Source organism: Myotis lucifugus, unplaced genomic scaffold (genome assembly GCF_000147115.1).
Source record: "Myotis lucifugus unplaced genomic scaffold, Myoluc2.0 scaffold_246, whole genome shotgun sequence".
In the NCBI taxonomy this organism is placed as follows: Eukaryota; Metazoa; Chordata; class Mammalia; order Chiroptera; family Vespertilionidae; genus Myotis; species Myotis lucifugus.
In genome coordinates, this window is record NW_005871294.1 from 1,273,267 (window position 1) to 1,344,109 (window position 70,843).

The 70,843-nt window shown below is 44.2% G+C and overlaps 4 protein-coding genes and 1 long non-coding RNA gene across 16 annotated transcripts in view; 2 read left to right on the forward strand and 3 right to left on the reverse strand.

Annotated features, from left to right (window-relative positions):
- The window catches only part of NFX1 (nuclear transcription factor, X-box binding 1), an 83,459-nt gene extending 73,035 nt beyond the window's left edge, over window positions 1-10,424 (reverse strand). For 6 of the 12 annotated variants that reach the window (XR_002831659.1, XM_023762402.1, XM_023762403.1 and 3 more), the window contains exons 1-3: window positions 10,142-10,421; window positions 5,713-6,711; window positions 111-269 (exon numbers count right to left, since the gene is read on the reverse strand). Coding sequence is in view for 11 of the 12 variants with exons in the window: in XM_023762402.1 (XP_023618170.1) it covers window positions 111-269; window positions 5,713-6,711; window positions 10,142-10,166 (1,183 nt within the window). In the remaining variant the exon portion in view is untranslated. Of the gene's footprint in view, window positions 1-110; window positions 270-3,191; window positions 3,232-5,712; window positions 6,712-10,141 lie in introns of those variants that run through there. The other 6 variants (XM_014464373.2, XM_023762404.1, XM_023762406.1 and 3 more) reach the window with 4 other exon arrangements.
- Window positions 10,425-17,872: 7,448 nt separating this feature from the next.
- CHMP5 (charged multivesicular body protein 5) lies at window positions 17,873-28,523 on the reverse strand. Its single transcript, XM_006098779.3, has 8 exons — window positions 28,290-28,523; window positions 27,077-27,181; window positions 25,694-25,740; window positions 23,959-24,052; window positions 23,751-23,822; window positions 22,149-22,257; window positions 20,768-20,880; window positions 17,873-18,555 (listed from the first exon to the last, which is right to left on the reverse strand). Exons 1-8 carry the CDS (start codon window positions 28,356-28,358, stop codon window positions 18,505-18,507), a joined length of 660 nt encoding a protein of 219 aa, XP_006098841.1. The 5' UTR covers window positions 28,359-28,523; the 3' UTR covers window positions 17,873-18,504.
- A 192-nt stretch (window positions 28,524-28,715) lies between these two features.
- Window positions 28,716-40,765, forward strand: BAG1 (BCL2 associated athanogene 1; the record flags this gene model as incomplete). The annotated part of the gene is made up of 7 exons (XM_006098780.3): window positions 28,716-29,337; window positions 31,093-31,221; window positions 33,006-33,088; window positions 34,575-34,688; window positions 36,870-36,977; window positions 37,820-37,882; window positions 38,476-40,765. Coding segments are annotated over 7 exons (1,209 nt in total), but the record flags the coding sequence as incomplete, so codon positions are not given.
- Window positions 40,766-41,828: 1,063 nt separating this feature from the next.
- LOC111827908 lies at window positions 41,829-44,928 on the forward strand. Its single transcript, XR_002831660.1, has 2 exons — window positions 41,829-41,918; window positions 42,320-44,928. It is a non-coding gene; the product is annotated as an uncharacterized LOC111827908 (long non-coding RNA).
- Window positions 44,929-45,073: 145 nt separating this feature from the next.
- Window positions 45,074-51,153, reverse strand: SPINK4 (serine peptidase inhibitor, Kazal type 4). The gene is made up of 3 exons (XM_014464375.2): window positions 50,884-51,153; window positions 45,654-45,694; window positions 45,074-45,304 (listed from the first exon to the last, which is right to left on the reverse strand). Exons 1-3 carry the CDS (start codon window positions 50,942-50,944, stop codon window positions 45,188-45,190), a joined length of 219 nt encoding a protein of 72 aa, XP_014319861.1. The 5' UTR covers window positions 50,945-51,153; the 3' UTR covers window positions 45,074-45,187.
- Between the last annotated feature and the right edge of the window lie 19,690 nt (window positions 51,154-70,843).

Below are 70,843 nucleotides of genomic sequence, written 5' to 3' on the forward strand. Positions count from 1 at the left end.
AAACATATTCTCCCTGCAGATAAAATATTCAAGAAGAATTAAATAGCGTTTTAAAAAGTGAATATATCAAATGGGTGAGAATAACTACTCAGAAGAGAGAAATGACTGACCTGCTTGAGATGCTGGAGACCTTGCCCATTTTTTAATGCAGTTCAAATGAAACACGTGGTAACAGCTCTGACAACTCCAGACTGGGGCCGTGACGCGAACCAATTCACAGCACACCATGCACTCATATTTTTCTGTAGTTAGTTGTTCAACTAGAGAACCTGTTTAAAAAACAAAACAAATAAACTCAAATATAGAAAACCAATCCTTATTTTAGTCAACCAAGGATCAGCAAAGCATTTGAAAGAACCCAAACACAGCACCAAATCTGTACTATTATGTAATTTCCTGGAACAGCATTCTGTTACCCAGGAAGAGGAAAGATAGATTGCACCATCAATCCAGGGATGTGATTCTACCAAACGGTTTGGCAGAAGGATAATACTTCAAATGACCTACGATAAGATCCGCCTAGAGAGGGAATACAGACCGGTAGGAGGCTGGCAAAACTGGTAGTGGGTGGAAGAAACTGAAAGAGTCAGAAGGACAGGAATCTATGGTCAGAGAGTGGAACATAGACTTTAATATTTCAGAGATGGGGCATTTCCAAGATTATTTCCCTGGTAGTGGGTATGGAGATGGAATGAAGGTCAAAGTCCCTGTGGTTAACAATATCAAAGAACTTGAAGATGGCACAATGCACATGATCACTAAAGTTACTCACAATAACAGCAAGATATATGGTAAATTAGTTCACAAATTTGAACATGCCTTAGAATCACCTGGAGGCTTGTTAAAAGGTAAGACTGCTGGGTCCCAGAATTTGTTTAGTAAATCTGAGATGAGGCCCAAGAATATGCTTTTCTAACAAGTTCCCAGGTGTTGCTAATGGCTGCTAGTCTGGAATTACACTTTGAGAACCACTGTGGTAAAGAAAAGATGTAGCTAGAAGCATTAATGAGGGCTGGGAGATCTGGAGGCTAATAAATGATAAGATATGGCAGGTGATGTAGTTACAATGTAATGTGGCATTAGGTTCAATGAAAGAAGGCTTTTAAAACAAAGGTAGAAGAATGATTTAGTCTGTCTCCACCAACTACCTGCACTCCTTCAACAGCCTCCTAACTTGTCCCCTTGCTTCCTTAAAGCCTAATCTCCACACAGCAGGCTGAATGCTCATTTTAGAATGTTAGTAAGATCATGCCATCCCTTTTCCCAAAACCTTTCAGCTGCTTCTCATCTTCTTACTCAGAACCAGATCTAAGAACCTCACATAATCCAGCTCACGTGATTTCTCTGATCTCCTCTCCTAACAGCTTCCCCACTACCTTCACTGCTCACGATCCTGCCCTCCCACCCGATCCTGCCCTCCCACCCATCTAAACCTGTTTCTGCCTCTGCCTAGAATGCTCTTCTCCAAAGAGCCACAGGGTGCACTCCTTCGCTTCCCTCTGGTCTCTCTTCAAATGTCTCCTCATCAAAGAGACCAACCTTTCCTAAACTAGTGCCCCTGTTACCCTGTCCTCTTAACCTGTTTTATATTTCTTTTTAGCTTATCACCTACCTGACAAATTAAAAATTTAAGTGCTTTCTACTTGTCTTCCCTACCAGAATGTAAATCCCATTAGCACTGTATTTCTAGTATCTAGAACTGCTTGGCACATAGTATTTACTCAGTAAATATGAATACAGTGTTCTCAAGAACATGTAGGGATGTGAGGCCAAGAAAGATTTGTTATGCAGAACTCTAAGATGGCCTCCAAGACTCCCACCCTGGGGTATGCATTTCCTGTATAATCTCTACCCCTTGAATATGGGGGGCTGATCTAATCAGGAGAGTCCTTTTAAAATAGTCTAGAGATCAGAGACAGACATTAGAGAGGTTTGAAAAATCTACAGCAGATGCTTTCCTATAGGCCTTAAAGAAGTAAACTACCAAGTTGTGGAGAAGGCCCATGTGGTACAGAGTTGCAAGTGGCCTCTAGGAGCTGAGAGTGACCCCCAGGCAATAGCCAGCAAGAAAATGGGGAGCTCAGACCTACACACATAAGGAACTAAATCCTACCAACAACCAGTGAGCATGAATGAGGACCCTACACCTCAGATGAGATTGCATCCCTGGCCAATTTTCAGTCCTGTGAGGCTGAGTGAAGAACTCAGCTAACCTGGACCCAGACTCCTGATCCACAGGAACTGTGACATAATAAATTTGTGATATCTTAAGCCACTACATTTGTGATAATTCATTATGAAACAACTAGAGGCCCAGTGCATGAAATTCGTGCACGGTTAGGGTCCCTAGGCCTGGCCAGCGATCGGGGCCTTCCAGCTGCCCGGCAGGACCTTCCTTCGTTACGCGCTGCCCCCTGGTGGTCAGCGCACGTCATAGCGAGCAATCGAACTCCCACAGGGACACTTTGCATATTAGCCTTTTATATATATAGATAGGAGACCATTAATCAGCCTTACAAATTCAGAAACAACTCTGGTATAACATTGCCTGGCTTCACAAACAAGTCGAGGTCCCAAGAATGACTGCCTGGTGAAGCAAATTAGAAGAATAGGCCAATGTGAAAACAGACTCAGGCAGGTGGTGGCTTCATATGTTAGGCTGTATGTCACATTAAAGTGGAGGGAGATGAAAACTGTGAAGGTCCATGAAGCTATTTGGTCTAGGTCAGTGTTCGGCAAACCGCTGCTCGGCAAACCACAACTAGGCAAACTGCGGCTCGCGAGTCACATGTGGCTCTTTGTCCCCTTGAGTGTGGCTCTTCCACAAAATACCGACTTCTGCACTTGGGCCACGAAGTTTCAATCGCACTGAACATGCGCGCCTGCATGTTGTATTTTGTGGAAGAGCCACACTCAAGGGGCCAAAGAGCCGCATGTGGCTCGCGAGCTGCGGTTTGCCAACCACGGGTCTAGGTGAAATATATCCTCAGGGCAAAATGAGAAGTGTCTTCAAATATTACGAGAAGCTGATTTGCAATGAGGAGGAGGGGAACTCTAAGGAGAGAGACTAGTTGCTGTGTAGCTCCAGAGGCCAGAACTTGAACCAGAGGATAGAAAGTATTTATAGTAAGGAAGTTTTCAATTCAATGTAAGGAAGAACTTTCTAACAGTCAAGAAAGATACAGTCTCACCAGGCCAGCGTGTCAGTGGTTGAGTGTTGACCTATGAACCAGGAGGTCACCGATTTGATTCCCAGTCAAGGCACATGCCCGGGTTGCAGGCTCGATCCCCAATAGGGGCGTGCAGGAGGCAGCCAATCAATGATTCTCTTTCATCATTGATGTTTCTATCTCTCTCCCCCTCTCCCTTTCTCTCTGAAATAAAAAAAAAAAAAAAGATACAGTTTCTGCTTCTAAGGAGATTATAAATAAGTGAAGAGCACTGACACATAAACAAATGATGGTTTTCAGTGTAACTGCTATAATAGAAGCATGCATATGTAAGGGAAAGACATATCACAGGGCTGGAAAAGATTTATTTTATCTGTAGAGGTGAGAAAAGGTTTCCTGGACATGTGGCTAAACTAGCTTTTGAGAAATGAGTAAGAATTCACCAATGAGCTGAGTGGTAGACATTCTAGAGAGAGAGCCAAAACATGCAACATCATGAAAAGATAAAAAGATATAGAGTCCAGGGAATAAAATGTGATGGGCAGCAGAAAATGGGGTTGTTGGGTAAGGCTGAAGCCAAAATCTGTAGGTGATGAAAAAAAGTGAACAAAAGGAGGCGGGGTGGTGGTAGTGACACAATTCAATACGTGTTTTAGAAAAAGAACTCTCTGATCCTAGTGTAAGAGATGAACTGAGAGAAACTGGAGATGGCGAGATTAGTTAGGAACACTTGCAGATGAGCAGACAAAAGATGATACAGGCCCTGACCGGTTTGGCTCAGTGGATAGAGCGTCGGCCTGCAGACTGAAAGGTCCCAGGTTCGATTCCGGTCAAGGGCATGTACCTTGGTTGCAGGCACATTCCCAGTAGGAGGTGTGCAGGAGGCAGCTGATCAATGTTTCTAACTCTATCCCTCTCCCTTCCTCTCTGTAAAAAATCAATAAAATATATTAAAAAAAAATAAAAAGATGTTACAGGCTGGAACCAGGAGAGGTAGTGGAGATATTATCATCCTCTACTTGTGCTTTCATAATTCAAAAAAATCTTGCACTGACGAACAAAATAGGTCCAGAGGCATGAAGGCATGAAACAGACTGACATATCACAGATGGGGGTAGAGGAGGCAGATAGGAAGAGATTAACCAAAGAACTTATATACATATATGCATAACCAATGGATACAGATAATAGTGTGGTGAAGGCCTGGTGGGGTGGGGCAGGGGCTGAGAAGAGGGGGGAAAGGGGAGAAAAATTGGGGGACATCTATAATACTGTCAACAATAAAATAAAATTAAAAAGTTTTAAAAAGCAATAAAGAAATATTCACCCATACAGAAGAAAAGAGAACACATAGAAGAATCAGTTGCTACATTTTATAATATTATGGTACATTGTGTAGTCTTCTGTCAGTATTTATTATCAGTTATTTAGTTTATGATAAGAAAATAACTTTTGATTACTCATTCTGTCTTGGACTGTATGAAGATCTGTATTTTTATCATAAAATTGAATAAAAATAAAGTAAAAAAATTCTTGCTACTAAATATCTATACCATCCATATATGCATTTTTCAAAACACTTACAAAATTCCTTATTTAAGAAAAAAATTCCGCCCTAACCGGTTTGGCTCAGTAAATAGAGCATCGGCCTGCGGACTCAAGGGTCCCAGGTTGGATTCCGGCCAAGGGCATGTACCTTGGTTGCGGGCACATACCCAGTGGGGAGTGTGCAGGAGGCAGCTGATCGATGTCTCTCTCTCATCGATGTTTCTAACTCTCTATCCCTCTCCCCTTCTCTCTGTGAAAAATCAATAAAAATATATTTAAAAAACAAAAAAATTCCTTATTTGTATTTGCTTATGACATAAAAAGTAAGTAAATAGTTACATACTGGGGAGAGGAGAAGGTGGTGGCAGAATCCAGGCAGATGATGAACAAGGACAGAGAGAGACTTTTTCACTGTGTACTTTTTTTTTTAACCAAACCTGAGGATATGGTTTTTTTTGTGTGTGTTTTTTAAAATATTTATTTAATATATTTTTATTGCTTTCAGAGAGGAAGGGAGAGGAAGACAGAAACAGAAACAACAATGATGAGAGAATCATTGATCAGCTGCCTCCTGCACGTCCCCCACTGGGGATTGAGCCCGCAACTGGGGCATGTGCCCTGAAAGGAACTGAACCGTGATCTCCTGGTTCATAGGTCGGCGCTCAACCACTGAGTCACACAGGTCGGGCTGTTTGTTTTTTTTAATTGATTTTAGAGAGAGAAGGGAGAGAAGGAGACAGAGAGAGAGAGAGAAACATAAACCAGTTGCCTCTCATACACACCCCGACTGGGAATCAAACCCACAATCTAGGTATGCGCCCTGACTGTGAATTGAACCCCCCACCTCTTGGTGTATGGGATGATGCTCCAACCAACTGAGCCACCTGTGTACCTTTTTATACTTTCTGACTTCTAAACTGTGTGAATATATTACCTATTCAAAAAGTTAAAATCAGAAAAACAAAACATTTCCTACCCATTTAGGTAGATTTACCTGTGTGTGTTTCCACATTCTTTAGCACGGGATTCTGTTTGCCTCGTGAGAAAGATGCGACTTGAGGATCCTGCCTCCTTATAGCACATTTCTCCAGGTCAAGCCTTCTGGAAGACTTGTTAACTACTGCCAAGTTCCCATTGCTGCAGGCAGATTTTGCTGGTCGTTCATTAAGATTATCCTTTGGAACGGGGGCCATGCTGTTTCTGGGCCCTGCACTTGTATGTCGTTGACCCTCCTGTTTTGGTGGATTCCTGCCTGGACGTGGCCTCGCCCCCTCCACTTCCCAGGGAGGCCTTTTCTGTGAGTGTCTTCTCTGTTCATTGCGTCTGGCCCCAGACCCATCCAGTACTCCTTTTCTAAAGGATGTATCTGAGGAGTCAGGGTGGATAACCCCCACAGGTTTGATATTTTCAGATCCGGCATCCTCGGGTTTGGGTGTCATTCTGTTACCCCACTCACATTTGAGTTTCCCCTTGACTTTTGGTCCTCTACCATAGCTATATACAAACTGGGCTGCTTTTTTTGGTTTTGCTCCCCTGGGATCTGCACCAACAATTTCCTTCTCACTTTCAGAAGGGCTGTGCTCTCTGAGCTTTGTCCCACTCTCTGATCTGGCCACACTTTCTAAGCCAGATACATCTGAGGTCTGGTCAGTTACACTTTGTACTCTCTTGACTTTGATATGCTGCTTTTCACTCCTCAATTTCTGTACAGGTTGATTCTGAAGGTTCTTGAGTGATTTATTAGAAGCAGAGGATTGGAAAGAAAGCTGTTGACTCTTAGGTTTGCTTCCTGAAGGATGGTAACTGTACTGATGAACAGCAGAGATGTCATCATAAGGGATTTGCCTGGAAAGGTGACACGGAGGTGGTGAACTGTAATTTCTTCTACCAATCCTATTAGAATCTAGTCTTCTTTGACTCCCACAGTGTAGACCAGATTTTTTCCTCTCCTGAGGAATGAACTCAGAAGCATCCGTATTGAATTTAAAAGTACCTAGGACACAAGAAACAGACATGCCAGGAAATTAATCAGTTAACCATGAAGCCCATCAGACTGTAAGCCATATCTAAAAGTTATTTTCCTAAGGACTTTGTATAAAATGGGCTCTTAGTAAAACATGTTTCCTTTGAAGGTGTTGGGTTCAAGGTGTTGTGGAAGACTGATCATTGCATGTCCAGTAGCTTCACCAACAGCCAGCGCTGAGAGTTGCTAAGTAAAACTGCTCACCTGGGCCAGGCATTATTTATACATGCATTTACTTTAATAAAAAATTTAAAGTCAGCAAATAGTTCAGAGATGAGACAACAGTCAGCAGGTTCCATGGAGTCTTTCGAAACTCTAATGCAGCATTGTGCAATATCAAGTAAACAGGCTTAGCAACCAGCCAAATCAGTTTGAAGTTTGGCCCTCCAACTTAAGCTACAAGCTGAGGTATATCACTTGATTGCTTTTTGCCTAGTGTCCTCATCCATGACAAAAGATGCTAATACTATTTTAAAGGGTTATTGTGAAATTTAAGTATGATTTCACATAGATAGTACTTAGCATAGTAAGTACATTAGTTCTCATCTCTTCCCCCCAGGAATATATATTAGCTGTTCCATACATAACCTTTATAATATAGTCCAGAATCCCAGTCTCAAAAATTAAACATATTATCTGGAGCACAAAGACAAAATGATTTGCCTCAGGATACAAAACTAGTTAGTAGCACAAAGACAAAATGATTTGCCTCAGGATACAAAACTAGTTAGTAGCCAAGTGAGAACTATATGTATCATACAGAATATACTATGAATTTATAGGGCCAAAGAGACATGGGCTTACTTATTGTCTTTATGGAAGTTATATAGCCCCCGTTTTCTTATATGTAATGGAGATAATAATTCCTACATCAAAGAGTTGCTATGAAGAGTAAAGCAAATTAGTAACATGTATAAGGTGGTTGAAATGGTGCTTTATTATAGCTGTTAGGATTACAGACTGAGACACACAGACCCAACCACAGATGGGCGCAGTAACCGCCTGGGGTCTTTGGGTTTAATAATAATCCGGTTAGGTACTTTGTTAGGTACTTAACAGGTGTCAGGCACTATTTTAAGCACTTTGCATGTGTTAGCTCATTTAATCCTCCCTCACATTCCTGATGAGAAAACTGCTACACAGAAAGAGCAAGTAACTTGCCCAAGGCTACAAGGGTTTTCTAAAGTGGATTTAGAATTCCACCCCAGGCTATATGGTTCTGGAGACCATGCTCTTTCACTATCACCATACTACACTGTCAGAGGTTGGGCAGCTGGTACCATAGAAACATACACAAAAGAAGTGAACGAGATCATAAAGGTCATAGGGTAACCTCTCACTCAATCCAGAATTTGTTTTGAAAGCTTTCATATAGGCAGAATTCTTGGGATGGAGTGGAGGGCCTTACAAAATGGCAAAAGGATTAGACAAATTCAGAAACTGGCAGAGAAGGTGGGAATGGATAGATTAGACCAAGTGGGTATTGTGCAGTCCTTTCCTGCTTGAAGTAAGGTCGGAGAGAGAGGCAGAAAAAGGGTCAGTAAATAACTGATAAAAGATGGGAAGAGGGCGTTTCATGTTCAGCAGTAGGGAGTTGATGCAACTGGAGATTTTAGACAGGGCAGTACCTACTCATATACAGAATACGCTCCACTAGACATGATCCCGTAGGCAAAGCTCTCAGAAAGAGCCTTAAGAGACATAAGGGAAAAAGGGCACATGAACCAGGAAACTGGACCTGAGACTCACACAGACCTGAAACACCCTTTCCCTCACACTATTTTAAGGAGCTGGAAGTCACTCAGTAAATGGTATTCTCATACCAAGGCATTGCTGTAGTGCAAGTGGTACCCTAGGTCCAAGATTACATGGCAGCACTGTAGGTGTCCACGGGTGGGTGGAGCAGAGTAAACTGGAGATTATAAAGTCCAGAGACAAAGCTGGCATAGGAGTCCGCACGTGGGCAGAAAGATAGCCCCCAGGACTGGGCTGCTGTTTGAGAACAGAGGCAGGCAGGCAAGAGAACGAAACCTTGAGTGGGGATGGAGGTGTGGGTTAGAGATCATGCTGAAATAAGAACATGGAATAGAAACTAAGGCAAAAGCAAGCTCTGGCCAGTAAGAGGGAGTGGGGAGACCTTTGGAGTATGGACTTTGTCTCTCAGTAGATGGGGTGTTGGACGTTGTAACCTGGGGCACAACACTGTTGGCCGAAACTATGACTCACAACTAGTCCCATCCAATTCTTCTCCAAACACTGAAATGCACACCGGAAGTGAGCCTGAGATCATTGGGTCCATTTTAGAGGAGGTGGGAAAAGAATGGGTGGTGGAGTAACAAAGGCCAGCATGAAAGGTTCCCACCCACCAAGATGACTTAATACCCAAATCAGGAATGGGGTACACCAATGCAGTGTGTTCTCCAACTCTCTGGCCAAGATCCACCGTAATAAATACATTTTATCTGCCATCCAGTACACAAATACATCTATACTCTTCTTAGTACCCTAACAGCTAGTAGATAGCAGAACTAAGACTCAAATCAATGACTGTTTACAAATTTCATGTTGCAAATTGTTTTTCAGAAAGAGTGGGGCCTGAAACCAAGTCAATGTAGTGGGTTTCGACAAGTAATTCTTCAAAAGAAATAGAAAATCGTGTACTGAGAAAGTAAGGAAATTTTTGTTTCTCTTTTATATTTATGTATGTGTGCACTGAGGTCTCGAAGTTTAATGTTTCTTCTCGGTTACTGTCCGAAAGTTTGCAAAACAAAGATCTAAGGTGCACTCTGAAGAAAATGGAAATGGATGGTACATTAATAGCCAAATGAGGCTGTCTCCATACACAGAGGTTAACTCCGGGAGAGGAAGTGAGCTAACAATTATGGAGCAGGTACAGCACAGGGCGGGAGCCCTCCCAGGAATTAACTTAATGACTCCCAACTGACGGGTGAAGATGACTCAGGCACACCGCGAGTTCGTGGAGGCCGGGATTGGAAACCACAGGTGTTCGGCGCGCGCCCCCGCCGCTGCCCCGGGACGCGCCGATACACCTTACGCACAGCGTGCAAAGCCACTAGGCGTCGAGGGCCCGCCAGTCACTGACGCCCGCTTCTCCGAGATCAGTGCAGCCGCTGCCCCGGGAGGTACGGGACACCCACATCGCCGCGCTGGGACAAACCCGCTCTCCCTGGATACCCAGAGGCCGGGTTTCAGACCTAGTCGAAGATGGTCGAGGTCTCCGTAAGCACGACGCGCGCGCGGCTTGGCCCTTCCGAGCCACTATCCCCAACCCTAGTAGGCGCCATTCTCGCGATATGAATGGCCGAAGCCCTAGGACCCGTCCCTGACCAAACCTTCGCAACTAGAGAAGGGCCCACTCCCACACGGGCCAGAGCAGTACCTGAGACAGGAGGAGCCTCCGCCATCCCGTGCGTGCCGCAACACCTACAGCGAGCCCTGCAGCCCAGCAAGCGCTGTCACCCGGTCACGTGCCCTGGACTTCCGGCGCCGAGAGAACGTTCGCCTCAGCGCGCCGGGTAGATGGGCCACAGAGTTTGCGCGGCCCGAGTTAAGTCTGTCGTGCGTCCCTGACGTCAGACCGTTGCGCCACGCTCGGGGCGGAAGGAGGAGACAAAGTGACTATAGCTTGCAAGGAATATGGGCGTGGGGCGGGGGCGCTTGCGTAATCATGGTTTTCGTTTTTAAGATTCACTGTCCTCACCTACTATGCCCCTTGCTCTCCCACCCACCCAATTTCCCTTAGTCTTCTGAAGTCAGCTCGGACATCATCTAGAGTAGTTCACGTTAAAAAACACACCAAACTGCCCAGCTGGCCTGGCTCGGTGGTGGAGCGGGGACCCCCGGTTCCATGTTCGCTTGGGTTGCCCGGATTATGGGCTGAATTCCCTGTGTGCGGCGTGCAGGAAGCAGCCAATCAACGATTCTCTCTCATTGATGTTTTTATTTCTTCCTCTCCTTTTCTCTCTTAAGTCAATACAAAATAAATATATACATATATATAAAATAAAACAAAATTAAGTGGTCAAAAGGCAATCTTGGGACAAACGATGTGCAAAACAACGGGTAATATACAAAAAGCTCTTACAAATCAGAAAACGGTAAACCACATGTTAGGAATGGTGAACGGGCAGATGACAACAAATAGGAGAGATACAACATGAGGGGGAAAGTTTGGAGGCGCTGATAGTTTTTAAAGTATAAAATATAAAAACTTAAGTGAATGTGTGGAGTGTTTGTTTTGTTGTTGCATTACAGAATAGAACACAACATTTTTAAGTGTGAAGCATCTACATTTGTAAAGTAATTCACTGGCCCAGGTTTTCATGAGAATGGGGAAATGGATTCATTCATTCACACACATTTTAATGAGTACTCTGTCTCAGTCAGGCATCACTTAAAGTGTGGGGAGCCGATATAGGGTTAAGCCTCCGACTGACCTGTTAGCAAAATCACAAACAAGTCTTCTTCCGAGTCTTAAACAACCCAATCTGAGAGGTGGCCGCTGATTTACACGCGCTGTCATTTAAAAAATAAAAATGGGGGAATTTGCCCTGACCGGTTTGGCTCAGTGGATAGAGCGTTGGCCTGCGGACCAAAGGATCCCGGGTTCGATTCCTGTCAAGGGCATGTACCTTGGTTGCGGGCACATCCCCAGTAGGGGGTGTGCAGGAGGCAGCTGATCGATGTTTCTCGCTCATCCATGTTTCTAACTCTCTATCCCTCTCCCTTCCTCTCTGTAAAAAATCAATAAAATGTATTTTTTTTTTTTAAATGGGGGAATTTGCTGAAAGCCGATCCACCCTTGCTGCTTGATGCAGTCGCTGCAGGGAAGAAACATCTGCACAGTTTATGTTTCAAGGGACCTGGCATATATGACATATGTTTGCTCCCCCTCTTAAGCGCTATGTGTTTTAAACAGGACCACCTCCCCGAGAAAGTTGTTTCCCCATGTTAGGGGTTAACAGGACTAAGGAAGAGAATAAATCAGTAAATCCCCCTAGTGTTACAGAAATACCATGTACTACTTATGAAGAACTTGGACTAAGACTGTTGGCAATAAATTTGGGACTTGTTGGGCCCACATCCCCAGGGGTCTGCCCACCAGGGACAGCACCAAAGCCTATACCCCTGGAGACCCACTGACACAGGGCAGTCCCAGGGAAGGCAAGCAGCGAGGCTGGGAGAACATAACATTTACTGGGTAGGATAATCTCCTTCAGTCACTTCCTTGTAGCTTATCAGTAGAGCAATAGAATAGTGACCTTGGAATAGCCCTTATAATGGAACACAGAGATTAACCTAGACAAGATTAAAATCAACAGAACTAGATAGACAGGATTATGGAAATGAAACTAGGAACTGTAGAAGGTTTTCCGAAACATACCATGCTGTAATTATAGAGGCATGCTTATGGGATCAAATAGTATAAATATAGATGTAATAGAACAAAAAAGAGAGAACCCAACCATGCTGACCACCTGAACGCTGCCTCCGTGTCCTTCCTTCTTCGCCGACTCCGTCCACACCTTTGGGAACCCCTGGACCTGCTGGGGCTGGACCCCAGCACTAAAGTGCTAGAGGTAAATGGTGAGAAAATATAAACATGGTTCCTGCTGTCATGAAAAGAATTGTCTAGTAGGGGAGATAGCCCTGACCGATTTGGCTCAGTGGATGGAGCGTCAGCTTGTGAATTCAAGGGCCCCAGGTTCGATTCTGGTCAAAGGCATGTACTTGGTTGTGGGCACATCTCCAGTAGGGAGTGTGCAGGAGGTAACCGATCGATGTTTCTCTCATCAATGTTTCTAACTCTCTATCCCTCTCCCTTCCTCTCTGTAAAAAATCAATAAAATATAAAAAAAAATAGTAGGGGAGATAAATGTAAATTTTTTTTGGCTTTACAGTTGTGAGCACACAAAACACAGTTTATTCTTGTATTATTATTTATTAATAGTTATTTGCCCACCCCTGTATTTAATCATCCAAATATCTGGAAGATAATGAAAAAAAACACATTGTTACCCAAACAAACCTAGTATACAGCTTATGAATGCAATACTAAAAATCCTATATTCTTTCTACCTCCGTCTTCTAATTCACTGATTGGATCCTCAGCTTCCCTTAATCTGCTGTGTATTCCTTCCAGTGTGTTCTTTATTTGTGCTAGGTCATTCTTTATGTTTTCATAGTTACTATATCTTTTCTCATGCTATTGAGCATCTTTACCATCATTACTCTGAACTGTTTCAGATAAATTTATATCTATTTCATATCTCTTCTTCTGGAGAACTCTCTTGTTCTTTCATTTAGAGGTTGTTTCGTTGTCTCATTTTGGCTCCCTGCTTGGGTTTGTGACTATGTATTAGGTAGATCTGCTATGCCTTTCAATCTCTAGTGTGGGACAGTGTCAAACGCTGTTTCTCTAAAAAGTAAATTTTAATGTGAATCAGCGACCTCTTATTCTTGGGTCAACCACTGAACCACACTGGCCAGGTAAAAACTAAGTAGTTTATATTTACAAATTAACATTTGTGAAATAACTACAAATTATGTTGTTGTTATGAAATAAACTAACAGAATAACAATATTAAGACTTACTAGGATCTCTTTCAGAAAAATGTGGCCAGCGCTGGTGGGGTAGCTCAGTTGTTGGGAGTGTCATCCTGATATACCAAGATTGCGGATTCCATCTCCAGTCAGGCACATACAAGATTCAACCAATGAATGCATAAATAAGTGGAACAACAAAAAGTAATGTTTCCCTCTCCCTCTTAAAATCAATAAATAAATAAAGAGAGAGAGAGAGAGAGAGAGGGAGAGAGAATGTAACTAGGATTCTTTCAGTAGAACAAAGGATGAGAAAAAGAAAGCTATGTGAAGATTCAGAGGGAATAGCATATGCAAAATCTATGAGGAAGGAAAGAGCTTGAAGTCTTCAAGGTATTAAAATATTTGCTGGAGAATAGTGAGAAAGAGAGGGACACAGTATGAAATTGCAGAGGTGGTTAAGGAGATAATGCAGATCACCCACAGGCCATGCTGATGAATTTTATCCCAAGAGCGATAGGAAGGCTCTAAGCAAAGATACACTTAACGGATTTCTCTTGCTCCTAGGGGAAGAGTGAATTGTGGGGAGCAAGAATAGAAGTGGGCAGACCAGTTACATTTTTGTATTATGCAAATGCAGAATATGATGGTGGCCTTGACTAGAGTGACAGCAAATGTGGAGAAAAAAGGAAAGATCTCAAGTATATTTCAGATATAACCATTATAGTTTCCCAACTTTTTCCAAACAATAGATGTAATGTGCTCTCATTATTTTGTGCTTCTGACTACTGAGCCTCACATTTCTTAATGACATTTATGTTTCCTCTTTTTAAATTGCTTATTCATATCCATTGCTCATTTTCCTATTTTGTTTCTGATTAGTAATGAGCCTGACATTGCTTAATGACATTTGTTTCCTCTTTTTAAATTGCTTATTCATTTCCATTGCTCATTGCTCTATTTTTCTTGCTGATGGTTTCTTGTATATGATAGATATCAATTCCTTGTCAGCTTTAGACATTTCAATTTTTATCTTCCATGAAGTCTGTTAATTTTGACAGATCAGTTCATCAAACAAACGTGTTATCATCTTTAGAAATTACCAAGTTTATCAGTCTGGGTCCATTCAGGAGAGAAGAACTGCACAGTAATTTGAACAGGAGAGGAATTATTTATTTAAGGACATATTAACTATAACAGGGGACTGGAGTAATAAGGATTGGTTAATAACCAAAAGAGCTGGTGTGGCTCAGTGGCCCACACACCAAAGGGTTGTAAGTTCAATTCCCAGTCAAGGGCACGAACCTGAGTTGCAGTTCGATCCCAACTCCACTTGGGGTGTGTGTGTGTGGAAGGCAACCAATCAATATGTCTCTCTCATACTGATGTTTCTCACTCTTTCTCTCTCCTCCTTCCCTTCCATCCTCTCTAAAAATCAATGGAAAAATATCCCCCAGTGAGAATTAACTAACTAACTAAATAAAAGAATCAAAAGAGAACTCTAAAAGAATACAGGATTAGCAATATAAGGAATAGCCCCTACCTCTAAGGTTGATTGAGATAGTGTCCAATAAAGATCACCCCAGGAGCCTCTCCCGCCTCCACAGTAGCACTAAGGATGTCCGACTGACGGCTTAGGCCCGCTCCTCCGGGCCCTAAGCTGTCAGTGGGACATCCCCTGAGGGCTCCCAGACTGTGAGAAGGCGCAGGCAGGGCTGAAGGACCTCCCCCCCCCCCCAGTGCATGAATTTTGTGCACCAGGTCTCTAACACACACACACACACACACACACACACACACACACACACACACATATATATCCTTCCTATATAATAAAGAGGTAATATGCAAATTAACCCTCATGTCCTCACAGGATGGCTGCCTATGACCAGGCTGGCAGGGGGATTAGTGAGGGACGACCAAATGACTGAACAGCAGGCTGTGTGGGGCGACCAGGCCAGCGGGGGGGCCGTGAGGGGCGACCAGGCCAACAGGGGTGGTAGTTGGGGGCAACCAGGCTGGAGGGGGGGTGCAGTTGGAGGCAACCAGGCCAGCAAGGGAGGGCAGTTAGGGGTGATCAGGCCAGTACACAGAGGCAGTGAGGGGCGATTAGGCCAGCAGGGGGGACAGTTAGGGACACAGAGGCAGTGAGGGGTGATTAGGAGCCAGTGGTCCAGGATTGTGAGAGGGATGTCCGACTGCCAGGCGAGCAATTAGGAGCCAGTGGTCCAGGATTGTGAGAGGGATCCCGGATTGGAGAGGGTGCAGGCTGGGCTAAGGGGGACCTCCCCACCCCCCAGTGCATGAATTTCATGCACTGGGCCTCTAGTATATATATAAAAGAGGTTGCCATAAATCTACGTATTGTAGGGTGTTGGGAAGAGCCATGTATAGAGAGGTGTCTCACAAGAGACACTCCACTACAAACCACCTGAGGGGGGATGCCAGAAGTTGTTTCTGGCTGCTAGCTACCATACACTGAAAAAGCCAGCTGCTGAAGAAGCCATAGGCCTTACAGGAGCCAGACACTGGAGAAGCTGCCCAGAGCACAGAAGCCTAACTAGAAACAGGAAACAAACCCCTTTTTCCCTGCAATCTCTCTCTGGTGCCCTCTACTGACAAAGCTTAATATCTAAGAGCAGGAAAGGGATAAATATTTAAAAGGCCCAAATCCATTTCACAGAGCAGGCAAAAAGGTAAATTTGGAACTGAAAGGCAATAATTTATTTATTACTGGTGCACTAGGAAACCTATTCATTATTTTCAAAACTTGTAAATAAATGGAATAAACATTTATTCTGCCTTTCCTATTTTATGCAAAGAGCTGAGGTTCAAAAAAACCTTAGCATATTGTTTGTGGATTCCAAATAAATAAACTGGAGGACTGGCTTTGAGAGAGATGGGTTTATCAGGACTTACGTGCATACTGGTGGTGGCTGACCAGTGCAATCTTCCACCAGTCCCATCTAGCCTGCGGCCAGTGGGTGCGGGGGTAGGGAGGTGTTGGGAGTTGAACGTGCCAGAGAACAAGCTGTATTAGATAAAACACTAGCTGTTTGCAATCTGGGTCATATCTAGAAGCAGTTTCTCTGTGGCCTTTCTTAGGCCAAGGAGCTGGCCAGGCTCCCAAGGTCTCACAGTCCATTTACAGAGGGTTTTCACGATACCAGTATTCCCGCAGGGTGGGAGAGGGAGCTGGAGCATGGAAAGGAGCCCATGTACCCATTTACCATACACCAGAAACAGCACTTCCACAACATACCAAAACTTATGACAGGCAATGAAAGCAGTGGTCAGATAGGAATTTATAGCTGTAAATAGTTACATTAAAAAGAAGTCCTGACAATGGAGCATTATTCAGTGCTAAAAAGAAATGAGCTATCAAGCCCAAAAAAAACACATGGTGGAAACTTAGGTGCATATTACTTAGTGAAAGAAGCCAATGTAAAAAGGCTACATACTGTATGACTTCAACTAGATGACATTCTGGAAAAGGCAAAACTATGGAGGCAGTAAAAAAATCAGTGGTTGCCAGGGCTCAGGGGGAGGTAGGGAGGTACAGGCAGAGCACAGATTTTTAGGACAGTGAAACTATTTTGTATGGTACTTCAATGGTAGGTATATTGTCAAAACCCATAGACTGTACACCACCCAAAGTATGGACGTTGAGATAAAATCTATCAATATAGGTTCATAGATTATAACAAATGTGCCACTCCGGTACAGAATGTCTATAGTTGTGGGGTTGGAATGGGAGGTGCGGTTGTGCATGTGTGGGGAAGGGAGTATACGGGAACTCTGTATTTTATGCTCAATTCTGTTGTGAACTGCTGACACATGAAAGGCTGGTGCATGTGGCATTGTGAGGCACCCAGCAAGGTGGAGGAGGGAATGTTGTTGGTGAAAAGTTGAGTGTGGAAAGGAGGATGGATCCTGAAAGATCCTGAAATCAGGCAGGAATTTGGACTTGCTGTAGCACTCCCAAGAAAAGAAAGAAGCCCCTGCTTTTTTATTGTTAATAAATCCTCATATGAAAATAGTATGTTGCAGTTAACAAAGTACTCATGACAATTATCTCCATTATTCCTCACAAGAGCCTTGTGAGGTAAGCACAATTTTACTAATAAGGAAATAGAAGTGAGGAGGCTACCTAGTAGCTATTACATAGCAGACCCAGGGCCCAAGCCTGGATTATTCCTCAATCTTTCCTCTATACCACAATGCCACCGGGTAAATTCGATTTCTGTAGTGGAGTTTTTAGGCTGAAGTGACATTAAAATTATATTAAATTTTTAAAATTGATTTTTAGAGAGAGGAAGGGAAAGAGAGATAGAATCATGGATGAGAGAGAACCACCAATATTGATTGGCTGCTCCATGCATGTCCCTTGTCAGAGATTGAGCCCGTAACCGGGCATGTGCCCTGACCAGGAATCGAACCGATGACCTCTTGGTGCATGGGTCCATGCTCAACCACTGAGCAACACTGGCCAGGCAACATTAAAATTATATTAAATTTGGTTTCTACAGCGGAGGTTTCAGGCGAAAGTGATATTATTAAAGTTATATCCTTTTGAAAAATATTTATTGAGTATAAATAAATGTCCTATACATTAAATATCAAGAAATATTCATTACTGTTACAAGTCAAGCTGTAATACTGAGGGAACCATAGAATAAAACCATCCACTCATGACATAGTATTAATTCCATTCCAATACTGGACACAGTATGCTTTACTCACAAGACACAACAATATTCATCAAAAAAGGCCATCACTTTAACCACCTATAATACCGCAAATGATTTTGAATCATAATATGAAGAGTCCCAGAAATCCCATCTGCCTTATCAATTTTATCAGGTCAATTTGAGATAATGGAGTTAAACTATCATAAAATCTAAAGAGTCCCATTTCCTTGATTTTATTTCAAATTATAGGAATGAAATCATACATGCCCATTGATACTTTTAAGTAAGTTAGTCTTTCCTAAGAGAAAAGGAATAAAAATTTAGTACAAAGAAAGCATCACCCAAATGTTGAGTCTCTTAATGGGAAAAAAAAAAGAGCAATGTAATTAACTTTTCCTTCAAAGAAAGGAAAGAAACCATAATCTGTTATGATAAATTTGGAAAGATAAATATTTCCTAGTCCCAGAATATGTATTTATTTTACAAGATGTACTTGAGCGATGCAAGTCTATGAAGCAGGGATCTGTGGCAATCCGAATTCATCCACGAGAACTCCATCCTGTAAAAAGGAAGCAATGTTTAGTGCCACTATTTATCTTTTTTAAAAATTTTTATTAAATGTATTGGGATGATATTGGCGAATAGGATCACATAGGGTTCAAGTGTACATTTCTAAGATACAAGATCTAAATAGTATACTTTGTGCCCACCACCCAAAGTCAAACTACTAGTATACCTTCCATCCCTACCACCTCCCTACCCCATTCCCTCTGATAGTCACCACACTGTTGTCTGCCCATGAGTTTCAGTTTTATATCCCACATGAGTGAAATCATGTGGTTCTTTAGCTTTTCCTGACTTATTTCACTTAGCATAATATTCTCATAGTGCCACTATTTTTCAACTGATTAAAAAAATGATTACAAATATTTAATAGTTAAAACTCATCTCCAAATGTTTAATCAATAAAAATCAAAATCAGAAGATGAGAGATTTTTTTTTATGAAAGGTAAGGAAGGAAGTGATGAACCTGGACAAGAACTAGAAGAGATCAAAGAGGTGATCTTTACAGGGTAAAGGAAGAGTAAGAGAGAAACAGAAACAGAAAGAAACTGCAGTGTAAATCTAGAAAGGGGAAAACAGGGCTGGGAGGGTCCAGGAGGAGTTAGTCCTTGCCTCCAGATTCCCATTTTCACTCTGATCCCTAAAGTGAGCAATTAACTTTTATAACTTCCCAAATCCTTGAAGGAGCAGTGCCCCAGAACAGGCAGTTACCGCCATAACATACTGTCCTACAAACTTATAGGCAGTGATACTGCTATCAATTTAGAAACCATATCCCAACAGCACTTTAACTTAGGAACATGTGACCTTCTAGAAGTAGACCTAACATACATGCTTCAGGGAATTAAAAAGGTGGGCTATGGTGGTATTCATAAAAATTCTTTCACGTGTGCTGATAAAAAACAACCTATGCACCTGGAACCTTGAAGTGGCCAGAGGTGTGGGGGTGGTGTGAGGGAAAGAAAGGTAAGATGACCTCAAGCTCAAGGCAGATGGGAGGAGTAGAGTAAGGGAAGACAAGCATTTACAGAAAACAGCTATAAGGGACCTGAGAAATTATCTGGCCACTTTTTGCTGCCCACATTTTACAGGTGGAAAAACACTGATGAAATTCAGAGAGAAGACATGAATTGCTAATTTGCTCAAAGTTACACAGTGAATAAAGGTAGAGCTGAGACTGGTTTCCACTCAAGTATTCTGCCAACTACATTGTGCATGTTGGGAGATAAGAAAAACACCAGCACTGTAAATGTCCAGTGGCAACTAAGATGGAATCAGGATCTAAGATGGAATGAGCAGGATTTCATATGCAGCAAAATTTTATCCTACACTAGAGGCCCAATGCATAAAATTCATGCAAGGGGCTCGGCGCTCGCAGCTGTGGTGGCTTGCCTCGGCCCTCATTCAGCTGTCCGGTCTAATTAGCATATTACGCTTTTATTATTATAGATAACAAAGAGCTAATATGCTAATTAGACCGGACAGCAGAATGACCATCTGGACAAAGTCGGGGCTGCAAGGGCCGAGCCCCTTGCATGAATTTTGTGCATCAGGCCTCTATTTATAATAATAATAACCTTGTCACTTTGGACAGGGCTTTAAGTTCACAAACCCCTTACATACAAGATCTAATTTGATCTGCACAACAATTGTGTGAGATCATACCTGTATTTTACAGATGCAAGGACCAGAGAGGTTCGAAACAGCTAAGTGATTTGCCAAGGTCTCAGTCAGTGGCAGACTTCAATCCAGTGTCCTGCTTCTTTTACCGTATTGAATTAGAATCATTCTACATTAGGTTTTATACTTAAATTGTTAATCCCTAGTTTAAAAACATCCACCCTCTAATTAACCAGTGTTCCTGGAGAGTAGAACTTTCTTTTACTCTGCAGCCTAGCACAGTTCATGCATGTGCTGCTGATGTTTTTCCAGGAAATGTCTAAAACTTAAAAGGCACTCAGTGCAAGTTCACAACAAAGGTAACTTGTAATATTACATAAATTGTCATTGTCTAAAAACATTCCTGGGTCTACACAGCCTGTTCATAATCCAATGTGAGAGAACTGGGCTTTCAAGGGCACTCAAAATAATGACCGAGACAGTCTTTCCTTGTTTTAACTTAATAGTACTTTTTAGAATCCCAGACTGGTGATCAAGCATAAACCTTTATGATCTGCATAGAAATTACAAACAGAAAAAGCTTCCACCTTATTCTTTGTGTCAGTGGGAACACCTTCTGGAATTGCAGGTGCAGATGCAGCTTCATCCAAGTAAGAACTGTCTTCGTCTGCCAGAAGTTCATCACCCAGTGCATCCAACTCTGAAATTGAAATAGTCAACATAAAAAAAAGTGTGGAACCAAGAAAACTGGCAGCTTGTGTTAAGAAAGCCCAATTATTTATTAGATGAACATATAAAAACAAAGGAAAAGGGATTATTAATTTCTATTTTCAAAATAAAAGATTAGCATTATAAGAAATTTTCTATGGAACTGATGTGATAAAATCTACGAAAAACAAAAATCAAAGTCAAACAAACAAAACAACCATTCTTCATGGGTTTATAAGGCCCCCAGTCTTCGTGAGAAGAATCTATAGTTATCAGCTGACCAATTCAAATTAGAAAATCCTGATAATATTAAATGTAAAAAATTCTCTCATTTATTGATGAACTTGAAAGAAGAGAATGAAAATAGGCAGAAATTGTTGTATACCACGTGATCATTACATGAATCAGGCTTTTCAAAAAAGTATATGGTAAAGTGAGTAGAAAGTGCCCAGGAGGAACAATAATAGCAGGCAAAGACTCATTAGGGGAGATTCTAGATGGGAAATAAGAAAATTAAAAAATGAGTGGGGTTGGGGAGGCTCTAGGCAAAAGCAGAACATGGAGATGGGGCCTGCAACCCAGGCATGTGCCCTGACTGTAAATCAAGCTGTGACCTCCTGGTTCACAGGTCAACGCTCAACTACTGAGCCACGCCAGCCGGCAGGGCCCTACTCATCCTTTAGGTCCCATATCCCAAATATGTTAGATTCCCCAGTTATGTGCTTCATGATATCCCATACTTCTCTAACCACTTGTGCTCTTGCAATTAACTACTTGAAAGAAGCAGTTTCTTATCCCTGCTTAAGAAGCTTCATGAATTCAGGGGTCATATTTGTTTTCTCCAATGCTGAATCTCCAAACCTAACAGTGTCTGGTATATAGTAGATGCACAATAGTATTTATCAACTACTGTTTCTTGATCTGCTTTGCTATTCTGAGGGACAGGAGTTCCAGTAGCAAAATAGGGAGACCAAAATCAAAAGGAAAACAGCAGGGAAAGGCAGTGTTTAGATACCAAGCACTGGTCAGCAGAGGCCTTTGTGTGGACCTTCCTTCAGAGCTTGTCCATCCCAGAGTTGTAGGTGGAGTATGCAAGTCCAATGTGGCTGCCACACAAGCTGTCTTCCCAAAGGCTGGACCATAAACTACCTCTCAAGTAACCCTCACAGGAATTTACTCTAGCATTTGGGGAAAGGTCCCAGGAAGTTGCTCCTTTCAGACTCTAAAGCTACAGATGCATTGCTTTTCCCGTAACTTTACCTGCTTCTAGGTCATCTTCATCTAACTCTGGAGTGCCATAGCTACGACTCAGTGCTTCTTGGATTTCGTTTGCATCTTCCATCATATCCTCTAGCTGGTCTTGTAAATCCTATAGGAATATATGACACGATTTTTATTCATTTTTTACCATTTTACTCTGCCTCTTGCCCCTACTCTCTCCTCTGAACTTAGAAAGAAGTAATTTTTAAAAAGATGATGTACAAAAAAATGCAGAGCACATAACAAGTTCTCAACAACTGTTAGCTCCCCTCTTTTACCTCAGTCCTTGGCTAGTGATTATTTTTAGTCAACAGCTGAGCAGATGCTCCACTAAAGGACAGGTTCAAGAAACTCCTGCATGTTCCTTCTCATCAAAACTAAAAGAAAGTGAGCTTAAGGAAGTATTTTTTAAAAATAAAAAATATGAACAATAAAATGGCAATAAATACTTATCTATCAACAACTGAATCTAATAATAATAATAAATGAACAAGGAATCTAATGAACAAAATAAACTGATGAATAAAATAGAACCAGAGGCATGGAAATGTACTTTTCACATTACTGAAGACTCCATATAACAGGGTAGCGTTGATACTGCAGAAGGCCCAAATCAGCATCACTTACACTTCAGAACTTCTAGAGCAGTGGTTCTCAACCTGTAGGTCTCGACCCCTTTGGCGGTCAATGACCTTTTCACAGGGGTCGCCTAAGACCATCCTGCATGTCAGATATTTACATTACGATTCATAACAGTAGCAACATTACAGTTATGAAGTAACAACGAAAATAATTTTATGGTTGGGTCACAACATGAGGAACTGTATTTAAAGGGCCAGAAAGTTGAGAACCACTGGTCTAGAGCAATGCAAAACATTTGAAAACACTTTCCTAGCCCCCAAATCAGAAGTTTGTTTTTCCAAATAAAGGGTAGAAAGTAAAATGGAAAAAACATTTAAAATTTAAAAAGCCCTGACCGTTATGGTTCAGTGGTTAGAATGTCAGCCTGCCCATGGAAGGATCATAGGTTCGATTCCCCATCAAGGGCAAGTACCTGGGTTACAGGTTTACTCCCTGCCCCAGGTTGGGGCTCACGTCCCAGCCAAAACATGATCTCAAGAGAAATGCTAATTTTAAGGACCTAATGACATTATTAAAAATATAAAGAACATTATTAGAAAAGAGAACCAACTCCACACTAGGACTGTTTTAAGCATTCTACATGTATCTCCTCATTTGACACTCATGACAATCCTAGGAGATGGACAGCAACATAACTACTTTACAAATGAGAAAACAGACTAAAAATCATTGAATTAGAAGTAACAGAAAACTGGGTGTTTATTGGTGCTTATTATGTGCCAGGCATTGTGCATGTAGATACACCAGCTCATTTACTTCATCTTCATACTAGCCATATGTGGAATTAGGAACCTTGCATTAACAAGGAAAGTGAGACCTCAGGTGCCCTTTCTCAAAGTTACTTATTTGTAAATGGCAGGCCCAAAGGTCAGTCCCTTTTGTGCCCTTCCCATCACATAAACATTCATTTGGATTCTTTCAGAAACTAGTGCATTCTTGCAGAGCCAGTATATATCTCACCTCGATCTGGTCAATTTTCACTTGTTTGTATGCTTTCTTCATTTCCTTTACTCCCAGTTTCATAGCATCAACCTAAAAAAAAAGGTTAAGAAAAAAACACAATGTCTTAAAGAGCCATGCTGGTTAAACTGTCTTTTAAAAACCACGGGAAAGAGCACAAGAGTACAAAAATAAAATAAAATCACGGGAAAAGGTGCCATGGAAGTACCGTGGTCTTGGTGTCTTTCAATGACTGGATGGTGTAATTGGCTTGCTCCATGTTAAATGACTGCTGGGCAAGATTGTCCCGCTGCTGCTCATACCTTTGTAGAGTAAATTGAGAATGGCAAATGTGAGACAGATATAAATCCTCAAGAAGAAAGTATGTCTAATACTAAATAAGAATTTTCTTTTTTAAAAAGTTTTTAAATTAAATATACAATAAAATTGGCCAAAACAATCACTCTAACCCAGCAATTTTCAACCTTGTTCATTTCATGGCACACATAAACTAATTACTAAAATTCTGCGGTAGACCAAGAAATATATTTTTTTGCCAATCTAATAAGAAAATAGATATAATTTTGATTCATTCACACCAGATGACTATTGTTATGTTGGCTGTTGTCATTTTTTAATTTGGCAATCTAAGGGAAAAGAGGTCAGTGTTCCTGACTTGTCAGGTATTGCATGTTTTAAAAAGTCTTGCAGCGCGCCTATTGAAAAATCACTGCTCTAACCAAATATCATTTGATGCAACCCTCCAGCCTTTTTCTTTTGTATGTATTTTAGTTATAACACTATTTTCCATTTAATATTATAACATTTGTTGCTACAAGGTGTTAATATATATGTGTCTTTATAATGTTTTACATTATTTCCTATGCTAAATTCCCAGAAGTGGAATTCTGGGGCAAAGAGTAAGACTATTTAAGGACCCTTAAATCTCCTGGTGGGAGAGAACAAATATCCAAGATTCCCAATTTTACAAACAAAAATTAAAAAGGCACACTCTAGCCTGGTGGCGTGGCTCAATGGTTGTGTCAACCTATGAACCAGGAGGTTGTGGTTTGATTCGTCAGGGCACGTGCCCAGGTTGCAGGCTCGATCCCCAATGTGGGGCGTGCAGGAGGCAGCCAATCAATGATTCTTTCTCATCATTGATGTTTCTATCTCTCTCTCTCCCTTCCTCTTTGAAATCAATAAAAATATATATATGCATATATATATATATATATATATATATATACTTTAAAAGGCACACTCTAATTAAATAAATAATGGAAGAACCAAACCCTATAGATTTGAGCAGTCCAATACAGAAGACATAAGTCACATATGGCTAGTTAAACTTAAACTGTTAAAATTAAATAAAATTAAAGCTTCAATTCCTAGTCATACTAGCCACATTTCAAGTGCTCAATAGCCACCCATGGCTAAAAGATTTTGAACTGCACAGCATAAATATAACATCCCTATCATAGCAAAAAGTTCTGTTTAAATAGATGGTACACCCTGGCTGGTTTGGCTTAATGGTTGGAGCATTGGCCCTCGGACCCAAGGGTCGTGGGTTCAATTCCCATTCAAGGGCACGTAACTGGGTTGCGGGTTCACTCTCTGCCCCTGGTTGGGGAGCGTGCAGGAGGCAACCTGTAGATTCTCTCATTCTCTCTCTCTCTCTCTCTCTCTCTCTCTCTCTTCCTCCTCCCTCCCTTTCACTCTCTCTGAAAATCAATAGAAAAAATATCATAGGGTGAGGAGTAAAAAAAATTTTTTTAATGGATGGTGCTACAACAGATGTTGCTGAATATATAGGGGAAGAAAAAGCCAGCTAACTCTATATGTACATGAAATTTGTAATTACATGAAGAATGCTTATAAAATGGTATAAAAACCTGAGGGGATGGAAGATCATTTCTTTTGGTCAAACCTGTGAAAGAAAGGAGATTATGCATATAACTTACATCCGCTTTTGCTTTAAAACCCGCAAGGCTTTCTGCTTGACCATATTCTGAGGAGAAAATAGATTTTAATGAAAAGAAGTAAAAAGTATATATATGGTAAAATAAATCTTCCATATCCCCAAATGTACATATCTACTTATTCTCTTCTTCAAATTAGCAGATATGGTGTCTCCTGCATTATTTTTCAACTCGCAAGCACAGTCATTAAGCCTCAATTCTTCTTTCCCTTTGCATCCCATATCTCAGGGAATGAACTGCATGTCTTTTTCCTAGTGTATATTTATTCCACCCTCAGCCCCAACAGTGCTGATTTTGTATATCCAATTACCTTAGGAGATCCCCAACTTGGACATCCTGCTATCCACTCAAACTCAAACACACACAAACTCCTCAGCCTGCTCTCTCCTTGGAAATGACTAACAACGGCCCCATCGATCTCTCACTTCTTATATGAAAACCTTCATATCAACTTTACCTTTCCTCTCTCTGTTGTCTCTTCATGAACAGTTATGACTGATTGTCAGAACTCACTTTCAAATTGAATCATATCATTCTCCTGACTACCACCATGGTTTAAGCTTTCATCTCATCAAATCTAAATGAGCTTTCCTGCCACTAAAATGTCTGAGGAAAGCTTATCTCTTCCCTTGTCACTTTCTATATGGTTCCATAAATCATTTTATTTGTCTCCTCTAATGAAGGGAAAGCAGATGTTATTACTTCACAGATATTAATAATACCCAACATTTACTGAATGTTTCTATGTACTAGACACAGTACTTTGTAGGTCACATGAATTACCTAATTTAATCCTCACACTATTAAGTAGATATTATCCCCATTTTACAGATGGGAAAGCTGAGGTTCATTGATGCTAAGTAACTTGTCCTCACTCAATCGGTTAATGTTATAAAGATGGAAGCAACAAAGGTAGTTCTAGATCCACAATCCATGCACTTTAGTATAGTATTCTGTTTCTATGTAGCAGAAGAGGAAAATAAGAAATTAGGTGACTTTATCAAGGCCACTTTTTTCCCAGCATGCTACTCCTTAATCAGTCTATTACACCTATCTAACAGGACCAGCTTGGCAACTCATTATGCCTGAACATGGCTCGGTCCTTCTCTCCAGATTTGCCACTTTCTCAGCAGAATATGCTAATTCCCACATACATGCTTTTGGATATGTGATCAGTATCTTCTCTCCATCAGATCAAAGCCCCAGTCTCCATCTCATATCTGGTTGTAAACTCTCTTCCCTCACATAGGTTTTCTACTTACCAGACTGTGAGCATGCCTTCTGTATCTCTCACCAGCCCCTCACCACGTGCTATTTCCACAGGTGCTTAAATTAGGCTGTCACAGCAGCTCCTGCCTACCTTACCTTTGCAGGACTCTCCCTCATCTTCTTGATCTGATCCTTATACTTCACTAGCTCAGCATCCAGTCGAGAAATTTTCTTGTCAATGGATTCTGCCCTGCTGTCCACCTTAAGGGAAAAAATAAAAGGCAGTGGTCGTTATTATAATACTAGAGGCCCAGTGCACGAATTTGTGCATGGGTGGGTGGGGGGTCCCTCGACCTGGCTGGCGATCGGGGCCGATAGGGGCCCATCTGGCCAGCCGGTCCGGGGCGGGCAGTGGGAGGTTGACCACGGGAGATTGGCTGTGGGAGCACACTGACCACCAGCTCCAGCGTTGAGCGTCTGCCCCCCGGTGGTCAGTGCGCATCATAGCAACTGGTCCACCTGTTGTTCAGTGGACCAGTGGTAACCGTCCATTACCCTTTTATATTGATAGATACTTACAGGAGAAGAAGCAAGAGAGAAAGGAATATGGAGGAAGAAAAGAAAAATAAAGAGGATCACATGGTGAAGGGTGGAAAACACTTTGGAGGCGGGCTGGGCTCTTTACCAGCATGTGCCCAAAGGGGTGGGGTGGAATCCCCAGAAAGAAACTTTGGGGGGGGGGTTTATACACTATACTCCATCCCCCAGATTCTGACTTTCCAGGGTCTCCCTCAAGTGCGTCTGGGCAGAAAAATAATTTGAGAGTCACTCGACTAAGTGCAATTTCCCTAGAATCAGAAACTAGTCAGGCTAGTGACTCAACCAGGTGTGTGAAATGAGCTAGTGCGCTGTAGACTGGCTCGAGCTGGAGCTCTAATGCTGTTCCCTAGATAGAGGGTGGTGGCTTAATGTCCAGGACCAGGTTTCTGAATTTTGTTACTGAGATCCAGGATCAGGTACAGATATGTTGACCTAGGATGTCAAGGGAGTCCTGACGTGGGAGAGGGATGAAAGAGGGGTAATGACAAAGTGGGAAGTGTGTATGGTATAAGGAAAGAGCGAGTGGATGCGGCAGCGGGCATCAAGGGTCAGGTGCCAGTTGGGGGAGACAGCGATAGGCCAGGGGTCCCTGGTTTGTGGCGTCAGGAATGACCTGGGTAACAGGAACAAAGGTGGAGTGGAAAGGGCCGAGGAGTAATGGGCCCGGGACCGGGAATGGGGTGGAGGAGTAGGAGCCGGGAGCCGGGAGGTGGGTGGGGTAAAGGGGTTCAGAGGCCCAAAGCCTAGCTATGTGTGGTCAAGCGCCCACCGTGCCAATGCAGTCAGTCAGGTTGGGCGGCGGTGCCTTCGGTTTCGCTTTTCCGAAGAATCGGTTCATCTTGGCGGCGAAGAAAACCCAAACACTGGAGCAAAACCAGAAACGGAAGCAGAGACAACACCGCCTCGGTCTTGACTTCCGGCTCCCAGTGCGCAAGCGCACTGTACCTCTCGGAGTTTCCCGATCCCTTTGTCGGGTTTTCAGCTCGGCCTTTTCCGGGGAAGAAGAGCTCCAGGAGATTGGAGGTGCTGGATAGAAAGTCAGCAGGGGCGTGGCCACGCTGGACGACGTGAGGGCGTGGCTTCAGGTCAGCAAGGCGGGGCCTCATCTGAGTGGGTGGGACCCAGGGCGGCTTCCCCAGTATAGGGTAGGGGCGGGGTTCGCCCCAAGGGGCGTGGCCGGTAGGCCGGGGCGGGGCGAGACGGGGAAGTCGCGCCGCGGGGTTGCACGGATCGGTGCTCAGCTCCCACCGCTGGGCAGGCGACAAGTGCGGGTCTGGCGGAGCGCGGTGGCGCGCGGAGACCGAGAGGCGACCGCGGGCGGCAGGGCCCCCGGCGGCGCGCCACTCGGCCGGGCCGAGAGTCGCGTCAGTCGGTGTTCCCGGCCGAGCGCGGTCCGCCTCCCTCTCAGCGCCCATCCGGCCTGAGGGCGGCCAGAGGGCATGTGGGACCCCACAAGGGCGCCACCGCCGGTGCTCGCCGGCCGCGGGTGAAGAGGAGAGTACGGCCTCACTCAACCCAGAGCAGAGAGGTGGCCCGGAGCGAAGAGGGGTTCCGGAGCGAAGAGGGGTTCCGGAGCGAAGAGGAGGTGCTGAGCGAAGAGGAGATGCTGAGCGAACAGGTGGCCCGTAACGAACAGGTAGTCGGTAGCAAAGAGGTGGCCCGTAACGAACAGGTAGTCGGGAGCAAAGTGGTGGTCCGGAGCGAAGAGGTGACCAAGAACGAAGCGGTGACCGAGAGCGAAGAGGCGGCCCCGAACGAAGAAGTGGCCCAGAATGAAGAAATGGCGGCAGCCGGACTCAGCGTGACCGTCACCCACAGTGAGCACGGGCGGCCGGGTGGGCCCCGTGCCGGGCCAGGAAACTCCGGCAGGGCCTGTGTGTGTGGCCACGGGTCCTCCGGAAGCGCGTGTCCTGGTGTTTGTCCTGGCGTCCGGAAGCGTGGGTTTGTGTCCGCGGGGCCGGTTTTTGCGCGGGTCTTGTGTCAGCACACCTTTCCCTGTGGCGCAGCATTTTGTTTCAGGTCATTTGTTTGATCTTCGCCTGCGTGCTCCACGTCGTGGCCCCGGTTGTACGTGTTCATGTGTGGCCTGCACAGTTATGGTGGGTCTTTGTGTCAGACTTGTATTTGGCCATGGGTATGGCTGCTGTGTGACTCGTGTACACTGTTTGCGTGGGCCGTGGGTCCAGGCATACACTCTGGGCACCTTTTGGGTCTGTCTACTGCCGGAGTTGACACCGAACTACACAGTGAATTCACGGGCGAGCCACGTCCATGAGGTTTCCTCAGGACCAACCGTGGAAGACCCCAGGGCCTCCGATCTGAAGACCAGGATGCTGGATCCTGCAGTTTTGAGTGATCCTGGGATGTCTCCTATCTAGGCATCTAGCTGTTCTCTGTGAAGGAGAGTTGCTAACACCCGTCCCAGCCCTAGCTGGTTTGGCTCAGTGGAAAGAGCGTTGGCCTATGGACTGAAGAGTCCCAGCCCGGGATGCTGGCTCCATCCCCAGTAGGGGGCGTGCAGGAGGCAGCCCATCAATGGTTCTCTCTCCCTCTCTCTTCATCTCTGAAATCAATAGAAATATATTAAAAAACAACAACACACCTGTCCCATTGACTTCCAGTCTGTTGAGCAGGCTCAAGGCTTAGCCTGGTGCATGGTAAACAGACTACCTTCTACTGACCACATACCTGAAAGAGAATTGGCACCTCTGCTCCAAAAAGAAATTTCCTGCTGTTTTGAGTTTATTCACTCATTTGTCTATTTTTTGTTTTGTTTTGTTTTTTGTTAATCTTCACTTGAGGCTATTTTTTCTATTGCTTTTATGAGAGTGAAAGGGAGAGAGGGAGGGAAGGAGAGAGAGAAACATTGATGTGAGAGACACATGGATGGGTTGCCTCCAGCACACTGGCACACAGGAAACTGAGAGTGAACCTGCAACCCAGCACTTGACCCACTGACCCACACCGGCCAGGGCTCATTTGTCTGTTGACTGAGCACCAACCATGTATGTGTCCAGGTGTGCCCAGTGGGAGAGACTTGGAGGGAAAACAGTCCCTTGCCCATTATAGCAAAGAAGACAAAGGCCAGTACAATACAGACTACAGGGCAGTCAGGCCACAGGAGGCAGATGGCTTGTGATAAAAAGCATGGACCTTGGTATCAGATCAGATGTCAAGTGCTGACTCCACAGTTAGGTCTCTATAGACAGGTCTTAACTGGACTGACTCACAGTTTACTTATCTGTGAAATGGGGAATAATAGGTAGTACCTACCTCATAGAGGTGTTCTGAGGATTAAGTAAGATAATGCATGAAATGAGACTGGTCAGCCTCTTGTGCATGTTAAGTACTCAGATATTAGCTGATATCACTAATGTTAGTTATAACAGTGGAAACAAATCCTTGAGCAGGTCACCAGAAGCTGGACAAATGGGGGAGGGCTGATTGGAGTAGGGGGCATATGAATTGGGCTTTGAAGGCTGAAGGCTGGCTACATAAATATAATGAAGTGTCAGCCTATATTGGTTCATGTGGAAAATGTTTCTTAATTGAACCCTTTTCTCTCTCCTCAGGCAATGAGAAGCACGACCTTCATGTTACCCCGCAACAGGGCAGTAGTGAACCAATTGTCCAAGATCTAGCCCAGGTTGTTGAAGAGGCCACAGGAGTCCCGCTACCTTTTCAGAAACTCATATTTAAGGGTAGGCATTTCTCTTCCAGCTTTGAGCCCTTATGGCTAAATGACCTATTTATAATTGCTTAACCTTACCTAATGGTAACTCATAGCTTTCAAAATTGGACAATTCTTATTTGCTGTTTATTCATTTATTTCTTCAGCAAATATTTATTGAGGACCTACTATGTACTGGACACTTCCAAACATTTGGACAGGTATAAGAATTGAAGTCACATGAGGGTGGCAGAAATCTTACCATTTAAAAAAAAATTATTTCTTTATTGATTTCAGAGAGGAAGGGAAAGGAAGAGGGAGATAGAAACATCAATGATGAGAGAGAATCATTGATCGGCTGCCTCCTGCATACCCCCTACTGGGGATCAAGCCCGCAACCCAGGCATGTGCCCTTGGCTGGAACCGAACCTGGAACCCTTCAGTCCTCAGGCTGACGCTCTATCCACTGAGCCAAGCCAGCCAGGGCGAAATCTTACCATTTTTAATGAAGCATATGGACTTTTAATGAAGTCTTCCCTGGCTAAGTTATATCCTCTTCCCATTGTATGTTAACATGGCACTCCCTACCACTTCGGCATAACTTATATTGAAGTTACTATTAAATAATTGTTTTTGTAGTTGCTGAATATCTGATTTCTCTGTTAGAATAACAAACTCTGTGAGGGCAGAGAAACTGCTATGTGTCCAATGCTCAGCATAGTGCTGACACAGTGGGTGTTGAATGAACACACTTACCAGGAGCCTGGCTGTGGCAGGCCCAGTGGGTAATGCTGATTTCTGCCAGACCTACCCATTCCACACCTCCACCCTCTGTCTTCCCATTCTCATGGTAACCCATTATTTTGCTATCTGATGGGGCCAAATTTATCTTATTTGGTGCCAGTCACAAAGAATTTAGTGATGGGAAGTACTTGTATTTATACTTCACAGTGTAACTCCTTGTTTTTTATTTTAAAAACATGTTGCTTTAGAATTATAAAGGGAATAGAAATTCATGTTTCAAAATACAGAAAGCACAAAGAGGAAATGCCCTCCTGGCTAAAACCTCTCATAACATTTTAGCATTTTTCTCAGCCTTTTATTTTGTTTATTTGTTCTGGCTTCCAGAAGTGTGGGTTCTTGTTTGTGGACTTTTTTTTTTTCAGTTGAAAAAACTAGGCTTATATTGGTTATACAGGTTTTATAACATTTTTTTCTTATAACACTGGGTTATCAACATTCATTGTGGCCTTGAAGTTTCTTTTAAAAAATGAGCTTAATGCCTACAAAATCTGCTATTGTACTGATGTATAGTTCATCACCCCCTATTCCTGAATTTTTGGCTCTTTCCTGTTTCTCTCTATATCAGGGTTCTCAACCTTCCTAATGCCGTGACCTGTTAATACAGTTCCTCATGTTGTGGTGACCCCCAATTTCATTGTTATAAATTGAACATAATTAAAGCATAGTGATTAATCACAAAAACAATATGTAATTATGTATGTGTTTTCTGATGGTCTTAGGCGACCCCTGTGAAAGGGTCGTTCGACCCCCAAAGGGGTCGCGACCCACATGTTGAGAACCGCTGCTCCATATGAATAAGGTTGCACTAAAAATTACTGTAAAGTTTATTGTGCAGGCACACATCCAGTTATTTGTTTACAGTAATAGCTGAAGTGAAATTACTGAGTCAAGACACCTAGTTCTAGAAAGATCACACCAACTTAACCTCTTCTCATAAGTGAACACACTTGTCTCCCTCCTGTACCCTTGCTGTGCAATTGTTACAACTTGGCAGTCTTTTCTTCTCTTCAGGACAGTCTCTGAAGGAAATGGAGAAGCCATTGTCTGCAGTTGGAATACAAAATGGTTGCCGGGTCATGTTAATTGGGAAAAAGGTAAATTACTTTTTCCACCAGAACACAACCAAATCAAATGATAAGGCCTTTTATGCGTATTTCTGTGTAGAAGGCAAAATTGGGGACCTAGATGCTGCATTGGTGAAGCACTCTCTAAACAAATGTAGTCTCCATTTGTGTGATGGGTTTACCAGTTTTGTTGTTCTCATGCCCTCTGGCTTCTGTTGGTTAGGGGTCTCGCTCTGAAAGTCTGGCGCAGCTGTGCTGCCTCAGTAACATAACTTTTGTGTTGGTGGTAGAACCTCAGTCTGGTTATAAGGTGCCTAAGACAGGCCTTGGAGGGGATTTGCAAAAGAACAATTTGTTAAGCCTGGAGATTTAAAAAATAAATACAAGTTTTAGGCTCTCTTCCTTTAACCACCCTTTTTACTAAAATCTCCCATTGGGTAAAAAACTGGCCAGAAAGAAAGGTTCAGACTAAAGAACTAAGGGAGAAAAAGAGCCAATTAGTGACAGGTGAGGACAATAACCTATTGGTGATGAGAGAGGGCCATGGCCAGCCCTGCATTGTGACACAGTGGAATTGTTGGTCACATGAAATTCCCTTACTTTGAATGAGGTGGCTGACTCAGAGTGGAGAGAGAGTGAGATTAGCAAAGTAGAGGCAAAGAAAATCCCATCCAGACTTGGAACTGCTAGGAGACTGGCACTCAGGATTTCGCCACAAAGTAGAATGTGAATAATTTGGAGTAGTTTAAAATCAGGAAGATATTGGCTCTGACTGCCAATTGTTTAGGTGAGAGAAGGGGAAATATTCTAGATTTCTTGCTCAAGGGTCCCGGAGAATGGTGATGGGTGGGCAAAACCCAAAGGTTGAGTTTGAAGAAGCTCTAGGACCCCTGATTGGAGCTGTCCTGGGGTTGTAGAACCAAATCTGATTCAAATCTCAGCTCTACTTCTTTTGGGCTATGTGACCTTAGGTTACAACAACCTCAATTTCATCATTTAAAATAGTACCTACCTCACTGGGTTTTGATAAGGCTTAAAACAATCATTCAGGTAATGTGCTTGGGATAGTATCTGGCAAAGAGGGAATGATAAATAAAAGTATTCATCATTGTCATGTTGGTGGATGACATTTTGTAATTCTATTTAAAGGAATAGAATTCCACCTATATAGAAATTCTGAATTCTTCACAGGTGTTCAAAATTTGTTCACTCTCCAGGGATCAGTCTGGCTATTGATGATCATCCCAAGGCTGAGGTTGAGTCTGGCTCTATTCTCTGAATCCAAATTGTCAGGACCTTGCCAGAATGTTTACCTAATACCTTCTCTCTACTCTAGACTCTTTTGTAGATAGAAAACTTAATGTATATCCTCCAATTTGCTTTCCAAAAAGCAACAGAGTTAAGGCTTTCTTTTTGGTGAGTGGTTTAGTCTGATTGTGGTAAAAAAAAAAAATTTTCTGACAGGGGATAGTGTTCTTGGTAATTATTGGCTTTATTTTATTCTTAAACATTTTAGAACAGTCCAGAGGAAGAAGTTGAACTAAAAAAGTTGAAAAGTTTGGAGAAGTCTGTGGAGAAGATAGCTGACCAACTGGAAGAGTTAAATAAAGAGCTTATTGGAATCCAGCAGGTAACTCTTTGTGGGCTTTGACTTTGTACCTGCCCTAAGAACTTTCTTTTTTGGTGTGCCACAGAATTTTAATAATTAGTTTGTGTGTACCATGGGATAAAAAAGGTTGAAAATCTCTGGTCTGGTTTGTTATAAAGTGTTTAGTAAAGCAAAGGATATTTTGTTGATTCATAGAAGATACAAGTTGAGCGGATCTTAGTAGGGTGGTCACCCAATTCAATTTCTTATATTATAAGATGGTTTCTTATATTAGAAACCAAGTAAGGATTAGAAACAGTCTCAAACCACATATTTGTCTTTGACTTCCACATTTTATAACTTTAATGGATGTATGGTTATGTTTTAATTACAAAGTAATACATGCTGATTGTATATAACTTTTAAATAAACATATGAACACTAATATAGAAAATAGAAATTACCTATAAGGTCTCAACTCAAAGATAACCATTACTAAAGACTGGAATTTACTTTTCCATCCTTAAGAAAATATTTGATATGATGTTATGAACACTTTGTAAAATGTTTTTTTATTGGATAAAAATGTTGAACATTTTCTGTCATTAAAAATGACCATACTTTTTAAAACTTACATAGCATGGTTTACTTAACAATTCTCTATTGTTTATCACCTAATGTTCTTTTTTTTTTTTTTTTTGGTCCTTCCAACTTTTTAATATATACATTTTTTTTTTTTTTACATTTTCAAACATACAGAAAAGTTGAAAAAATGAGCAGAATGAATGAACATCTGTACATTCCCTACTTAGATTTAACCATTCAAAGCATTTTGCCATGTGTATTAGTTTGCTTAGGATGGCTTAAACAGTAGAAATTTATTTTCTCACAGTTCTGGAGGCTGGAAGTTCAAGATCAAGGTGTGTGCAGGGTTGGTTTCTTCTGAGGCCTCCCTCTGAAATAATCCAAGTTCAGTACCACTCATGTAAGCATACTGGAAAGCAGCCTTCCCAGGACCAGGAGTCTGCCCTCCAATTCTAACAAACCAGTGCTCTCTTTATGCACCATGGCAACTTCTTTGTTGTATCATCTTCCATTTCTATGAATTTTATTATCATTGGCTCAACTCACAGTTCCTGTGGGACAGGAGTTGGCATGGCTGAGCTAAGTTCTCTGCTTAGGGTTTCACAAGGTTGAAATCAAGATGTCTACTGAGCTGCATTTCTTTCTGGACCTCAGGGTCCTCTTTTTAAGCGCCTGTGGTTGTAGCAGAATTCAGTTCCTTTTGTAGTTGTAGGGCTGAGAAGCCCATTTCTGGGTTGATCATAAGCCAGGGGCTGCTTTCAGCTTCCAGAGGCCACCCACATTCCTTGCCGCCTTCATCCTCAAGTCAGCTTTGGAGAACTCACTACATCAAATACCTCTCCTGTTTCAAATACCCGATTTCCTCCTATCTCCTAATGTTCTTTTGCCATTTTTCATAATGCTTCTTTGAAATCTTTAGACATAAATCTTTTTTGACTATTTCTGATAGAATAAATTTTTTAGTTGAAATTGTTGGCTAATGTTTACTACATGTTGTCAAATCTGCATCTGTAACTCTCGGCTTTGATAAACATCTTCAGAGATCCCTGTTGTCACCAGCTAACTGGTCATTTGGCCAAGCAATGTGAATAAACAGCAAGACAATTTAATAAAAATAATGTAAATGCTGCCATTTGTTAGCATGTCTGTGTCAGGATTTATATTAAGGGTTTACATATATACCTCTTTATCGTCACAGTAACCCTATGGGGTGTGGGTATCATAATCCCCATTTTAAAAATGAGGACACTGAGGCACAGGTAGGTTAAGTAACTTGCTCAAGATCACAAGCAAGTAAATAGCAGTCAGAATTCAACTTCAGTCCTATCAAACTCTAAACCCTCTGCTCTTTATGTCTGGCTCTTGTGTGCAGGTATACTCTTCTGGCTTCGCTAAAGCCAGGCCTCAGGAGGCATTTGCAGCCCCAGTGGTTTATTTTAGAGCGGCCTGTTATAGTGTTTAGGGTGGCCCAGGGCCAGCTTTCATTTTTCCCCAAGAGATGAAGTTGTGGGTCTGAGGTCTGGCCCAGCCTATTGGGAGGAATATGGATTCCAAGTGTGGCTCCTTCATCAGTACCTCAGCTTGGCATTTTTCATCAGCTTCAAGGAATCCTTGCAAGAATGCATTATTTCTCCACAGGGTTTTCTGGCCAAGGATTTGCAAGCTGAAGCTCTCTGCAAACTTGATAGGAAAGTAAAAGCCACAATCGAGCAGTTTATGAAGATCTTGGAGGAGATTGATGCACTAGTAAGTAAATATTCACCTGAGAAGAACTAATTTCCTTTGACTATATTTCAGCCAGTTTCACTCTTTCAGTAATGAGGCCTTATTGTCTGAGGATGTTGAGCACCTGCTGTATGTGAGATACTGCTAGGTCTTAGGTGAATACACAGAAAGATAAGACAATTCCTGATTTCTAACCACCCACATCCCACCAGCATAGGGCTTTTCGAATTTTTATTAACATGTGCTAGTAGCACCTAATCCTCATAAAGCTTGGATCCAAATGGTCTATGGTCTCATGGTCAGAGAAACACAGGGCTTCACTTTCCTGATACTCATGTGACTGATATTCCACTGAGCTCATTACTTGTACAGAATTCAATCAGACCCAGTTCTTGTGAGGCTGTTGGGAATCATTGACACCACTTTCCCTTTTACAGATGATAATAAATTAAATAATATTTCTAGCCTGATGCCTCATTCTTGAGGGTGAACTACTCTGCTTGGGATTTGAGGATGGGGTAATAGGGAGGGGGCTTATAAAAAAGAAGCAAAAGGTGCTTTCCTTGCCACAGTGACCTCATGGTATGGCCACAACATAGTATCCATAGCTAGGAAACAGTGAAAGAACAAAGTCCACATTACAGATCAGTTTCTATGGCCCAGACACAGAACAAAGGGAGCTTTCATAGGAGCAAGAGCCATGGAAGGGTCACGTAGGATGCCGACCCAGAAAAATTATTCCTGAAATTCATGTCTCATTCCCATTGGTGACCCATGACCTACTTGGTGTACTATGGATATTTCTGATGTGTTCTTACGTCATTTTTACCAAATTATTTACGTGTCAACTTATTCTTCCATAGGTTCTGCCAGAAAATTTCAAAGAGAGTAGACTGAAAAGGAAGGGTTTGGTGAAAAGGGTTCAGGTGAGTTGTGTGGTAGGGCATTACACAGTGTAAAGCAAGCATGTAAAACTCGCAGGCTGCAATGCCTCATTTATTTGGCCCATGTTAGCCTTTGAGTTTGACATGCACGGTGTAAAGGGTTGGTGTATGTGTTTATCTGTTCAAAGAAGGATATAGTAGAAGTTGCGTGGCTTTTTTTTTTTGTTGTTGGTATTCAGCATGAACCCAGAATATAAGAGAATTGCTCCTTTCATGTTTCTGTAATTATGTTTGAATTTAAACTGATTGGGAAGGAAGACCACTGGAGAGCAGATGGGCTGACACATTGTACAGTTCTAGGAGGCACCATTCATATGTACAGTGTACCCCTGAAATTGTGTAGTTGCAGTGTCAAGGCTTCCTTTTGGTGGTTATGGGCCTAGAGCATTGTCAGAAACCCTGGTACTGCTCTTCCCTCTACCACCCTATCCTTTTACTTTGGAGCCCAGGCACTCCCTGCGCAGCCTGTTTCAGCATGAGCCAGTCACCCATAGGTTCTCCAGAATGGTTGAGCACAGAGCTTTGGGGTTGGCTAACTCTGGGTGGACCCTCACTGCCCTGCATTGATCTTTCAGGCATTCCTAGCCGAGTGTGACACAGTGGAGCAGAACATCTGCCAGGAGGCAGAGCAGCTGCAATCCACAAACTTGGCCCTGGCCAAATGAGGAGAGGCGGAGAGAGGCTGTGCTGCCCTGAAGAACAGTGCCACCAGCTCTGCCCTCTGCAACAGGAGTTACCTGACTTCTCCAAGGCTGCTGGGTCACTTGGCCAATTGCCAGTTTTCTTTCTCCTACACCTTGGCATATTTCTCTGCTTAAAATCCTCCATTGGCTACACCTGCTCTCAATGAACAAGTACTGTGTTTATAATCTTAAATAGAGCTCTTGTTTGTTTTCTCATTCTGCCTCTGTGTGGCTGTGCTGTCCACAGCCCACCTTATCTTGGGAGGGCCCAAATCTTCCCATGTCTTTTGACCTTTGGGTGCTTTCGTTTGTCCAGGGGTAGTTTAGATTTATAGGCCACCCTGGTCTTCAGATACATGCGGCCTTTTTGCCCTTGTGGTCCCATAGTCCCAAAGATGTAAATCAGAATCATTTGGAGGTTGTATCTAGTCAGGAATGTTGGAAATAGCTTGGAGCAGGTTTTTGGCACACAGAAGTCCAAATATCCCTCATTGTGACCTAATTCTGGAATAGCTGGTTGGGTTGTTGGTTCACAGACTCTGTATTTACTTTCCAGTGAACCTGCACAGCCACGAGCCAGGAGATCTCAGGGGGCCATTCCTGGGGTGGGGCCTGGGGTTGATGTATGGGCTTCCTTGTCCCCTAGCAAATCTGTAGGAGGTTAGAACCCAGTGTTGGCGGAGTCTCTGGTTAAAACCAGGTTAAAATCATGTCTTGGGAAGGGCATAGAGGGAAACAGAGTGAGTAAAGCAGGCAGATGGTGAAGACAGCTATAAACTTCTCAGGAGTTCCTTCAACGGCATTTCTGTCCACTGTACTGTCCTGAGATCTATATTTCCTTCAAGGCTGTTCCTGTCCATTTTGTGGCCTTCCTCACCCCACCACCTATTGTTTTGTTAAAACTATATACACATCAGCAATCAGAAGAGTGTTTAAACTATTTTTTTAGGGGAGAGAGAAAGAGAAACATCAGTGTGTGAGAGAAACATTGATCGGTTGCCTCTCGTAAGCATCCTGTCTGGAGATCAAGAGTGGCTCTGCAGGCTAGAACTCTTAAACTGATCAGCTGCTGTCACCCCATTTTTTCACACAGTGCTCAGGAGACAGGCTCCTGATAGGCCACTCTGAGGCCAACCTGATTTGGCACACAGGGCATCACTGAAGTCCCAGGAACTTAGGACTGTGTGGGTGGGACTAGGACAAGGTGGTATGGAGAGGACAAGTGCATGAAGCTCAGGGCCCAGCCCAGCCCACCACCAACTGTAATCAGAGCAATTCAGTACTTAACTGTTTTGTGTAGTAGCTGTGTCACCTTAGGCCACAACATTCAATGAAAAGTTACTGTGTGCCAGATAGTATTTTAAGTACTCTTGATATATTAGTCATTTAATCCTCATACAACCTAGGAGATAGATACTAATCCATGTTAGAGATGAGGAAACTGAGAGAGCTTAGGTAATTTGCTAAAGTCATAGAGTAAATAACTAAGCCAGGACACCAAGCTGGGCAGTTTGATTCAGAGGCTATGCTCTTATCTCTATTGTGCTGCCTCCCAATTAACACAGGGTTGTGTGTTCACTCATTTTCTCTTCCTTTCCTTCCTTTCATGTTGGTCTTTCCACTTGCTCTCTGGTCCTCTCTGATTCATTCTCCACAGAGCATCATGAGTGATGTAAAGTACAAATCTTTCCATGTCAGTCCCTGCTTAAAAACATCCAATGGCTTCCCTTTCCATCTCATGTCGGGCCACTCTCCTGTTTGCTCCGTGTGGTCAGCCAGTCTGGTCTTCGTTCAGGTCCTCAGATTCTCTGTACCCTCTCCTGCCCCGGGGTCTTAGCACTCACCATTCCTCTGTTTGGACAGCTCCTTGCCACCCTTCCACCATTCCCATCCCTTTCCTAGGTAACTTCTATTTGTCCTTCAGAACTTAATGCCTCTTTCATGGACTGTCTGAGAACATATCAAGCCCCCTCTCTCAGCTTGTCATAACTTTTCTTTCACAACAAGTATCATAGTCTCTGATGGTTTATTTATGGGATTATCTAATTTAATATTTGCCTTTTATACTTGACTATAAGTTCCCTGGGTTAAGGAGCTTATTTGTCTTGTTGATAGCATATTTCAAGCACATTGTCTGGTTTATAGTAGATGCTCAATAAATATTTGTAGAACAAATGTCAAACGCATTGGAATTTACAATATTAACAGTCATCATTTAAGGGTTGAGCAAAGAGGCCCTAAGTCATGGGCTGTTTAGCAGATGTGCAGGATGGTTACTGGGGCCTGGTCACACAGCCTTCCCTGCACAGACCTACCCATCCAGAGGGTATCTGCTTGTGAACAGGGAGAGAACATCCCTTCTCAGCTGCCCGCTTTCCTAGAACATGATCCGCCCTACCTCAGGGGAACAAATGGGGCTCTGTGATCCCCAAAACTTCCTTCAGCCTCACAGAACTGTAAGATCCTCCACATGCGGTCCATTTAGTCAACAATTCCTAATTATCTTCCATAACGTAAAGGTTACCTCCTTTGAGAATCCCTTTTTTATCTGGTGGTTAAGCTTCTTTTAGTTGAGAGAACCAGAAACATAATTTCAAAGACATTGTTGAAATGGAAATTTATTGACAGGATGTCACGTTATCCCATGTAACTGGAAGTTCAAGGACAGCTGGATTTCAGGAACTCAAACACTGCCTGGAATCGCTCTCTATATCTTCTTTGTATGTCAGCATCTTTCTCTCAATCCTGCTTCTTCCATGAAGTAGGAAACACATCTTACAGCTTTGCTGCCAGAGAGGAACTGAGTGTTTTCCTTGTTTCCAATTTGAAAAATCCTAAAGAATCTTATGGCCAAATCAGCCGTGGCCAGAGCAGCAGGGTCACATGACATAGATAGGGTCTTTAGCGGCCCACACTTATATTTTGGGGGGGGGTTTCCAGAGTCAAGGCCACAGTTTCTACATCTGTAAAGTGGGAATTAGGTACTTTTTCCATTGTGGTGCCTGGCACATTGCTCAGGCAGAATTTTTGTGATTCCTCATTGTATGAGTGGAAGCCTGGGAGAAAAGGGTCACTGATGCTTGGCTGAACTATATGCCACTTGAGTATAAGACAGGTGTCCCACTTAGAGCAGAGACTTTTAAATGTCACAAATATCCATTCTGCTACAATAAGTAAACCTCTAGTTTTCAGCTTACCACATGGCCAAACAGCTAAAAACTGTATTTCCCAGTCTCCTTCCACTGCTTCTGTTGTCAGTAGCAGTGGAAGGGCCTGTAGATGACCTCCCTGTCCCTATAATAGTTTCAAATCTATCAGCAGCAATTCCTGCTTAGGTTCCCATTGGACAAGAGAAGACATCGTTTTAGCCAATGAGATGAAAATATTATGTACATCTTACGGGAAGCATCTTCAGAGGCAGTTTGCCGTTTTTTCTTTTCTGAGGGCTGGAATGTAGACAAGATAGCTGGATTTGGAGCAGCTGTCTCTGACCTTGAGGTAGGAACTGAGGAGGATGGCAGACTAATAATATAAGAGGTCTATGTGAAAGAAATGAACTTCTGTTTAAGGCACGGTTATCTCAGCTTTTCCGTCTCTCACTGTCCAGATTCATTTTATGTTACTCATATGCAGGGGGAAACAGGAGCTTCTGTTGTCAGTAGCAGTGGAAGGGCCTGTAGATGACCTCCCTGTCCCTATAATAGTTTCAAATCTATCAGCAGCAATTCCTGCTTAGGTTCCCATTTCTGTGTTTCAGGGAATGTTAGTTCCTGCCTTCCCTGCCCCCACTTTCCTCTGAAATGTGTGTGCTTTCCCACAGAATATTCTGCCTTATCTGCCCTCACTAGAATAGGAATCAGTGTCCATGTGAAATGCTCCCATCTGGCCAGGCCCCTCTACACTCTTCCTTACCACCATTATCAAGAGGTTCTCCCTGTAGGCTTTGGCCTAAAGAGGGGATAGTTGACATATACTATAGGCTGGGGCCTCTGTGGTCGGCTTTCTGAATGCTCTGTATTCCTGAGGGCCATTGTATGAGTGCATGTGTGCTGTGTGCTGGGGTTGTGTCTAATGTCAATGTGTTTAACAGCCAGTGGAGTGGATGTTGGCCAAAAGAGAGCAGGTTCTGGAGTCATCCTGCTGTGGGTGGCCAGGGTGCAGGGGGACATCAAGGGCTTGAGGCAGCATCTGTTCCAACTGTTACAGACCTAGTTCAAAACTTTTATTTTTTTGTCTTGTTAATCCTCACCTGAGGCTATGTTTTCCATTGACTTTTAGAAAGAGTGGAAGGGACGGGGAGAGGCAGAGAGGGAAACATCAATGTGAGAGACTGGTTACCTCCCACAGTTACCAACCAGGCTGGGGATTGCACTTATAACCAAGGTATGTACCCTTGACCAGAATCAAACCTGCAACCCTTCAGTCCAAGGGCCAACGCTTTAATCACTGAGAAAACCAGCCAGAGCTAGTTCAGTATTTTAACAAACAGTTCAGTTGTACTGTGTACACTACCTGAACATCAGCTGTGGTTGTGTGTTGTGTGTGTGTGTTGGGGGGGGGGGGGACTTAGGGTGCTGTGTCAGCCAAGGAGAAAGCCATGAAGGGTTGTGGGACCCTCACAAAGGCTTCTGAAGCTGGGGCCATGCACCCGGACAGTGGCAGAGGGCATAGGTCTCACCTAGGTTCTTGGCCTTATAAAGACAGGAGCACTGAGCAGAGAGAGTGCTGAGGCCAGGGGCTGGCCTCTCAGAACCCTGACCTCAGAAAGGGATCTCTCGGGGGACACGTGACGGGGTTGAGGAGCACTGGAGCAATGGCAAGGACATCAGTTTCAGAGTATGGAGGATGGGACCAGATCCACAACTCCCTCCCCAGAGTCCCCCAAAATACTGGCCCACTTGGCTGGGTTGGGCTGGATCTTTTATTTCATATCACATCCTCTCCACTCCCACCACTGTTCTCCAGCCTGAAGCTTCATGGCTTACAAGGTTCCTGTGGGATCAGCATTTGCCATCCTTCACGATCTGGATGTCCTGTTTGGTTTTCCTAGGATCACAGGAGACAGGGATGAGGCTACCTCCTCAGGTACTGTAATGCACCCTTCAGGGACCTTGGCGAAGTCCATTCAGACACCTGCTGAGCCCTACCACCCACTTAGTGTACGGTGGAGGGCAGACCCCAGGGGTGCCTGGGCATCTCTCTATAGCTTTTCCTTCTTGCACACATTCCTCTGGGAGATTTCAGCTTCCTAGGGTCTCAACCACCACAGCATACTGATGGCTGCAAATCTATCTCCAGCCCAGACTTTTGTCCTAAACTCTAGCCATATCTCCACTGGGATGTCCCAGAGGTTCAACTGTCCAGAGACATCACCCCACAAACCTGCTACATCCCTCTGTTTCTTACCTTGGCACATGGCACCACCAACCGCCCAAACCCACAAGTTAGAAACCAGCATGTTTTTGCCTCCTCCATCATCCCTCACATCCAATCTCACAGCTGTCACTTCTCCCCTGATATAATCCTGAGTGTTTAGTCATGACCTAAGTTAGACTGTCCTGCTGCTCTCTTGCACATCTGTCTAGTGCAGTAGTTCTCAACTTTCTGACCCTTTAAATACAGTTCCTCATGTTGTGACCCAACCATAAAATTATTTTCATTGCTACTTCATAACTGTAATGTTGCTACTGTTATGAATCATAATGTAAATATATGATATGCAGGATGGTCTTAGGCGATCCCTGTGAAAGGGTCGTTCGACCGCCAAAGGGGTTGCGACCCACAGGTTGAGAACCGCTGGTCTAGTGCATTCTAGCTTCCAAAGACTTTCTTCTCTTCCATGATCTCACTTAGCTCTGGCCAGCTCAAGTATCTTATTAGTGAAGACATGAGACTAAATGAGTGTTCAGATGTACCAAGGTCATATTTTGGTCCTGCCTCTCTAGACTCATTTCTTGCCTCTCTCCTGTTCACCTTTAAATTTTCTATGCCAGCATATCCAATTTCTTATATTTCCTCAAATATAAACTTTCCTTTCTAGATCTTTCCAAAACTCATTTCTCTATTTAGAATTACCTTCCCTTGTTTCTTCATTTTCCTAGCTAATTTCTACTTACACCTCAGAGCTGGGAAGTCTGGCCTACCCTTGCCCTGTACCCATAGAACCCTGTGTACTCCCATCCGAACCTTTAGCATTCTATTCTGTAGTTAGCTAACAGTCAACGTGGCTTCCCCCTTAGACTGACTGACTGCCCCAGAAGGCCAGTAATGCTGTCTAGCTTATGCCCTGTTGTTTCCTCAGTGTCTAGTACATAATAGGTGCTCAATAAATAATTGTTGACTGGATGAATTAATAATCAAATGAAGTCACCTAGTCAGGATCAGTGTCTTCACTCCCTACCTCCCACCAGCTGCGGCTTTCTGCTTAGAACCATGTGCATGAATTACACTTGTGCCCATTCTGTTAGGAGCAAATGTTGGGGGATTCTTCCTAGGTCAGGTGTGTGTGAAGGAGGAGGCAGGTCAAGTCTTGCTCCTTTCAGACTTGTATGCAGCAGAGACGAAGCCCCACGCAAGCAAACACAGGGGAAGGTGGGGAGTGGACTTACATCCGGGCTAAGCAAAGATGGCATTCACTTTCATATGTGACCCCGTCAGTGCCGCAGACCAGGTTGGATGTCTGGGAACAGTCTGGCGACTCTGCCATATGCTCACAGTAGGGCTATGAGAGAGAAGACGGGAGGGAGGGCACTTAGGAATTCAGAGGCAGTGAGGGGAACCCAGGGCTCTGCTTGTAGCCAGAGTGCATTGATCCTGCTGAGCCTGGGTGGGGGGATTTCACTGCTGGCAGGGGCTTGATGCTAGTTTGGGGACTTCGGCAAAGGGGCTGGGCCTGCTCAGTCTGGAAGGGCTAATCCATGGAACACGGCTCGGGAAACCACCCTGGCCACTGTGGAGCCACGGGAGTTATCTGAGCAGGGGTGTTAAAGGAAAACAAACGCTGTTTTCCAGCATGGATGGGAGGGCTCCCTCCGCAGAGGGAAGGCCAGAACTGCAAGCGGCTGCCTTACCATTCTTGAGAAAACGAGCTTTTCTCCTGACACTGGCACTCCTGAAAGACAAAACAGCAAGAATTAGCTGATGTCTGCTCTAGGCCCCTCAGTCCAGGGATCTGAAGACTGCTTCAGAGGACCTGTTCCAGCCACTGGCCAACCTCGAATTCCTCACAGAAAGGCAGTGGTCACCAGACTGTGGGGCTTCCAGAAAGCTGGTGTGACCTTGGGTTACATGAACAGAGAAAGTCTAGAATTAAGAGCAGTCCAACCTGTTGCTTATTAGTCAGATTCCACTGGAATTATGTCCCATCCTATGTAATAAAGAGCTAATATGCTAATTAGACCGAACAGCAGAAAGACCGTCTGGATGACCTTACAGACGAAGCCAGGGCTGCAAGGGCCAAGGCAGCTGAGGCTGCGAAGGCTGAGACAGCCAGGGCCGAGCCCCTTGCACGAATTTCATGCATCGGGCCTCTAGTGTAATAATAAAAATAACAGTCTGTGCCAAACAAGAATACATGATCTTACTACTCTTCATACCTCTCTCATGCTGTGTAATGGAGGAACGGAGCCAGCAGTGGGTGCTGGGGTCTGCTACCTAGAGCCCACCTGCGGGACTGACACCTTCATTTCCTCAGCTGCCAAGAGTATTGGCCATTCATAGTGAGGCCCTTCCTAGGAATTACTCTCAGAGAATGGAGCTACCTCGCTCAAGGTCCCGTCCCCTATCCAGGAACAGCCCACCTCCAATGACAGATTGATGCAGGTACAATAGGCCGAACCCCTCGTCTCTATTCAGAACAATGCTGAAGGGCCTCCCCAGCTCCAAGGCTCCCCGTAGGCTCATCAGAGTCAACGTCCCTCGTCCCTCATGGGTCTTAGCCCCATAAACCATATGCAGATCTGAGTCTTTCCTGGGGAACTGGACCAACCTATAAAGGAGGCTCAGAGGTCAAGCAACACAGCTTGTTAGGGCAGAGCTGGGATTTGCACACAGGTCTGTCACTCCCTAACCTGGCTCTTCCCGCACACACTGGTGTGTTCCATGGCCTCAAGGTCTGGATGAACTGCTTACAGGACCTGAGCAAATTGTGAGGTGACTGGTGAGTGTGACGGGTGGATGAGACAGGAGCCATGTCGAACACCACAGGTGGAAGGAAAGCGGTTTATGTAGAGTGGAAAAGGGCAGGATGTTTCCTAAAATCTCTGAATGATTGTCTTGAGGCCAAGGGAGACCTCAACTTGCTAGGGCAGAGCCTGTCTGAGAAAGGAGGCTTCAGGTTTGGGTTCCGGAATGTTCTCTCAGTGGGAGTTATGCCCCAATGAAGGGGGCTGTCTCCAGAAGTGGAAAGTTCTCCATCAATAGAGGCTTACAAGGCACTGGTTTTAGCTCCGCCTGGGAATGCTATTACAAGAGATTTCCAAGTTAGAGAGGGAAACGGGAACTGAGACAGTGACCTCTGGTGTGCTGTTCATGCCTGATGTTGGGCATCAAAATGCAAACCTAGCCTTGTCACCACACTGCCCCAAACCCGTCCATGTCAATTTCTAAAACTGGACATTACCAAATGTCCTGCAACAGGAGAGCGGATAGACTATGACACACACATACAGTGAGATACAATGCAGCCATAAAAATGAGCAAACAGCCCTGGCCGGTTTGGCTCGCTGGGTGGAGCGTCGGCCTGGGGACTGGGGGGTTCCCGGGTTCGATTCCGGTCAGGTGCATGTGCCTTGGTTGTGGGCACATCCCCAGTGGGGAATGTGCAGGAGGCAGCTGCTCGATGCTTCTCTCTCATCGATGTTAAAAAAAAAAAAATGAGCAAACAACTGATAATGTGACAGCATGGCTAAATCTCAACAACATGCTGAGCCAAAGAAGCCAGGTACAAAAGACTACATACTGTGTGGAGGGGCACCTTGGGCCAAGGTCAAGGGCAGACTGGAGGAATAAACGCAACTTAAGTGACTGTGCTAGAAAAGGCCAAACAAATCTATGGTGGAATACAGAGCAGTGGTTGCCTCTGGGAAAGGGGTGGGGGTGGGGATGACTGACATGGAAATTTCTGGGGTGACAGAAATATTCTGTATCTTGATAGGGGTCTGGGTTACACATTTATATGCACTGTCAACTTTCATTGAATTTTGTGCCTTCCATGGTAGCTATTAGGGGACAAAAAAAAACATTAAAAAAATATAAAGCCCTTCCATGGCTGCCTGTCAGGATCACTAAGCTCCTTCATTTTATGTTTAGGGCACTGCATGAGCTGCTCCCAAACTTCACCCTGGACGCCCTTCCTAGTACACACACCTCCATGTTCCTGCTCTCGCAGCCGACTCTTCCTAGAACAGGCTCTACTTTGGCTCATACTGTGGCCTCTGCCGGAAATGTCCTTATTCCCCTTCTCCTATTGTCTCATACCCTTTTCTCAAGGCTCAGATGTACCTTCTGGAGAAGCCTTCCCTGATGTCCCCCAGGGTTTCCTGAGCAGGCCTGGATTTAGGCTTCAGTTTTAGTTCGTTTGGGCTGCTAGAACAAAAATCCCACAAACTAGGTGTCTTAGAAACAAAACAAACATTTGGGGAGCATTTGAGATCTTGCTCCCAGTATATGCCGTCAGTTTCGCTCAAATTCTTTATTAAAAATAAAAAATAGCCCGGCTGCTGTAGCTCAGGGGTGGAGCATCAACCCAGGAACCAAGAGGCCACCGGTTCACCGGTTTGATTCCCAGTCAGGGCACATACCCAGGGGTTGCAGACTCGATCCCCTGGGGGGAGGGGGGCGGGGGGGGAGCACAGGAGGCAGCCAATCGATGATGTTTCTCTCTCAATGATGTTTCTGTCTCTATCCCTCTCTCGAAAAAAAAAATCAATTAAAAAACATTTTAAAAATAATTAAAAAATAAAAACATATTTATTTATCCCAGTTCTGAATGTGGGAAGTTCAAAGTCATGGTGTCAGCAGATTTGGTGTCTGGTAAGGCCCTCTTCCTGGTTCATAGCCTGTGCCTTTTTGCTATGTCCTTAATGGTGAAATGGTCTAGGCAGCTCTCAGGGGTCTCTTTTATAAGGGGACTAATCCCATTCATCAGGGTTCCGACCTCATGACCTACTTTCTGGTCACCTTGGGGATTGGGATTTCAGCATATGAATTTGGGGGGCCACCATCATTCAGACCATAGCAGCAGCTTTCATGCCACCATGTGCTGTCCCACTGCGTCACTCCTGTCTTCCTATGGGCCTGAGTTCCCTAGGGCTCCCCTTTCCTCTGCCTCTGAGTGTCAATGCCCCTGCACAGCGAGTGTGTTCAGGAATTGACCCCTAAAGTGCACTGTGGGGAAGAGTTCAAAACCCTGTGGTGTCAGAGTTTCTCCCTGGAGGATGTGAGAAGAAGTTGTATTTACTCCAGGCTGCCCTGGACTTGGGCCCAAGATATCCCCTTCTCACTCAGCCAAGGCAGGAATCTGAAATGGGCACAAGGACTCCCTTCAGGGCAGGCCTCCTCAGTGTTCCCACCAGGAGAAGTACTTGGGGAAAGGAAGCCAGGCTGTGAGTGAGCAGGCTGTGCTGGGACAGAAGCCCCAGACCCATTCTCTGAGTCCCCAGCTGGGGAAATGTCTGTGGGACTGGCCATGAGGTCGATGGCCTTGATGTCCTGCCGGGCCTCGCCCTGTAACACCATGGCTTTGTCTCCTTGCTTCCCCCTTTAGTCTTCTCAACAGCAACCAGAGTGATCCTTTTACAACATACCTGCTGAAAACTCTTCAGTACCCCCCATTTCACTCAGAGGAGGAGCCAAGTTCACATTGGCCTTCAAGGCCTCACGCACTATAGTTCCTGGTTGCCTCTAATATCTCCCCTGCCTCTCACGCCCCTCCAACTGCACTGGCCTCCTTGCAGTATCTCAAAGACTCCTACCTCAGGGCCTTTGCACTGCCTGTTCCCTCTGCCTGGAACCTTCTTCTTTCAGATATTCACATGGCTCACTCCCTCACCCCCTTCAAGCTTTGGTCAAACATCAGCCTCTGAGGAAAAGTTCCCCTGATTTATCCTTACAACCCCATCCCAAACCCCCCTCTCTGCCTCATATTTTATCACCTTCTAACATACTGTTTAACATACATTGCACCTATCCTGTCTACTGTTCATTCCCTCCCACCATCACCCCATTGGATTTAAGCTCACTGATATGTCTGAAGGGTCAAGAACAATGAGAACAAAGCCTTATAACACAACAGGTATGAGACTGCAGAGGTGCCCCAGGCTCTGAGGAGGCCCCATTTCAGCTGCACGTGTCCAATCCAGGGCAAATGCTCCCAGGAAGAGGGCTTCCATGTGCTCATATGGCTGCTCTCAGTCCCACAGCGATAGCCTGTCAGCATGGATGGAAGCTAAGAGGACCCAGGCCAGCCTTGCTTCCAGACCCACCAGCTTGCAACCAGCAGACGAGATAGGCCTGCTCCTTTCTGCCTCCCTGATCTCTAGCCCAGTAGTTGCTCAGTGCAGCTTTGAACTAGGACAACCTCCTACTTTACAGCTGGAGAAATGTAGGCCCAAGAGGGGAAAGGATTTTTGCAATTCTAGACCAGAATCAGAAACTGAACCCAGATTTCCTTTCTCCTAGCCTAGGGCTTTCCCCACGATGGTGGGAGGGGTGCAGAGAAAGTTATATGCAGCCTGGCCAATGTTGCTCAGTGGTTGAGCATTGACCTATGAACCACAAGGTCATGGTTCGACTCCCAGTCAGGGCACATGCCTGGGTTGCGGGCTGGATCACCAGTGTGGGTCGTGCAGGAGGCGGTCGATCAATGATTCTCTGCCATCATTGATGTTTCTATCTCTCCCTCCCTCTCTATTCCTCTCTGAAATCAATAAAATAGATATTGTTTTAAAAAAAATTTTAAGCCGAAACCGGTTTGGCTCAGTGGATAGAGCGTCAGTCTGTGGACTGAAAGGTCCCAGGTTCGATTCCGGTCAAGGGCATGTACCTGGGTTGCGGGCACATCCCCAGTAGGAGATGTGCAGGAGGCAGCTGATCGATGTTTCTCTCTCATCGATGTTTCTAACTCTCTATCTCTCTCTCTTCCTCTCTGTAAAAAATCAATAAAATATATTTAACAAAAAATTTTAAGTTGTATGCAGAAAATTGAAGCCTCATAGAAGTGCTCCAGGCCCAGCCTCTGCCCCCACCCCAAGCTCACCTACCAATGCCAAGCCATAGAGAATCCAAGCTCTGCCCACTCACCTCTGTCCACAATGAGGAGGGCAGCCAAGGCGAGGGCGACCACCCACAGACGGATGGCCATGCTGATCCTGGGTTGGTGTCGGCTCAGCTAGTGAAGCCTGGGCCGGGGGAAGGATGGGGGCCTGTTTATAGTGCTGAGCCCTCCCCTTATCTTATCTGGGGCCAGATGGAGAGGCCAGGAGTGGCATCCTGCGTAATCTCTGCACCTTGGCATCCGGAAAGGGCTTTCTCTACGCAGAGATGCTGAGCTGAGGTGGGGTGGGACTGTGGTTATTGGGCTGGCAGATTTTCAAATTGAGGAAAAGTTTGAACAACTCACAAAGTTGATGCCAGTCTGAGGGCTGGAGCAAGAGGGAAAGGGAAATTGGAATTAGAAAGAGAAAAACAGAAAGCAAGTTAGGAGAGAGAGAGAGAGAGAGAGAGAGAGAGAGAGAGAGAGAGAGAGAGAGGGCATTTCAGAAAGAAAGAGGAGAGAGAGAAGGCAGTTCAGAAAGGAAGAGGAAAAAGCAATTAGAAGGTGGCAGGAGGCAGAGAAAAGGGGCTGGAATGCCTCTACCAACCAGTTTTGTGAACTCAGAAAAGCTACTTTTTAAAACTGAGCCTCAGTTTACCTGTGCACAAAATGGGGGTGATAATTCTGGCTCTGTCTACCTCATAGGGCTGCTGTGAAGATGAGAGAGTTGATAGTAGATGGGAAAATATTTTGCAGGGTATGAAATGAGGTATAAAGGTAAACAGAAGTTTACCTTTTCTTTCTTTCTTTCTCTCTTTCTTTCTTTCTTTCTTTCTTTCTTTCTTTCTTTCTTTCTTTCTTTCTTCCTTTCTTCCTTTCTTCCTTTCTTCCTTTCTTCCTTTCTTCCTTCCTTCCTTCCTTCTTTTTGCATCATATGAAGGTACAACTGACGGGGAAAGGACAAAATAAAACACTATAAGGGTTTAATGCAGACAAGATCTGTATCTAAAACTACCCCATATTTACGCAATATTTATGAATGAGATATTTGGTTATCTGCTTTCAAAGAATTTCTGATTTATTAAAAGAATAACAAGCCCTGGCTGGTTTGGTTAGAGTGTCAGCCTGCATCCCAAAGGGGCGCAGATTCAATTCCTGGTCAAGGGCATGTACCTGGGTTTCAGGTTTGTTCTCCGCCCCTGGTTGAGCGGCAGAGAGGCAACCAGTTAATGTGTCTCTCTCACATCAATGTTTCTCTCTCTCTCTCTCTCTCTCTCTCTCCCTCCCTCCCTCCCTCCCTCCCTCCCTTCTACTCTCTAAAAAGCAGTGGAAAAAAAACATCCTCAGGTGAGGCTTAACAACAACAACAACAAATGCCCGGCAGGTGTGGCTCAGTGGTTGAGTGTCAGCCCAGGAACCAAGAGATCACAATTCAAATCACAGTCAGGGCAGAGGGCACATGTCCAGGTTGTGGGCTCAATCCCCAGTGGGGCACATTCAGGAGGCAGCTGATTGATTGATGTTTTTCTCTCATCCATGTTTCTATCTCTCTATCCCTCTCCCTTTTTCTCTAAAAATCAATAAAACATATTAAAACAGGGGGGTAGGGGAAGCCGGGGTATTGTCAAGGGCGGGGGGGAAAAAAGGACATATATGTAATACCCTTTGTAATGCTTTAAGCAATAAAATAAAATAAAAATAAAAAAAATAAAAAAAAATAAAACGGGAAAAAAAAATAAAAAATAAAACAAATTTTAAGCCCACAAAATTTTATTTACATATTTGGATCAGTAATTTTCAGCTCCATCTGCAGATTAGATTTCCAATGGGAGAATTTAAAACTACAGAAGCTGGACCTCACTCAAAAATATTTGAATCAAAATTTCAGCACTTAAAAAAACTTTTATTTAGGAAGATTTCAAGCTTACAGATAAATTGTGAGAATAGTTAAATTAGCCAATGGGGAGGATTCTTGTCCAAGAAGAACCCTGTCGGCCCTGGCCACTGTGACTCAGTGCTTAGAGTGTCAGCCCGCATACCAAAGGGTCTCAGGTTTGATTCTGGGTCAAGGGCACATACCTGGGTTGCAGGTTCAATCCCCAGCCCCAGTCAGGGCACATGCAGGAGGCAACCGATCAATGTGTCTCTCTTACACTGATGTTTCTCTCTCTAAAATATAAAAAGAAGAAACCCTTTGGGGGTCCCAGGCAGCCAGACAGTCACCCCCACAGGCCAATAGAAGCCCCAGATCTGCAGCCCAGCCCAGCCTGAGATCCGTGACTCAGTTTCAGGATCCTCCTGCCCCTCCTAAGGAAGCTTCATGACCCTCAGGTGCCTCTGAGGCAGGTGGCAGCTATCCTTTTACTGTTTAGCAGAGCAAATATTTAATGATAATTTCCTGTCCCAGAGCAAGAACATCATCTCATAAAGGGAGGGGAACTTAAAGGTCATCTATCTGTCTCCCATCTTTTACTCAGGCCTTATAGCAGCCCACCAGCAAGTCATTCATCCTCTAGTGATGAGGAGCTCACTACCTACCAGTTTCAGTGTTGGATGGCTTTGAACACACAAGAGGCTGGCTTCCCTGGTATGTTATGTAGAAGAGAAATTACGTGGTATAAGGGGAGAAAGTGACAAAGGGAAGGAGGCTGCTCTTTTAGATAGTGACACACGAGCAGAAGGAGCAAGTCCTGCAGAAACCTGTGGGAAGAGCCTGCTAAGCGGAGGAGCTGCAAGCGCAAAGGTCCTGGGATGGGAACAAGCTTGGCATGCTCCAGAGGCAAATATCAAGGCGCCCATTGTGGTTAGAGTAGAGTAAACAAGGAATTGAGTAGCAGGAGATGAAGGCCAGCTCTTCCTCGGATCCCAGCCCAGCCACCAACTTGGGTGAACTTGGGTGCATCCCTTCACCTCTGGGCCTGCACATATGCTCCTATCTGAGAAGTGAGCACACTGTTATGTACCAACACCAGCCTGAGTCCCGGGGCCGCTGTGAGGGCCTGTGAGGTGAGATGTGTGTGGCTGTTGTGATGCCAGGAAGCGTCTTGCTTGGAAGATCCTGGAAGTAGGCAGAGGCCAAGCCTTAAAAGTCCTGGGCAGCTACCCAAGTGCTAGGATCAATACAGTAAAGGCAGAGGTGCTCTGAAACTGGGCTTGAGCAGGGGAGCAGGTGATTCCTCCATCTCCTGCCCCTCGTCAGAGTGAAGGCTGGGACATGTGAGCTGGCTGAGCCAACACTCCCTGGCCTACCAGTAGCCTTCATGCTGCCTGCTAAGACCTGGACTGGTGCCCAGCTCCTCAAAGAATACAGCCCCTCCTTGATGACGACAATGCAGGATCCATTAGGTCTGAGTCACAAGTCTTGCTGATAAGTGGAAGGAACACTGGCCTTGTTGTGTTTTATAAGGTGGGTGAGTTGAGCTCAAGCAGGCCTGAGTCTGCCAGATGGCACAGACAGCGCGGCCAGCTTGCCCCTGGACTATCCCTGGCCCCTCGGCCTACATCCTGTTCCACCCTTCCTCCAGCCTCAAGTGCCCCCACCTGCCCGTCCACCTGCTATGAGCAGCTCAGGTGTGGGCACCCACTCCAGGGAGGCCTGGTCTAGGCACAGCCAGTTCCACAGCCTGTCCTGTCCTGGACTCCTCAACCAGGTCCCAGTTCTGGCCACTTACCATTCTGCCTGGTCTAAGGCTGCAGGGCCCCACGATGTCAGTGGGAGGAAAGGGCACCCCTCTACTCCTTCAAAGGGAGATATCATCTCCTCGTTTGGGATCTGACTTCAAGAAGGACTCAACGAAGGGAACAACTGAAGTCATTCCTCCATGGGGATACCCACCCTGCCATTCAATGGACACTTATTAAGTACCTACTGTTGGGTACTAGTCATGGTGCCAGGTCCAGGGGCCGCAGAGATGAGTGAGAAACATTCTGCAGTTTACAGTGGTGGGGAAGAGGAATGGACACGTGGACACTTGAACCGGTATTTATAAAATGGTTAGAGCAGTGATAGAAATAGTGATAGAGATATTCATGGACATTCACTCAATATAGCCAAAAGTCAACTTACCATCAACTTACCCACCCAAAGATTCCCTACCTCCCAGTCCCCCCATCTGGGTGCACAGTGCTACCATCATCCAGGTGCCCACACTTACTTCTACATTCAGGGAGTCAGGTCTTACTGATTTCACCTCCTCTCCTCTCATATCCATCACCTCCTTTACATTTCCTCAGTCGTTGCTCTAGTTTGGCCTCCATGATCTCTCACCTTCCTTACTTATATTGTCTCCCTGCCTAAAATTCATCCTCGATTCCACTTCCAGAGCAATCTTTCTGAAATGCAAAAAAAAAAAAAACCCACATGATCCCCCTGCTTAATATTATTCAATTATTATTAGTCAATTCAATTAAAAGTATTCAATCACTATTGACTCAAGGATGAAAAGCAAACTCCTTGGCATACAATACACATCCTCCATGACACATCCTTTGCTGGCCTCTTGAACTTTATCTCTTGCCACTTAACCCTTCACTCCATTAGATAGAACCACCCACCAGGCTTCTATGCCTCCAAGCCTTTGCTCATGCTGCACCCTCTGCCTGGCATGCCCCTCTGTCACTTCCTTTTCGTTCTTTTCACAGGACCTCAGCTCTCACCATTTTGGGCCCCTCATCTGTACAGACATCTATCCTAGCTGCACCTGTAATGCTCTGTGGCTTTTTCTTGCTTACATGAACATCTTCACTTTCTTAGAGAGAGAGACTGAGAGGACATCTGATTCACCTCATATCCCCAACGCTCTGCAAAGGACCTGGCACCCGTGTATTGACTATATGGATACATCCAGGACTGAATACTTCAAGACAGCAAGGAGCCCAACTCCAGATTCTCAACTGGACTCGAGGGCTTCAGAGAGCTCTGAGGACCAGGCTGGTCTCCAGTTGGCCCAGTAGGTCCAGTTACGATCACTCTGTGCTGTGTCCATATGGGAATAGAGGTGGCACTCTATTCCAAGAATCACATTTTTCTAGTTTTTGGCCCAAGAATCCAGCATCTCTTCCAACACCTAGATGTAGTGCTTCACTCCAAAAGCCATCCCAAGCTCATCTGCAGGGCTCACAGACATCAGCTTTAGTACCTAACTTCTCTCGGTGCATGGACTTCTGGCATGATCATTATCAACGAGGAAGGAATTTTAGTCCATTCCTCACCCTAGAAGTGACCTGAGATTACAAGAGACCTGGTATTCTGGGCCGTGTGTCATCCAAGCAATTCCATTCATAGGCATAGCTCAGAGCTCAAGTCCTCTGAGCTTACATATGAAAAAACTTACAACAAAGGCTCATGAAACACTGTTTCTCCCCTTCCAGAGCTCTGAGGGTCTTTAGAAAGACGACCAGAGGTTATTATGGCCAGGCGTAATGTGATACCACCCCAGACTTTTAATTCATGGGTTGCAAGCAACAGAAACACAGTCTTGCCAATTTAAGCAGAATAGGAATTTTCCAGAAGAGCATGTGGTTGTCTTAGGTTGGACTCACTCAGGAGCGATATTAGATTCCAAGTAATTTTCTGGGAGGTGGTTCCAGTAAGCTGTGGTAGGGGAATGAGGATAAGCAAGTCAGGGAAGGGAAGGAAACCAATAGTATGCATTACTGAAGTTACCATTGTGGGAAATGGGGCCTCAGTGCCCCCAGGGATGGCCAGAAAACTGGAACACATCTCAGTTATCCCACTGAGGGGTGAGGGAGCTGGGGTATGTATCCACCAACTCCCATCAGTCACTGGTAGAGCTGCTGGAGGGAGGTCCTTCACTCCCTGCACTACTGGCCTGCTTCTCTGCTATCCCTGGGCATCCAGAGAAAGCCCTCAGCCAAAGGACTGCAGGGGTTGTGGATAGAAAAGCAAGTATGCATAGGAGTGGCGAGTGCCAAGGAGATATTGGGGGGCAGGGGGCGGACACTAACAGTACCTGCTACCAGAGTTGTACAAAAAGTAGATGAAAATCCAAAGAACTAGGCCCAAGAATTGGGCCCCCGAAGCATAGCAAGAGTCATGTGTCTACTTTCTGAGCATAGCAAATATTTAGCAAGTGCAGGGAAGGTAATACATTTTTATGGACAGTCCCATAAAGATTGTATTCCATGGGGAGGGTAGGTCTCCATAGCACACTTGGGATCCTGTTACCAGAAGAAAGGGAAATGTTGCTGGTCATACATAGCCATAGATATCACAAAATCTTCCCCATATGGGAATCCCTCACCTATAGGATGAACTTACTCACAGGAGCCCAGGGCTTCCTAAGCTGGACCAATTAGGGACCCACGAAGTTGCGTGGATACACAGGAGTGCTACACAGAATAACAGTTCCCAGGCTCATGTGGGTTAGTTGAAATGCTCTGGCCTGTGCCTTAGGGGTCAGTGAGGAGGCAATGGGGTCATCAGAGTCTGGGCTATGGAGTCTGGAGACTTTGCCTGTGGGATCTTTTTTAAAAAGTATATTTTTATTGATTTCAGAGAGGAAGGGAGAGGGAGAGATGGAAACATCAATGATGAGAATCATTGATTGGCTGCCTCCTGCATGCCCCCCCCCGCACCCCCCTAGGATGGAGCCCGCAACCCGGGCATATGCCCTTGACCAGAATCGAACCCGGGACCCTTCAGTCCACAGGCTGATGCTCTATCCACTGAGCCAAACAGGCTAGGGCTGCCTGTGGGTTCTTGATCAAGTCATTTCACCTCTGAGCTTCAGGTCCTCGCCTGTGATCAGGGCTACCACGTGTGGTTGTGTGGAATGTGCTCGTCTCCAGGGGATGCAGTTCCTGGCCATCATACATAATTGGCACGGTAATGTTCAGTTCATTGGAGTGGTGGCAGGGAAGGAATCCAGCTCCTTAGTGGCAACCTCCACAGGCCATGCAACACGCTCACAGGATCCTGGAGTGTGCTGGGAGCCCCAGAGCCTTGTTCCCAATCTCCCACTCCCACGTGTCTCCTGGGAGGCTCCCATCACACTCTCCTGAGGTTGCATTCAGTCCCGGATGTATTCACACAGTCTCCAGCTACAGGCTTACTACACTCAGTCCGATTGCCACAAGCTTACATCATCCTAACTTTGTGGACTTAAACATTTGAGGGAGCTTCTCCACAGCCTCCTTCAGTGTAAAAAACAACCCAAGGGGAGACTCTGATTGAAGAGGACAAGTCATGTGCTCGTGTCTTGGACCCATCAATGTGACCAGAGGATTGGCCTTTTATGATTGGCCAGGCTGGGGTACATGTACCTTGTTGCCCAAGCAGCAGGATAAAGCAGTTAGTGACTGTTTGGCCTGGCAAAAGGTAGGACCTGAGAGCCCCAAAGGCTAAAGTCTTCTGTGCTGGTCCTCAGAGTCCTGGAAAGTCTTTCCTCCTCTCTGTGGCCAGTGTGCCCCTGGCAGTGTGCACACCTTCTGGGGGTAGCGTGCTCACTCCCAGCCAGGAGCTGTCAGCAGCCCATGGGCGTGGGTCCAGGCAAGTGAGGGAGGGTTCGGTTCTCAGGCTCAAAGGCACTTGCTAAATATTTGCTATGCTCAGTGTTGTTGCTATCCCCTTTTACAAAAGAGAGAACCAGCCCTCAGACAGATTTAGGATTTACCCAAGATCACACAGCTGGTAAGTTCTACAAGAGGCAAAGCTTATTTTTAGTGACATAAACAAATCAGTGGTTACTTCTAGGTTATCATTTGGGGAGGTTTTCCTGGAAAGGGCAGGAGGTGATGGAAATGTTCTATATATTATTCAGAGTGATAATTACCCTGATGCATATAATTGTCAAAAGTCATCAAATTAAATATTTAAGGGCTGTGCGTTTCCTAGTATGTAGATATTTAAAAAACTGAGTAACACTTCAACTTTAAGTTGCTACCACCAGGTGGCAGTGGTGCCTAATGCCCAAGAGACTGTAGTTGTGCCGTGACTAAGATTCCTGAGTGCTCTTGAAAGCTTGACGCATTGTTTTGTGGGCATGTATTTTTAATTTCAATCAATTGTATTATGCTGGCGATCTCTTTCCGTTCCTTACTCTCCCCCACCCATCCAGCTTTGTCTTTTAAAGATCTATTTACATTGCTATGTGGATATCTAGTTCATTGCTCATTACTGTGATAGAATATTCCAGTGACGAGTTCCTCGTTGGGTCCAGCTCTCCAACCATCACAAATAACCATAGATAAAATAACCTCTTTATGGACCTGTGCCAAAATTTCTCTAATTATATGGCCAGGAGTGGGATCCTTTCTACCTCTACTCATATTTATTTATTTGAACTTAAAAAAAAAACCCTTTTACTTAATAAATTTCTTGTGATAAAACAGCTGAATCAAAGCAAATATCTGAAACTTAAATTAAAGGAACTATTTGCTGTGAGTCTTTTTATCTTCTAGGTCTCCTTGCAAAAGGTAGTGTTATTTATGATGTGGCTTAAATTTACAAAATAGTATTGCTGACAAAGATTTGGACCTCCAAATTGATAATCATGGATTTTATTCTACTGAATAAATTTCTCCCAATTCTTTGTGATCAGACTGCTAAATTTAAGCAAAATCCTAAATTTTAAATTAAAGGTGATGTTTCAGGACAACTTTTAAAATATATATTTTTTTATTTATTTAATTTTTTATTTTATTGATTTTTTTTACAGAGAAGAAGGGAAAGGGATAGAGAGTTAGAAACATTCATCAGCTGCCTCCTGCATGCCCCCCACTGGGGATGTGCCCACAACCAAGGTACATGCCCTTGACTGGAATTGAACCTGGGACCTTTCAATCCGCAGGCCGATGCTCTATCCACTGAGCCAAACCGGTCAGGGCTAGGACAACTTTCAATGCAAACTTTCTCAACAATGGCACTACTGACATTTTGGGTCTGATCATTCTTTGTTGTAGGAGGCTGTCCTGTGCATTATTGGTTGTTAAATAGTATCCCAGGCTATTACACACTAGATGCAGGGGGCATTCTTCCTTCCCAGGCGTGGCAACCAAAAATGTCTCCAGTTATGGTCAAATGTCCAATGAGGGGGACAAAATTGCCTCCATTTAAGACCACTGGTTTAAGTAAGGTAAATGAAGTCAGATTCACTTTGGGCCTTTTTCTAGACTCTCCCTTCCTTTAAAAAAAAAAAAAAATATATATATATATATATATATATATATATATATATATATATATATATGATTTTTTTTAAAGGGGAGAATGATGATTTTTAAAAATATATTTTATTGATTTTTTACAGAGAGGAAGGGAGAGGGATAGAGAGTTAGAAACATCGCAACCAAGGTACATGCCCTTGACCGGAATTGAACCTGGGACCCTTTAGTCCGCAGGCTGACGCTCTATCCACTGAGCCAAACCGATTAGGGCTAATTTTTTTCTTTTTTAAAAGAATTTTTTAAAAATGTTTTTATTGATTTCAATGAACAACATAAACCAATGAACAAAAACAGATGTAGAGACAGAGAAGCATCGATCAGCTGCTCAAAACTCAGAGGGAAGGTAGGGGAGGGTCGGGGTGAGAGGGAGAGATCAACTAAAGGACTTGTATGCATGCATATAAGCATAAGCGATGGATGTGGACAACAGGGGGTGAGGGCAGGATTGGGGGGGATGAGAGGACATTGGGGGGATAAGGACACATTTGTAATATCTTAATCAATAAAGGGAAAATAAATTTAAAAAATAAAATTTAAATTTAAAAAATGTTTTTATTGATTTCAGAGAGAGGAAGGGAGAGGGAGAGAAACATGGATTGACCTCTTCCTGCACGCCCCCTACTGGGGATCCAGCCACAAACCGGGACATGTACCCTGACCAGAAATTGAACTGGTGACCTCTCAGTGCATGGAACTATGCTCAACCAACTAAAGCAGTGGTCGGCAAACTCATTAGTCAACAGAGCCAAATATCAACAGTACAACGATTGAAATTTCTTTTGAGAGCCAAATTTTTTAAACTTAAACTATATAGGTAGGTACATTGTTATTAACTTAATTAGGGTACTCCTAAGCTGGCCTTTGCTAACAACGTCCTCAATCTGATTGAGGTACGTTCGCGGAGGTCAACCCCTTCCAACGCTCCCATCCACACTCGTCTTGTATACTTGTTTCGTCCATCTCCTTTCGTTCATCCTCTCTGTATGTCCAAACCATCTCAACATACCTTTCTCAATCCTCGACACTACATCTTCTTTCACTCCACAACGTTCCCTAAAATTAACTTAATAAATTTTATTTAAAGTTTTAAGTCAACTTCACACTGTATGTGCGCGCCCGCATGTGGTATTTTGTGGAAGAGCCACTTAAGGGGCCAAAGAACCGCATGTGGCTCGCGAGCCGCGGTTTGCCGACCACTGAACTAAACCACACTGGATTGTGCATAGACTCTTCCTTTTCTCTGGTCAGTTTATTTCAACACTAATCTCAGGTACAGACTTGCATCTGTATTTCGTGGTTCTCTTAACAACCCCACCCACCTTCCCCCTTGTTTTCTAGCTGGAGTAAAGCCCTTTCTCCCTGGAGATCCTTAGCTTTGTAGTAGACTGAGCACCAAGCAGTCCTCCAGGTTCTGTTCTTTGTGGGTTTCCTGGCCTCCCTCTCTCAGACACTACAGTGTGGCGGAGGAGGAATAAGGAGTCAGAATTCTCCTTGTGCCCGTCTCCTTGAGAAATCCAGGAGAGCTTGGAGAACTCCACAGTGGCTGATAAAATCTTGAAAGGCTGATGATTTGGTCTGACAGGGGAACAGAGACAGGATCTTTCTTTTCAATTCTCACTTCCTCTTCTCACCAGGTAGCTATTTTCCCTCTAGGTCTCCTTTGTGATTTCATCTTTTACTTACAATCCTTGGATAAACACTCAGGGTGATGACTGTCCTTATAGTCCTCAGCACATTAACACTATAAGGTGCTTCTCAGGAAAGTTCTCTGTAGTCAAATCCGTGAGGGCAACACTGCCTACCAGATTCCTCCCTTGGACACTGGCAATGACCATTAATTGATTAAAGCCTTTGAGATGCTCTTCAGAGCAGATATGACATATCCCACTTGTCTAGTTCAGAGCAGAATATCCCTTTCCCCTCTGAACCCTGTTCGTTCCCTCCTTCCCAGGCATACCCATTATGTTTACTCAGCATTTTAAAACTAGCATTTCCTGCCCTGGCCAGGTTCTCAATGGTTAGAGCGTTGGCCAGTGGACCAAAGGACCTCAGGTTCCATTCCTGGTCAAGGGCATGCACCTGGGTTGCAGGTTTAATCACCAGCCCAGTCAGGCCCAGTTGGGGCTCGTGCAGGAGGCAACCAATCAGTGTATGTCTCTCTCACATCAGTCTCTCTCTCTCTCTCTCTCTCTCTCTCTCTCTCTCTCTCTCTCCCCCTCCATCCCTTCCACGCTCTCTAAAAATCAATGGGAAAAATCTCCTCAGGTCAGGATTAACAACACCACCACCAAAAAATCTAGCATTTCCTAGATTAAGTGACTACAGAATCTTCCGACCCCTCCCCCATCATTTAACAAATATCTATTAACACCCAGAAGTGGTATCCCAACTAACACAGTTTGGGCACTGTGGGGTGAGGTTTGTTACAGCGAGATTGCAGACAGGCTGGGCATGGGGCAGGGGCCTTGGTGAGGACCCAGGGAAAGACTCTTTCCACACTCTTGGCTTGTCATGTGTGGAAGGTGACTAACCCAGGTTGGGAGGAACTGAGGGTAAGGAAACCACAACATCAGCAACCACGATGAACGGCAGCAGAACATGCCACTCCAAAATATACTGCTTTGGTCCCCCCTTTTCTGTGGTTTTGCCTTCCACAGTTTCAGTTACAGTCAACCGTTGTCTGAAAATATTAAATGGAGAATTCCAGAAATTTTAAATTGTGTGCCATTCGGAATAGCATGATGAAATCTCACCCTGTCCCACTCTGCCCTGCCAGGATGTGACTCACCCCTTTGTCCAGGGAATCCACACTGTATATGCTCCCTGTCCGTTAGTCACTTGGTAGCCACCTCAGTTATCAGGCCAACTGTCAAGGTATCCTGGTGTTTGTGTTCAATAATCCTTATTTTACTTAATAATGGCCCTAAAGCACAAGAGCAGCAATGCTGGCAGTTCACATATGCCAAAGGGAAGCCATAAAGTGCTTCCTTTTGGTGCAGACCTGGGGGGTGGGTAGGGGATGAGCGGAGGGGAGTAAAAGGGTAGGGGAATGGGAGACATCGGTAATACTGTCAACAATAAAAAGTCTATAATAATAAAAGCGTAATATGCTAATTAGACCAGACGTCCTTCCAGACGACCTTCCAGACAAAGCCGGGGCTGCAAGGGCTGAGCCCCTTGCACGAATTTCATGCATCAGGCCTCTAGTTATATATACTAAAAAAGTGCTTCCTTTAAGTGCAAATGTGAGTGCAGTACAATAAGATATTTTGGTACAATAAGAAATAAAAGGGAGTCACTATTATCAAGCTGCTAAATTACTAAAATCAAGTAGGCTGAGGCATGAGGAAATAACATATTTACATAACTTTTATTACAGTATACTAGTATTGTTATAATTGTTCTGCTTTATTATTAGTTATTGTTGTTATGTGCCTGATTTATAAATTAAACTTTATCACAGTCTGTATGTATAGGAAAGTACATAGTACATGTCGGGTTTGGTACTATCCATGGTTTCAGGCATCCACTGGGGGTCTTGGAACATATCTCCACAGATAAGGGGGGACTATACTGTATTGACTATTTCAAGCAAAAGGCACTTGAAAAACAGCAGATACTTGGAGAGGCTTTCCCTGAACTGTCCTTCTTTATCTATAGACAGATCCTCCAAAAGGAACTCATTTGTCAATGATCCTCTCCCCAGGGGTATCGTCAACCAGGGAAGATGAACTCTTACCACAGGAGAGAAGAGTAGAAGTCAACATCACACACGGAAAATAAACTTTGTCACAAACCATCATACTGCCAATCTCTTCTTCTGTCTTTCCTAAAAATAATATCCTCTCCCCTAAGAGGCCTACACCGCCCTCCTCTTTCCTTATTACAATGGTATTTAATCCTGAATTCTAAGCCACCTCTGGGAGTTACTCATTTTCCCCTGGGTATCTCCCATGTATACATGAGGTATACATGTTAAGAAACTTCGGCTTGTTTTTCTCTAGTTAATCTGTCTTTTATTATAGGGATCTCAGCTAAGAACTCAAAAGGGTAGAGATACAAGTATTTTTCCTCCCCTACAACAGCAAAACAAAACAGAATGTGGAAATAAAAACACTGCCTTTCAGCTTATATGTTTGCCCCTGGCCCCAGGGGAGTGTATGTGTGATGCATCCCCAGTAGGGGGTGCCTGTCACCAGTGGTGGAGTCCCATATTTATTCAAGGACTGGGATGGTTCTGACTCAACTGTTTCCCAGCATCCTATTCCAGGTGCTCACCTAACCCTGGCTGAGAGACCAAGAACTCCCCATATCTCCATATTGGTGCTCAGGACAATGGGAATCACTGTAGCAACCGCACTCCTACAGGACGCCCTCTTCAGAAGGGGTCTTGCCTTACCTCCTCCTACTCTATTCTGAAGGAGGAGTAACTCAGAGTTGTTTGTTGAGGTTCCAACACTAACAAGGACAAGGCATATCCTGAGGTGGATGCCTTGGTTGGGTTTTGCTAGGGTCAATCTGGTCTGTTCCTTCCTGATAACGTGGTCAGAACATGATGTATGTGTTCTCTTAAAAACAATAAATACAATTCTGGCTACAAAAATAACTCATGTTCATTGTAGAAAATTGGAAAAAATATGTGTATGAAAAAATAAATATTACCCCTAACCTCACCACCTAAAGACGATCTCTTTGTACTTGTTGGTGAATTCCTCACAAGTTTTCTTTTCCTTTATGCATATATGTATATGTATTTAAATTAATTGAGATCAAAATAAGGATAAGTTTCATGCCTTACTTTTTTACTTGGCAGTTGAGGAATAGAGTGAAGAAATAAAAGGGAGTCACTATTATCAAGCTGCTAAATTACTAAAATCAAGTAGGCTGAGGCATGAGGAAATAACCCTATTCTTGCTGTAACTAGCCTAGGAACTAAAACTACAGAACTTCCCAGTCCTGTGCCAATTTCTGGATACACATTAAAACTCCAGGGTGGGAATGGCTGGGGGTGGGGGGGTCAATCAAAAAAGGAGACATATGTAAAACTTTAGACAATAAAACAAACAAACAAACCTCCAGATAACCCTCTGATAACCCCCCGAAGAACTAAAAAAAGAAAGTTCATTATCCAGACAGCCTGCCATTCATTATCCAGACCATCTGTTATCTAGAGCAGCAGTCGCCAGCCTTTTGGACCTTACGGACCACCAGTGGTCCGTGAACCACGGATTGGCGACCGCTGATCTAGAGGATTTCCATCTTGACCTAATCCCAGGGCTAAGGATGCAGGACTGATTCTTCTCAAGAATGTACCTTTTACTATAAGAACTCTTAACTTTCTGTTCTTCTTTGAAACACTCTGGATATCGCCTAGTTGTATTTCTTGTCTGCAAACCTGAGACCCTTGAATAAATCTTTATCATTTATTTCTAGCCACCAAAGCCTCCACACTCCTTTTGAGTTTATTCAACAGAGGTACTTGGCCAGCCAATAAGAAGTAAAAAGAACTCTAAAGAGTATAGGAATCACAGTTATAAGGAGCAGCTGCTCCTGCTAGTGTGCGATAAAACATTCAAGATAGACCTCCCATCCCCCACCCCCATGGCTGAGATCCAGACCATGTTGGGGAGGGCATGGCTGCGGTTCACTGGATGGTAGAGAAGTCCCTATGGTGCTGCACTGGCAGAATTTGCTGGAAATCCACCCCCTAGGGTGCTTGGGATGTGTTCACTGGAGTCACTCCTCCACAAAACCACCTGTAGGGAGAATGCCAGGGGAAGCTGCTGGCCTTTGGGTGATGCTGGCCACCAGACATTGTAAGAGCTGGATGCTAAAGAAGTCATCGTCCTGCAAGAACCTGATGCAAAAGAAGCTGCTTGCATCGCAGGAGCTGGATACTGGAAATATCCAAGCTGGGTTACACACGTTACAACAGAGTAGAGCACAGCAGAATTAGGAAGGAAAATCCTGCCTACATTGTCTCTCCAGTGTCCTCTACTGACAAAGTTTAACATCTGTCAGCTGGCAAAGGAAAAATTTTTAGCTAGTCCCTTACATTTTTGCGGAGCAGACAATGAAGGTTCAATTTGTAGCTGAGAGGCAATAGATTGAAAAGTAGCACAATACCAAGTGCATATGCCCGGAAAAGGGATGACGGTTGGTCCAGCTGGTGCCACCCCTGGATTGGTCGGTCACCTGTCCAAAAAATGGAACTGCATGAATAAAAAGGGAAGCAATGAGCATGGACAAGCAGGTGCAAGGAAGCAAACTGATCACCAAGCAGCTCCGTTCTCCAGGGGAGAGAAAAATGCATTTTAGTCATAGAGAAAATTGTCTGTCCTATGGGTCAGATGCATTTCATCAAGCCTCGCAATGGTTTGAAAAAGTATCACTCAAGACTATGATTTTTTTCTTCTTTTAAAAAATTTATTTTTATTGTTGAAAGTATTACAGATGCCCCCCCTTTTTTTCCCCATTGACACCCTCCAGCCTGCACCTACCCCTCCCAGGCCTTCACCACGTCATTGTCTGTGTCCATGGATTATGCATATCCTATATAATAAAAGCATAATATGCTAAGTGTCCAACCAATAGGTCGATTGCTTGACCAGTTGCTATGATGTGCAGACACTCAGACCGGTAAGTTAAGTTGCTGCTGGGGTCTGGCCAGCTGATTGGGACTAGATGAGAGGGCCAGACATGCCCTGGAGCCCTCCTGTGGTCCCTCACTGGACTAGCCGGCCCTCTCAGCCCCGATCGGGACTGGGTAATACGGTCCTGATCGGCTCAATTGCCAGCCAGGTGGAGGGACCCCACCTGTGCACAAATTCGTGCACTGAGCATCTAGTATGCATATAAGTTCCCTGGTTAATCTCTCTCAACCCACCCCACCCAGCCCCACCTTCCCTTTGAGGTTCAACAGTCTGTTCCATGCTTCTATGTCTCTGAATCTATTTTGTTTGTTGGTTTCTTTTGTTCTTTAGATTCCACATATGAGTGAGATCATGTGATACTTATCTTTCTCTGGCTGGCTTATTTTGCTTAGCATAATACTCTCCAGGTCCCTCCATGCTGTCTCAAAGCGTAAAAGATCCTTCTTTTTTTCCAGCGGCATAGTATTCCATGGTGTAAATGTACTACAGCTTTTTTATCCACTCATCTGCTGATGGGCACTTGGGCTGTTTCCAGATCTTAGCTATTGTAAATTGTGTTGCTATGAACATAGGGGTGCATATATTCTTCCTGGTTGGTGTTTTGGGTTTCTTGGAATATATTCCTAGAAGTGAGATCACTGGGTCAAATGGCAGTTCCATATTTAATTTTCTAAATAAACTCCATACTGTTTTCCATAGTGGCTGCACTGTATTCATTTGAGAAAGGAATAGAGAACCTGTTTAGAGAAATAATGGCAGAAAATTTCCCTAACCTGGTGAAGGAAAGTCACTCAAGTTCAAGAAACACAGAGTCCTAATCAAGATGAACCCCAAAAGACACACACCTATGCACATCATAAGTAAAATGGCAAACATTAAAGACAAAGAAAGAATTTTAAAGGCTCCAAGAGAGAGATAGAAAGTTACCTACAAGAGAACTCCCATTAGACTGCCAGCTGATTTCTCAATAGAAACACTTCAGGCAGAAGGGAGTGGCATGAAGTATACAAAGTAGTGAAATCCAAGGGACTGAATCCAAGACCACTCTGTCCAGCAAGGCTATCATTCAAAATCGAAGGTACAATAAAGAGCTTCGTGGACAAAAAGAGGCTAAAAGAGTTTATTACTAACCAAACCATTTGCTTTTATTTATAAACATTCAGCTCACCAAACAACTTTCTGATTTTTCTTCCCATCTATCCCAAAACCAGCTGGAGAGCAGATCTTGGGCAGTGGATACACATATTCTGCTGCTTGGAAAGGAATGTCATCCACCATGCTCTAATAAGTTTTCTCTGATGGCTGCATCAGGCTTGGGTGGTATTAGTGAGAGTGAGTCTGTCACCATGACTTACCTGGTGCTCTAAGAAAAAACAGATTCTGGCCCAGAGAACCAGGTTTTGGACATAAGGGACTCAATCAGGGTGCTGTCCTGAAGGATCTGCAGCCTGCACCCTGGGCAATACCACTGCCATTACCTTCCCCACGGCCCCTACAGAGCACCTCCTGGGGCATGACTACATGGTAAGTGTCCAACTAATCACCATTCTCTAGTTGCTGGACGTTTAGGCTGTTGCCAGTCTTCCACTGTTACATACAACACAGGAATGAAGGTCTTTGTGATTCGTGTTCTTTTGCTGTTGTTGTTTTTGTATTTCAAGTGATTCCCTCAGCATAGATGTTCGGAACTGGGAATATTCTTGTCAAATTCAATCCTCCCCCCTTTTTAAAAATATATATTTTTATTAATTTCAGAGAGGAAGGGAGAGGGTGAGATAGAAATATCAATGATGAGAGAGAATCATTGATTGGCTGCCTCCTGCACACCCCACACTGGGGATTGAGCCAGCAACAAGGGGATTGAGCCCGCAACCCGGGCATGTGCCTTGACTGGGAATCGAATCATGACCTCCTGGTTCATAGGTCAACACTCAACCACTGAACCAGGCCGCCCAGCAAGAACCCTGGTCAGGGTGGAAGACAACCAATCAATATTTTTCTCTCTTTGTCTCTCTCCCTTACTCTCTCTAAGCATGTCCTTGGGCAAGAATTAAAAACAATAAAGACACTTGCAATGATTTCAGAAATGTTGTACTAGTTGAAAATCTGTGTGTGCGCGTGTATACATGCATACTTTCTTTTTTTAAAAATATATTTTTATTGATTTCTTACAGAGAGGACGGGAGAGGGATAGAGAGTGAGAAACATCGATGAGAGAGAAACATCGATCAGCTGCCTCCTGCACACTCCCCACTGGGGATGTGCCTGCAACCAAGGTACATGCCCTTGACTGGAATCGAACCTGGGACCCTTGAGTCTGCAGGCCGGCTCTATCCACTGAGCCAAACCGGTCAGGGCTACATGCATACTTTCTTCAGCTTCTATTGGGGATAGATATTCATTAACATTGGTTAATCTCTTGCCCTCTCTTGGGAGTCATCTATTCAAGTCCTTCACTATTAAGAAGTATTTTATTTCAATCCCTGGGGAATTTTGTGTCCTAGATTCTTCATTCTGTCCTCTTTTGGATAGAAAGGGGCTCTTCTCCTGCCTCTAAATCCTTTGGATATTCCTGTTTGAATTCAAGTTCCCTTACCATGGGAGGACTGGGCTTGGGTGGCTAAGTGCTTCAGTGAGACAGAAACAAGGGTATGGAAGTCTGAAGCAAAGCTGGCTGAGCTTTCCTCCTGGGGTGGACAGTCTTCAAAAGGAAGAAATCAGCCTGTAGGTAGTTTTCTTTTCACTCTCCATTTTTAAACACCCTAGAGCAGGGGTGGGCAAACTTTTTGACTCGAGGGCCACAATGGGTTCTTAAACTGGACCGGAGGGCCGGAACAAAAGCATGGATGGAGTGTTTGTGTGAACTAATATAAATTCAAAGTAAACATCATTACATAAAAGGGTACGGTCTTTTTTTTTTTTTTTTTAGTTTTATTCATTTCAAACGGGCCGTAGTTTGCCCACGGCTGCCCTAGAGTGACCCTACATGTTTTTCTTCTCCTTATTTGATTCAAATTGAGCCTCTAAATAAACTATGCTCCTTTTAGGAGCCCAAGACACACACGACAGGAAATGTGTCGCTTAAAGTGCCTTTTTGAAGTCGCATGATATCTTCTCACCCCCTCTGAGCTGTTGCCTTCTTTGGCTCAGGGATAGAGAAAAACTTTCTCTTCTTCCTTCCCCCACTACTTTTCCCTTCCAAGACTGACACAGAGAGCATGGCTTGTCCTGTGAAGCTTGCACACAGGTGGTTAGTGGGCAGCAAGCATAAGATAGCTGTGCGTGCTGAAGGAAGTATGGCATGTATGGGAGTGCAGAAGGTGACAGCAATTCATTCATGTGGGGAGTAGAACTTAGCAATGGTAATCAAGAGAGCTTTGGGTAGGAGAGGTCATTGATGGTCATCTTAATTAATGGACAGGGTTTGGAAATAAAATTTTAAAAAGCAGCTAAGTTTCTATCAGTTCCCACTCTTGTCTCACTGGTACCACCGTAAGTCCTGGGTCTCCGTATTGCTGCCAGAGACAGTCATCTATCTATCTATCTATCTATCTATCTATCTATCTATCTATCATCCATCCATCTGTCTATGTATACATGCATACATTCATCTGACATTTCATTCATTCATTTGTTCGTTCTTGCAATGATTCTTCCATCTTTCCATCCATTCTTATACTATCTACCAAGGCCCCACTCTGTGAAGCAGGCTGAATGCACAAATATATTTCTTAAATATATTTTTATTGATTTCAGAGAGGGAGAAAGAGAGAGAGACAGAAACATCAATGATGCAAGAGGATCATTGACTGTGTCCTGCATGCCCCCCACAGGGTAGGGGGCAGTTGAATTGCAATTGGGCATGTGCCCTAACCAGGTATCAAACCGTGACCTCCTAGTTCATAGGTCAATGCTCAACCACTGAACCACACCGGCCAGAGATAAGTATCAATAAGATTCTAGCTTTCATGGAGCACACAGACTAGTGGTTAGCTGGAAAATTTTAAAAATAGATAATAATACAGTGTAATAAGTACATCCTATAGAAGTTTGTTTAAAATATGCCTGTATAAATTCCCCTTTTCCCCCAAAGGCCTTACCTGACTGCCCAATCTGAAATAGGTTCTTCTTATTATTCTTTTTTCATAATATTCTTTCTTTTCCTTTA

Excerpts from the sequence above, each read along its gene's own strand:
- CHMP5 (XM_006098779.3), bottom strand. The coding sequence starts at position 28,358 with ATGAACCGATTCTTCGGAAAAGCGAAACCGAAGGCACCGCCGCCCAAC. Across the intron at positions 24,053-25,693 it reads GTTTTAAAGCAAAAGCGGAT|GTATGAGCAGCAGCGGGACA; the intron begins GTAAGTTATATG and ends TACTCTACAAAG. Across the intron at positions 20,881-22,148 it reads TGAAGATGACCTAGAAGCAG|AGTTGGATGCACTGGGTGAT; the intron begins GTAAAGTTACGG and ends TTTCAATTTCAG.
- SPINK4 (XM_014464375.2), bottom strand. The coding sequence starts at position 50,944 with ATGGCCATCCGTCTGTGGGTGGTCGCCCTCGCCTTGGCTGCCCTCCTC. Across the intron at positions 45,695-50,883 it reads CCTCCTCATTGTGGACAGAG|GAGTGCCAGTGTCAGGAGAA; the intron begins GTGAGTGGGCAG and ends TTTGTCTTTCAG. Across the intron at positions 45,305-45,653 it reads AGCTCGTTTTCTCAAGAATG|CCCTACTGTGAGCATATGGC; the intron begins GTAAGGCAGCCG and ends TCTCTCTCATAG.